This window comes from Orbicella franksi, chromosome 11 (assembly GCF_964199315.1).
Source record: "Orbicella franksi chromosome 11, jaOrbFran1.1, whole genome shotgun sequence".
NCBI classification, from domain to species: Eukaryota; Metazoa; Cnidaria; class Anthozoa; order Scleractinia; family Merulinidae; genus Orbicella; species Orbicella franksi.
This window is the reverse complement of record NC_138155.1, coordinates 13,215,903-13,287,991: the sequence shown is the minus strand read 5'-3', so window position 1 is coordinate 13,287,991 and position 72,089 is coordinate 13,215,903. Positions and strand designations below refer to the sequence as shown.

The 72,089-nt window shown below is 38.3% G+C and overlaps 3 protein-coding genes and 2 long non-coding RNA genes across 7 annotated transcripts in view; 3 read left to right on the top strand and 2 right to left on the bottom strand.

Moving 5' to 3' along the window:
- The window catches only part of LOC145460329 (melanocyte-stimulating hormone receptor-like), a 10,596-nt gene extending 5,681 nt beyond the window's left edge, over nucleotides 1–4,915 (bottom strand). The window contains exon 1 of the mRNA XM_081445108.1: nucleotides 1–4,915. This exon is cut by the window's left edge and continues 5,681 nt beyond it. Coding sequence (XP_081301234.1) covers nucleotides 2,951–3,877 — 927 coding nt within the window. The 5' untranslated portion in view covers nucleotides 3,878–4,915 and the 3' untranslated portion in view covers nucleotides 1–2,950.
- Nucleotides 4,916–23,551: 18,636 nt separating this feature from the next.
- Nucleotides 23,552–25,271, bottom strand: LOC145460258 (trace amine-associated receptor 9-like). The gene is made up of 2 exons (XM_081445010.1): nucleotides 25,104–25,271; nucleotides 23,552–24,968 (listed from the first exon to the last, which is right to left on the bottom strand). The coding sequence occupies exon 2, from the start codon at nucleotides 24,827–24,829 to the stop codon at nucleotides 23,870–23,872; it is 960 nt and encodes a 319-aa protein (XP_081301136.1). The 5' UTR covers nucleotides 24,830–24,968; nucleotides 25,104–25,271; the 3' UTR covers nucleotides 23,552–23,869.
- A 14,323-nt stretch (nucleotides 25,272–39,594) lies between these two features.
- Nucleotides 39,595–45,669, top strand: LOC145502115 (uncharacterized). The gene is made up of 2 exons (XM_081481395.1): nucleotides 39,595–42,301; nucleotides 45,007–45,669. Exons 1-2 carry the CDS (start codon nucleotides 42,209–42,211, stop codon nucleotides 45,667–45,669), a joined length of 756 nt encoding a protein of 251 aa, XP_081337521.1. The 5' UTR covers nucleotides 39,595–42,208.
- A 3,938-nt stretch (nucleotides 45,670–49,607) lies between these two features.
- Nucleotides 49,608–51,751, top strand: LOC145460360 (uncharacterized). The gene is made up of 2 exons (XR_014039827.1): nucleotides 49,608–50,743; nucleotides 51,241–51,751. It is a non-coding gene; the product is annotated as an uncharacterized LOC145460360 (long non-coding RNA).
- Nucleotides 51,752–53,583: 1,832 nt separating this feature from the next.
- On the top strand, nucleotides 53,584–62,908 carry LOC145460368 (uncharacterized). 3 transcript variants are annotated; one of them, XR_014039831.1, is made up of 6 exons: nucleotides 53,584–54,046; nucleotides 56,229–56,313; nucleotides 56,703–56,824; nucleotides 59,453–59,585; nucleotides 60,600–60,721; nucleotides 61,049–62,908. It is a non-coding gene; the product is annotated as an uncharacterized LOC145460368 (long non-coding RNA). The 3 variants fall into 3 exon arrangements; XR_014039832.1 differs by lacking the exon at nucleotides 56,229–56,313 and having other exon boundaries at nucleotides 53,597–54,046; XR_014039830.1 differs by lacking the exons at nucleotides 53,584–54,046; nucleotides 56,229–56,313 and having other exon boundaries at nucleotides 56,436–56,824.
- Nucleotides 62,909–72,089: the final 9,181 nt, after the last annotated feature.

The window sequence follows — 72,089 nt, the reverse complement described above, 5'->3', positions numbered from 1 at the left end:
CTACCCCTTGTAACTTAGACTGCTTCAAGATCATAGACTCTGCACCTACCAAGTACCAAGTTAAGCTTAAGGAGTCTATGTACATCAAGTGGGAAAAGCCTGACCTTAATCAACAGGTCAAACCCATCAATTTGACGCTTTCCCTATAGCTGCACGCGCACGCGCATCTTTTTATTTCCGTTAACTTCGAAATTTATCTAGCGTATTGTTTTCCAACGCAATGTAACGTATGATTTGTAACAGGGACGTTTTAAATCACTGTAAACTTTCATAACCGTCACACTGACGATGACGGATGTACCGTCGAAACATGCTTGTGAAAATTAAAAAAGTCGTATTATTTTTCAAAATATAAATTATAGTTAATGTCTAACCATACACCCCAGGAGAGAGAATAAATCAGGTCACTTCTGGTCACGGATTACTTCCCACATATGAGTTACTCATGTCGGATGATCCCGCTCAGCCAATCAGCATCTACCATGCACGTGAAATCTTGCACTGTATAATCACATGCTCAGCCGTGCACAACACAGTTCTTGCACTCTCTCATTCGCAGAACCAAAATTTCCCTCCCACTCTTCCCTGTTTTATCACTCTCTCTATGAAATGAGACAAGTAAATATGTGTTCCTTGAAATACAATTAGCTCTGGTACCTGTATTAGAATACAAAGGTATTGCAGTGAGAACTAAGGTTTAAATAGTAACTCCAAATAACGACTTTATAAAGTTTGACAATGAAATTATACCATAATAATAAACCAGGTAGCAGGTTGCTTGGGGGGATTATCATCCCCTCTTGAGGATTACCACCTCGTACTGAGTACCCTGGGGGATTATCACCCCCAGGGTGATCCTTACACCCCTAGGAAAAAGTGACCTAGAATTCTTCATTGGAGTGCTTCATCCCCTACCCCTTTTCCCCACAAATGTTCTGGTTGTGTTGTTTGTTTATATATAATCATAGTAAGGGTTATGGGTTAGGAACATTAACGAGGCAAGAAGTCACATGACATCAAGATCATGCTGAGTTGACACGCGATTCGCGCGCCATAATCAGTGCCGGATGTCTTCGAAGAAGAAAAAGCGATCTTGCCCGTTTTCATCGGCTGAATGAAGGCCAAAGAAGGTGAAAAACACTGTCGACAAAGAGTGGGCCGCTAAATAAGCGGAAAACGACAAAGGGTCGTTTTACAATCAAGACAAATTGCAGGATGAACTCGACAACGATCGCGATCAGGAAGCCAGCGGGCAAGCCGAAATGAGCGCAAGCCGCGCTGAAATACTGTTGCAAGAAACTGTCGAAGCAGAGGAGATTGACGAAGAGAAGTGGACGAAGTTGAAAGGCAGATCGATTGTACAAAATTAGAATCAGCAGTGCAACATTTTTTTTTTGTTACCCAGCTATTGTCATTTCTTCCAGCATCCTCGCCTTTGCATCAACATTTGTCGACGAAGTCCCGTTTACGACGTTCGCTCCAGCGTTTCCCTTTGTGCACTTGCATTTTCTCGGGGACCCTCTACGGGTCTTCGGCATTTTAACTGACATGGTCATAATTTTGAAGATTAGTCAACCGATACGTAAAATTTCGAACGCTAATATAGTAAATCAAAAGATAATTTCACGTTTACTAACTTTGGGATTCTAACTTCACACATGAAAAAGCGGTTTATTCAATGGTCAATGATTTACCGCGCGCCGTCGGGGAAATTTGTACCTGTTCCATGTTAACTGTCACAGTCCTTTTGTTAGACAGAAAGCTGATTCCTCTGCGATGTCTCCCTTGGTGTGATAATCTCATAACACTTGGATGCAGCCGAATTTTATTTTTTCTCTGTTTCTCGAAAGTAAAAAATAGGCGAGTTGTACGTACATTTCGAATTCCAGGTCGGCAGCCACTGGACCAAATTGGCTGAAATTCGGAGAGAATTTTGTCAGAACGATCGCCGACAAAATCGTGTCTGCAAATTCTATTATTCTTTTCATAAAAAGTTATGCCTTTCTTTTGCGGGCAGTCCTATTTTTTCCCCTTTTCTAACTTTATCCTCTTGTAAAACAATAACAAACGCATGCGCCAAAAATCTGATACACGCTTTTTGAGGTCAATGTGTGAAGAAACGGACACCATGTTAATCGTTTTATCCGACCTAAATTTAGCGGGCGTATACCTTGATTTATGGGTTCGTGAAGCTTTGTAAACATATTCACATTTTCGAAACACGGTAAATGTTTACCGTTTTGAACAGGTCGGGTCATAATCTGCAGTTACTAAGCTTCCAGTAAATATACGGTTTACATGGGTTTTTGATAAAACCACCAACGCCAGAGCGGACCGCGCGCGGATGGTCAAATGGGTTACACTGATACCTTAATACACCAAAAGATAATTCTCTGTATGATCATTTAATTTGATTTGACTGCCGCTGACCTCTTCTCAATCTCCACGCAGCTGTATTAGGGTGGCATTTTGAATTTTTTTCAATTTCAAATTAAGTCCTCATTTTCTCGTAAAAATAATTTTTTTTATTTTCTGGACGTGGAAAACAATTAATTTTCCGGGGAAAATGCCACTATAAAATGCTCGAATAATGCTTAGTGCTTTTGCCTCACTAAAATGCTCGAAAAAATGCTAGCGTAATGTACAAAAGCATAAATTTTACCCCCGATTTCTTGGGCTAGCTGATTTGTCAAACCAATTTATTGTTTCCCTAGGAGGGTCGAAACGTCGTTTTTTTAATTTTTTTTTTAACGTTAACTTTTATAGTGACCTTTACAGTATATTATTATACCAGTTTAAGCCAAGAAATGCATTTAGAAGCCAGAAAACGTCCAAAATCTCAAAGACTTGTGGTGTTCAATTTCGGGCTAATAGCTTAATTTGAATATTATTTTTGTCGACGGCTTTGCAGTCCAGTTTTTCCTTCTAATTTTGTTTTTCTATGAGCCAATTAACTTGAGCAACGCCAAAACTGACTGATGGTGTTCTTGACCGCTTTCCTCACTTCCCTCATTTTCCAACAGTACAGAAATGGGTTTAATGATGAATTGAAGTAAACCAGGGATAGCGTCACAGCCCAAGTGAGGGCAAGAGATGGTGAAGCTGATCCCGATATAGCAAACATAGTAACCACTATGATATGAGGCAGATAACACGCCACCAATGTCAGCTGCACCCACAATACACTGGACACAGTCTTTCTGTATCGTGCTAAATTAAGCACAGCCTTTCCTTGGTTCGGTTGTCCTTGTTGAATATGATCTTGCACTGAAACTTGATGTTGACGAAGTGAACTATAGATTTTCGCGTAACAGAAGACTGAGGTTAGCATACACATTGCCACTGCTATGCCGGTGAATGCTGCAGTGATGCGTAGACCGTAGAAGAATGTCATTGAAATGGCAGCGTTTGAAAGCGAAAAACTAACCACAAGGATCCATACTCTCTTCAAAGTTACCACTTGTCTGTATCGTAGTCCCAGCAACAGAGCGAGAAGTCTGTCAACGCTTATTGCAGTCAGTGTGAACAAAGACAGGCCACCTAAAAATGCACCTATAGTAATTGAAAGGATTCCTACAAGGTGACAGCGTTTGAATTGTTCCGAAGGCATCAAATAGATTACGTGAAGAGGCTGCGTAACCAGGCCCACGCAAAGATCAGTGCTCGCCAGACAACCTAACAATAGTTTCGATGGCGGGTAGAGAGACGAGGGCTTCTGAAGAGCAACAATAATCAGCATATTTCCAAGAAATGCAATGACGGAAAGAAGAACATTTAACGCAGACACAAGAATCTTTTGATGTGTGTCAACAATATCCGCCTTGCAAAATAAGTCTCCTATCGTCACGAGGGTTTGATCTTTAGTTGAGTTCCCCATTTCTTTCTAGATCATGCTGATTCTGTCAAAAGCAGTGACAGGAGTCAATCGAAAATGCAAGTCTTGTCCCAGCTGTCCTAGACCTCTTCCATGAAAAACGCCTCCAAATTGCGTGAACGTTTACCTAGTTCAATCTTTTTAGAGCTTTTTCCTGCTTATGCAAAACAAGAACAAAAAATAAAGCTTTAGCCCGATTGAAAGGTTTACTAAAGACAAAAGATATTGTCACTCTTTTGGTTAAGGTTATAGTGGAGCTCCGGAGGCCCGAAGGGCCGCCAAGCGGAGCCCCATACTCATATAGGAGAGAAAAGGCAACCCATGAACGGATCTTCTCATGGTTATCATGGCTAGCGGCATTGCTCGTGGGCGCGTACGAACGACGACGGCGACGGACGGAGTCGCGCAATATGGCGGCCATACTCCAAATAATGGTTGACAGAAACATGCAGCCTTGGTTTACCGTGTACTTCTTTGTTATTGGACATCCATGTTATGATTAATTGACACCTGTCAAAACGAGGTACCCGGTGACCAGAATCACGTGACCATATCGCGGACTCAAGTTTACGGCACATCGAGGTTATGTGTTGTTTTAAGGTTGACCGCTAACCAAGTGCTGGTTTTCGATTGGATCACGGGCTCAAGTTAACTTATTGAAAACTGGACAGGATTGTTCGGAAGTCGGTTAACGCTAACATAGGATTTAAAACTAGTCGAATTATCTTTTTCTCTTATACATATGTTTTTTGTTGCTTAGTTTTGTGTACATGGTGATAATAAAAACCTAAAACAAAAGGCCAAACAATATACAGAAAACCTCACCGCAAAGTTACAAAACTCAGATCAAACTTCTACCTTTTCCTGGGCTTGCTTAATCGGGCTCTGAACAAACCGGCCCAGGAGCTACGCTTTCAGGCTGACCTAAATCTATATATTATAATCACCCACGCACGATCTAGATTTCTTTTCTAGATCAAGAAAATGTATTTACTGTTGGTAAAATATTTTAACACTAAGTTCTGTGTATTTTGGAGAACTCTCACGTTTCACATTTAGTTTGAGTAAGTTCTGAGACCAATAGGTGCACTGAATTAGATCACTGAAAAAGATCTAGACAATTGCGAAATTTAAAGGTTAACTATAAATTCATTGTTTCTAGGCTTGGCCCTCGTGGTCGCCGTCTTTATTGCTTAAGTTCTATATAAATCCTTTGTGTCACTCGTTCAATCGCTGATATCAAGGGTGTTTCAAAATGCAAAAACAAAACTATATTTAAAATACCTGAAACGGCCAAAGAAATTGGAATCTGAGGTGTTCATCGAGGACTTGTGCTGTCCTTCAGTTTTACGTACTGGTGAAGAAGGCAGCCTTCAACATCTGCCTTGATTATTGTAAATTTTCGTGCTACAACGCATGATTCAATACATCTCTGAGTCGATTTGCATGAGGCAATGTAAACATGGCTCCTGAGGTGTCAGTTAATGAAAGAAATATAGAACAGCTGCCTTGTGATTACATATCAAACCTTTGAATTATACCAAACTTTAATTAGTGAGATGTTGGACTTCCCGTTGAGTAATGCTTATTTTTTTTTTCCCAGAAATATCAAGAATTCGTTCCAGGAATTTCTCCGACTAGGACTTAATTCTTTCAAGAATTTTATAACAACTCTAAAGAATATGTCTATTTGCAGCAGAATTTTCCGGCCATCGAGGACTTGTGCTGTAGTTAAATTTTCTGTACGAGTGAAAAATACAACACTCGACATCTGCCTTGATTATTGTAAACTTTCTTTGACAAACGCATGATTCAATCTTTCCCCAAGTCGATTTGCATGAAGCAATGTAAACATGACGACTGGCGTACCGTTGTATTTTGATTGCTCTTAAAAGAAATAGAGATCAACTACTTTCTGATTAAATATTAGAGCTTTGAATTATTCCAAACTAAACTTCAATCCCGTTGGCACGTTGTGAGTTGTTTGACTTCCCACTGAGTAAAAAAATGCTTAATTTTATTTTGCCAAGATTATCAAATATTCTTCTCTAGGAATTTTTCCGACATGAAGAACGTTTGGGTTATGTTTATTAACAGCAGACGCTTGAGTAATCAGGATCTTGATTGATCAACCAACTTGTCCAAAATGCATCTAATCATAAATCAGATAAAACGTTGGCTGTATAGTCTGTTTTTAATAAATAATAAATAAATAAGTATTTATATAGCGCCTATCCATGCCTGCTCTAGGCGCTGTACAATTCGCCAAAATGAGCTGTACTAATCTTAATAATTAAAAATGTGCATTTAAGAAAGTAATAGAAAGTAAAAATCGCTAAGAATAATAAGTTTTCTTAAAAAGATGAGTTTTGAGTTTAGATTTAAAAGAACTTAGATTGTCACATGAGCGGATAGAAAAAGGTAGACTGTTCCAGAGTTCAGGAGCGGAAACAGCAAAAGCTCGAGAACCATACGTCTTCAGGTGAAAATTCGTGGGGTTAAGAAGTAATAAGTGTGATGATCGGAGGATTCTGGAAGGTTGGTAGTACGCTACTAGATCTTGAATGTAGACAGGAGATTGTTGATGAAGAGCCTTAAAGGTAAGTAACATAATCTTGAATTTAATGCGTTCAGAAACAGGAAGCCAGTGTAATTCTTTCAGTATTGGAGTGATGTGGTCGTACTTTCGGGAACAGGTGATAAGTCGGGCAGCGGCGTTCTGAACAGACTGGAGCTTTTTTAAAGCACACTTCGGTACATTGTACAAAAGAGAGTTGCAGTGGTCGAGTTTGGATGACACAAAAGCATGGACCAGGATCTCGGTGGTTTTCGTAGATAAGAATTTCCTTATCCGGGAGATGTTGCGCATGTTGCTTTTTGTTACGTTTCCATCCGTAAGCAAGTGGAGGCGAAAGCAATGTATCACTCAAAACGAAATCAATTAAACAAAATGTAAATGGGGTGTTTTGTTTTTCAGCTACTTTACTTCGATTCTCCGAGCAGCTACATTTTGCAGGAACGTTTCCACCAGTGAAGTGGAAAACATTATAATGAAGTAAATAGAAGTATAGGGGAAAATAGTAACAAAATAAAAGTCTCGAATTTGAAAATAATAAAATAGGATTAAAGAAAAAAGCAAAAAAAATATTAACTAAATTTTGTTTTTGCTTTAGTTCCATTTTATACATTTACTTCAAAAAAAGAAACAACAAAAAACACGCAAGAAAAACCCGTTTTCGACTGTTACGTTCCCTGTCAGCTGAGTTCAGTATGTGTATTACAATGACTACAAGGTACCTCTTTTCAGTAGGCCATATTCGTGACTATAGCTAGGACTGACCCTAAAAAAAGACAATCGGTAAACAAATGGAACCTTTTTGTTTTCAATGACATTCTCCTCGAAAATAGTTCCCATTAATTGCAAGGAAGTTCTACTGCCAATATCGAGATAAAGAAAATGGTCAATTGGGCAAACTTCTCTTAATATATCGTAACCTCTGTATATCTTAAAGTATCTCCTTTTAGCATCTCCTAGGATTTAGAAGAGCTTTAATAAAGACGAGGTTCATTTTCTAGAAAGTGCTGTTCATGAGTCGATAGCTTGGACATTTACGTTTATACCTTTCACCTTTCACGAAAGGCTATATATTGTCGAACTCAATATCAGTTTCCATTATTGATACCACATTTGTAATTTGTGTAAAAGTCAATTCTAATTTTCTAAAAGAAGGCTCGTTTTAACTCTTCATTTCCGTTCCTCTGTAACAGTTCTTATAATAAAGTAGGCAAAGTTCCAAACATAGGCAATATAAGCCCTTTTAAACCATTTTGGCAAAAGGCACATAAGACAATTTTTTTTGGCGCTTTGGGTCTGGAAAAGTGAGAAAAAAATTAAATAAGCGAAAAACAAAGCTAAAACAACATCAGTTGTGATACTTACAAGTTCTTTCAAATTGTACTCCCTAAAGGCTGATGCAATTTTTGGTGAATTTCCAAATACCACTCACAGTGTAAATCATAAATTGCACTCGCATACACGTGATTACTTATACCTACAAGAGGACCAAAAATTCAAACTAGAAACTTTCGAACGGAATTTGGGGCCCTTATATGTGTCAACAGCGATCAAGATCAAAGGGGTTATATATCGTCTCCAGAAGTCTTATTTTGTCGTTAAAGACTTTCGGATTGGCTTGAATAAAGTGTGTAATTACAGGTTCCAAATCCGGCCTTGTTAGGTATGTTAGAAAGTCATTGTTTCGTATTCTAGTAACTATTACAGGATGTCTTCTATTTAGTGAAGGACGTTTGGTAATGAACGGAGCTACGTAAGGAAAATGGAAGAAAGGGGAAAGAAAGGAGGAACTAAGTACGGAAAATGGAGAAAGGAGATCATACAGTAATCACCAGATTTCCGTTCTATTTAACTAGTTCAGTTTTGGTTCGTTTAAGTTCAAACTCACGGGGCACTCGAAACCACTGTTTAGCAAAAGCTCTTTAAACTGCAGTCAAGGTTGAATATGCAATTGACAGCAAGCATCCCTTCTTCTTCTTCTTCTTCTTCTTCTTCTTTTTTCAACTATTGCTTCATGTGTCCGTTAAAATGCCTCCTGTTCTAGGTCTTCATTAACCGGTAGTTATTAATCTACACGATCAATCATATACTCTCAAAAACACGGATTAGAAGTTCCTTGAGAAAAAGGTGAGTGCAAACAACACCACACTGCTGAGTTGTGGTTACGCTTTTTTTCTTCTAAATCCACTGACAAATCTTCGCGCTGTATTTATCGTCAAAATCAACGTTAACGCTTTTACCTGTTCTGTGATCATCTTGCTGAACATACTGGTGATGGTTGGGGTGAAATCAAACGACAGCTTCGCACCAAATCTAACCTAGCACTCGCCTGTTTAGCCACAACTGACCACGTGGTAGACCCAGTTGTAGAAGGAAGTCCGCCGGATCGAAAAACAAATTGCTGCCAACTAATTTTCGTTAGAGGCCAAAGAGAAAATGCTTAAAAATAAGAGAGCATCTTATACAACAAGTACTGTACTACTTAGCCTCCACTCATGTCCAATACTGTCGAGTAGATTCCATCGGAAAAGAGAACTTTCTATTCGTTGTCGATCGAAAAATCGCATCTCATTAGTAACAACAGACCCGGCGGTCCAACGTCGTCGATTCGTTCACAGGCTATTATAACGAAAGCACTGTGAAAGAGGAGATAAACACATGAATATTCCTCGTTCTACAAACACCAAAGGTAGTATAAACGAAACATTGCATAGTCATTTACGCCGCTATAAGAAAAGCACGGTGAAAGAGTACATGATCACATGGATATTCCTCGTTCTAAAAACACCGGTGAAAGAGGACATAAACACATGAATATTCCTCGTTCTAAAAACACCAAAGGTAGTATAAACGAAACATTGCATAGTCATTTACGTCGCTATAAGAAAAGCACGGTGAAAGAGTACATAAACACATGAATATTCCCCGTTCTAAAAACACTGGGGAAAGAGGATATAAATACATGAATATTCCTCGTTCTAAAAACACCAAAGGTAGTATAAACGAAACATTCCATGGTCATTTAAGCACGGTGAAAGAGGACATAAACAGATGCGTTTTGCATGGTCATTTACGCCGCTAACATATCCGTAGTATATCGCAAAAATACTCTTATCGAGGAATCAATGATTGACAATCGACAAAACGCCGCTATAACAAAAGCACAGTGGAAAAGGACAAAAAGATATGAATATTCCTCGTTCTACAAACACCAAAGTTAGTATAAAGCCAAACATAACAAGTTTTCTATCGCAATAACTCTACCGTGAACCGACCGATGACAACGTATGACAATCGGAATAAAATTCTGGTACGTTTCGAATTTTTTGTCTACATCAGCGCGAAAAATTTCGCTAATAGAAAGCATGCACAACACTCTGCATGAACGTGAACAATGACTTTGTATTTTGTCACAGTGCAAGCGCGCGCTTATGGCGAAGCTGCACACATTCCTGGCGCACACGAGAAAAATCGCGGTCTGTGGTGCGTGATTGAGATGCATTTTAAGGTGTCAGTATATCACAATTGACCACCTCACGTTAATATGTTTCGTGGCGGGGCTTTAAAAATAAACTGCAATAAAGTGAACATTTTCTGAAAGCTAAATAAATGAAGAATTTGATTACGTTTTTTTCTTTTTTTGAAAACATAAAAGTTTTCTAAATTTTGCGCAGCGAAGCGATATTTACCCTTTCTTTTTTTTTCAAGTTCGTTTATAGCCACGATTATCGCCGCAACGTGTTTAACATCGCAAATGATTCGTTACACATTGCCTTTCAAAAGGGTGTCTTCGATTTCTCAAAGATCGCTTCGTTTTCTTTTTATACCACCCTAAAGTTTGATGTTCCAAAGCTTGTGATATCCTTTAAGAAACAAAGCCATAAGTTTTTAACGAGGTCGAAATTCAAAAGTCTGAGACACCCTGTTGTAGGGCAGCTATTTGGGAACATCTACTCGACAGTATTGGACAACCCTCGTGACAGTACAATGCAACAATGCATAAATCTCAATTACTCAGGACTAGACACAGCTACGTCTTGGGGACCCATTTTCTGATTGTGGTTATCCGGCATGTTGACAAAAAAATAGAATTAAATTCCCTATTTTCAATTAAGTGCAAGCTTTAGTAATAATGCATGCATGGTCAACCATTTATCTAGGGCTGATGTTGCATTTCGTTTTCAAATTTACATGGAGAAGTTTGTAGTGTGAAAATATTAAAAATAATACGAAATGTTTTCAAATTTATCGGATTTGTGTGCACAGGGTCTAAAACACGTATTCTATCGTTCATTTGGGGGAGGGGGGGCACTCCCTTATCGAAAGGACAGGGATGCTAATTGGAAGTGTTAAAAGAAACCCTTAATTATGTGAGCCGCCGATTAATGGTTTAATAAGTTACAGTAGAAATAGTATTTATAAGAAAATTATTAATTTCAATTGGTTCTGCTCGTAGCATTTGTACGGTAATTATAACTGGAGGGCAATCAGGTGGGTGTCTGATTACAAATATCAAATTACAAATTCTGTAACTGGATACCTGTATTTGGACTCCTATGTCATTAATGTGTCAATCATGTTCACTTAAATGGGATCTCTCCTGCTGTATTCCTACTGTTAATTGGCTCAAAATTTCATATCAGTGCAATTACTATTACTAATAGTAATAGTGTAATAGTGCATTCAACAACAAAACGAGGAAAACAAATTCACTTAATTTCTCATTTTATTCTTTAATTAAATTTACGAATAAGGGACCGTTCATTTTTTATGAGGTAGGGGGGGCTGGTGGGATTTGGGGGGGGCATGCGAAAAAAAATGGCTTTCGAGGGGGGGCCATCCCAAAAAAATAAGGGGAAAAGGGGGGGTCACGTGAAATATTTTAGTAAAACTTTAAAATGGCATCATGTTTGAATATCAAAAAAATTGCTGTAGAATAAACATAGAAGGCAGGATACAAATTTATTACAAACTTTCCTTCTGCTTTAAAAAAACGTTTGGCGACAAAAAGCATTTGTAGCTACTGAAAAGAAATATTTAACACTGTTATTTTCGAATGCAACTTTCACTGGCACTCATCTTCATCTCCGCTGTCGTCGAGTTCTTCGTCGCCGCTTGTGCTGCTATGGGAGTCTCTTTCACCAATGCTGCAAGAAGCAGCAATGCTTTCCGTCAGAGTGTACTCTTCAGGGTACATGAAGGTGTAAACATTATCTCTGACTTCCCGCTCAAGGTTGGTGGTGATTCTGCTTGTTGCAACATTGGTGAAATAATTCCCTTCCAAGAGCTGTGCGATGTATGGCCCATCTCTTCTAAATATCGACGTGGCAACATCCTCAACTTTAAGACACTCTTCCGGGACGGCCGTTCTAGGAGGGTACACAAGGCATTGTGGAAGATCATTTCCTAACGGGTTTCCAACAGATTCCATAAACTCGTTGGACGTTGTTTTCAGTCCGCTTCCTCTTTCTTTCATTTGACTTTCTGCGGTTTTCTTTTTTCCTTCTCCTTTTGTTGATGTGCTGTTTGAGTATGCCTTTGAATATGCTGTTATAATTGCTCTTCTTATTTTCTAGTGCTTCCATGTCCTGCGTGACCTTCGTCAACTTAGCTTCTGTACATTTGATCTGTTTTACATTAAAACTGTGGGCAAATTCTCCGCCCTGCTTTAAAGCAAGCCCATTGGACTGAAAGAGTGTGGAATCGTGTTCCTTTACATCTTTCAATATGACATTCAACTTTTCCACCATTGCTCTGTGCTCTTTGATGGAGAAGTTCAGTTTTCTTCCATCACTGGGCTTCAACTGGTACCCTTGCATGGAAAACTCACTCGCCCTTTCTGAACAGCCATCCGCACTTAGAAAGATTGCTTCTTTTGCTTGTAAGATGTCAAACTGCCTGGATCGTTCAGCTGTAAACCTTTTCTTAAACGACTCGTCGCTTTCGCCATTATTGCGCATTTTGGAATGAGCCTCTTTCATGATGCTCATGTAGTAATGCGCTCTTTCCCCGATTGGATTAACAATATAAAGAAGAAAGAGCATGGAAGTGGCAGGCTGGTTTTATCTGACCCAGAGAGCGTTGCTCTATTTGCAGATAAGTTTATTGTCAAATCGAAGTTTGTGGTGGATTATCTTCAGCATCTTGAAGTGCTGGAATTTAAAAGGAAAAAGAGAGTAGAAGAAAAGGCAAAGTTAAGTAGGGAGGAGGATTATCCTTGGACTGAGTTGTGCGAAGATCTAACCAAGCTTAAAAAGCTACGTGTTCCAGAACTAAACAAGTACTCAAACCACCAAGGGCTGAAGCAGCATTTGAAAAGCAGCAAGAGTGAGAAAGTAAAGGCAATTGTAAGACATTCATGCTTGCAGCAGAAGAGTCCTCTCAGAGCTGGCCAACCAACGCTGAGAAATGCCAGGACATCGACACAAAATGACCACAGGGCAAGTGCTGACAGCAGTGAAAGGGATGAAAGTGACAATGATGAGTATGACAGTGATGCCATTGACTCTGGGGGAGACGATGATTCAAGTGACGTCATTCTTGCATTCATCAATTCAGATGAGGAAGATGCCAATGAGAGGCCAAATGCCACATGCTCAGGGCGAGCCACAACTAGGAGATCCGAAATTGACTTCTCTTTCTTTTGATTTGTTTTTTAAACAACAGCTCTCTGTCGTATAGAGATTGTAAATATTGTCTTCATAGTGAGCACAATAACGTGAAGTAGGGGGATAATAGAGAAATATTAAAAAAGTTGAAACCTAAATATTGTTTGTTCAATTTTTTTTTTTTGGGGGGGGGGAGTCATCCCAAAAAATGACCGCTATAAGGGGGGGCCATGTGAAAAAATTGGTAAGCTGAGGGGGGGTCATGCGATTTTTAAATGCCGCTTCCCAAATCCCACCAGCTCCCCCTCCCTCATAAAAAATGAACGGTCCCTAAGTCAAGTTGTCAGTCTTGAGTCTTAACTTACAACATATTTCCTAACTATTACAAAAATCTAAGTAGAATATGAAATATATATAACCACCATTACTATGCAGGTCATGCAACTAGTCCCAATTTACAGAGAGTACTTTATAAGAAGGCTAAGTCCACGGTACCAATTTGTTATCATACAGAGAAACATTCAAATTATTCCCCAACTGTTATCAGTTAAGTAAAAAGTGAAATAGCTATGATTATCTTAAAAACTTTCTTTTTATTGGTCAATAATACTTATCTAGGACAAGCCTATTTGATGGAACCTTCTTTATAATCTTTCTGCCATATCAACCAGTGTATAACAGAAATCTGGTTACTTCAGGTGTGTTATGGCCACTGTTGAAACATACAAAACTTGTTGCAAACATAAACTTGTTCAATCTGCATCAACAGCAGAGTTTCTTATTTTTTTGGAACTGAACGATTAATAACAATAAAAACTACAGTAACCTGGGTGTCTGGTGGCAATACTGCATTTTTTTTGGATGATTTAACTTCGGACAAAATTGTGTTTCTATTGTGCAGCTCTCTAAAAATTCCATTGTCTTTTACCAAAAAAATATACACAGCTTTCCCACAAGGCGCTGGTGGATGATGTCAAAATAAAACCACTCGCCCTTCTTCGCCTCCAAGTTAGCGACCACGAAGTCCACTTGTCTTGCCCTTTTCTTCATCTTCTCCTGGTCGTGAGTCCAGTACTGTGAGAGCATCACCCACTCCGAGGCTAGTTTGGGTTCAAGACCGTTTCCTATCAGAAACAGCATTAACTTAAAGCTTCCTCGATCGCTAATGGGTTTTCCCCAAAAGTCTCTCCTGAACGACGCCGGCCACTCTCTTATGGAAAAAGTGCATCGCCGTCAATTACTTTCAAAAGTTCGGTTCGCCCCTCAACAACCTCATTGAAACTTAAGAATATCGTGAAATATTTTTTAAAGTCTCGCTAATGAGATGCAATTTTCCGATCGACAACTCAACCTGTCGGATCGTCAATAACATTCTCCATTTGTCGAGTCGAACGATTCGTAAGATCCCATTTTCCGATGGAATCTACTCGACAGTATTGGACAACCCTCCTACTTAGTATGTCTCCGTGTTACGTTCCGGTAAATATTTCTACCAAAATTGTTAAATCCTTTAAGGCTGCCGCACACTAGCCGATTTTTTTTTTATCCTAGAACTGCAGATTTTTTGTCGGGGTCAAATCGGGTCAAAATTTGTCGGGCCATCTGCTTGCCGCACACTCGCTGAGTTTCTGCCGCGACTAACTGCGTTAAGATATGTGGCCGAGTCATCCAAAATCAAGATGGCGCCTATTCCACTAACGTGACTCTCATGACACTTCCTAATTGGTTGAGGCGGGCGCGAGCTCCGACAAATTGCCTTGGTCCACCGCACACTAGCCGACAAGGCCCGACAAGACGTTTTGAGATCTAGCACTGTCAGATATTGCCCGACAAACCCCGATCTTGTCGCAGACGCAGGCTTGTTTGTATTCACCGCACACTAGCCGACAAGTGAAGATTTTTGATCGGCCGACAAAAAACCGGCTAGTGTGCGGCAGCCTTTAAAGAAATCATCCCTACTTATGATGGGTATGCGTTTTTGTGTTTAGTTTCGTTATAAACGGTTTTGAATTCCCTTTTTATCCGCTGATTTACGCTGCAAGAATTAGTTATTTTCGAGTAGCTGTTATTAAGTTGTTGTCTCGAAAACTGTTTCACAAGCTGAGGAACTTGAAAGGAAAGTATTTGGACCAAAGCAGATTGGAGCCATAGCTGACGTCGAGCAAGAAGAAAATATTGGAGCTAGCCGAGAAGAACAACAAGGAAACGAGGCACTGAAGAATGGATATGAAACTGCAGAGTGAACACAGCTTCAATATGAATACGAAGAAACAACTCTTTATAATTAAGGACAGTCGTATCCATTTTCTAACGCATAGCCCGTTCAATTCCTTGAAAATCCTGGAAAAAATGTTACGGCGATGTCCCATTAAGAGAAAGGATAAATAAAACAGATTTCAATAGGTGCCCAGAAAGAGTGCACAGCTGTAGTGTTTTTAAACTGTCTGCATTCAAAGATAAACATTCAACAATCTTTGTAAACCATGTTTTTTTATTATTATTACCCTTGATACAGTTCTTTCGCTTTTGCTAAGAGCGCTACCAAAAAAAGTCTTTCAAAGCTAGAATTAAAAATGAATTACCAAGTATGCTGGACAACAAAAATGCCTTTATTCAGATACACGAGATCATTCATGGACTGAAATCTTTTAAGTAATTAAAGTCAATGTCTTCTCTCATTATTCTCCCCTGATTTTATTTTAGTAGACTTAATAAGCAGAAACGATAATAATATTTTATCTTGAGTCATTTGGAAACATTAAGACATCGACAGCTCCGTAAGGTGTCGCACTAGTTTGCTGGAGAGATAGGTAGACGACAATAGAAGCGAATCGTTTGGGATAAATGGCCACAAATGTGACGAGTTTAATTGAAAATAAGGTTACAAACAAAGATTAAAATCTCTTCAGGAAAGGTGGGGTTAAAACTTTCGCCACAAGCCACAACAAGCAGTCCAATACCTGACCTTCTATATTAACCCAACTAACATTGTAACAATCATGTCACTAACTAACTGAACGGGCTAAGACAATTGGGCATAGACTCGCGATATGCTAAAGAGTAACTTAATATAACCCAAAGAATCGAGTAAGTACTGTGCTGAACAGATACACTAGGAGGAAGTCAGTCGATGAAAAAGCAGTCCTATACCTGACCCTCCATATTGACCAGACTGCTGTTAAACAAGGGTAAAACCGGGGCTTAGTTCCGAGGGCTACCAAGTAGGGACAAATCTACGTATATTAAAAGGTAGTCAATTTGCATGCAAGGTGTCGGACCTGTGATAAACTTTAAACGCATCGGATTTCCAACGGCTAAGCGTCCGAATTTGGGCGTCAGAAAAACCTTTGTCGGCCGCGTGACAAGTGGCGCCAATTCGAAAGCTATGACCCTTATATCTGCTCGTATCTAGACTGCAAAATATCAAGCAGCGATATAATTCTGCACTGAACTGACTAACTGTGATTGGGCTCATGTCGGTATGGCAAAAAAGTGGCCCGGGCTGGTGGCCTCTGTTTTTGCAAAAATTGAGCATAGCCTGAACGGGGCAAAATGGTAAGGAAAGCTCCCGTTCAATCAAGATATCGGTTTGTGGCATTGTGCTTAAACTTTGTGATAGTTATTTTGATCATGCGAATGTTACCTTTCTGAGTGAGAAAGCGGAGTTGATTGTCTTGAACTACCGCGCTTCCAGAAATCGCGCTCTTGGCCGCTAGCTCACCGATCCTAAAGAAGCCGTAAAAGGCGAGTAAGAACAGAAAGTATAGAGTACGTTGAAAGGCTGATGATGGAGTATGACCTAGTGAACCGACCAGCTCGTGCAACACGGGCCGCGAAATTGGTAAACGGATATAACTTGTTGATTAAAAATGCCTGCGTAGGATCGCATAAACCTTTCAATTTGTGCGCGTAACTGATAGCGGGCAGATAAGATTTAATGGTCGAGGAGGCTAATTTCCGTGCGTGGAGATAAGAGATAAAGAGGGCCAACGAAGGCATTGATATGGGTTAATCGGGATTTAGCCCAAGCTCTCTGGTAAAGTTTGTGTGTGCCCGACGACAGTGCGAAATTTAACAAACCCTTCAGCACAGGGACCAATTCTCTGGCAGAAGGTAGGTGGGAACTGGAGTTGGCAGTTCGTCCGCGCCGGGCGAGAGTTGCTTGAACTGCTCGTCCTGAAAACGTGAAATGTAATCCGCACCAGTATTATGCACGCCTGGAATGTGACGCGCTCGAAACAAAATATTATATGTAAGTGATGTTAAAACCAGATCGCGAACTAAAATCATGACTACTGGATGTTTAGAGGTCTGGTGATTAATGATATTGACAATAGCAGCATTATCCGTGTAAAAGGCCACGCATTTGTTGGCCATAAGTGGCCCCCAAATGTGCAACGAAAGGACTATCGGAAACAGTTCTGAAAAGGCAATATTAAGGAGGTCCACGAAGCAGGCCACGCGCCGCAAAACCAATGTTTACCAAAGATGGCACCATAGCCTTTAGAACCGGCTGCATCAGTAAACAGCTCGAGGGAAGACGACGTTTCCCATTTATCATCCAAGAAAAACGTTATGCCATTAACCTTATCCAAAAATGTGAGCCAAGTGGCCATGTCGGACTTGGCCTCTTTACTTAGACGAATGCGGTGGTACGGGCGCTTGGCCCCTTTGGTAAGATCAATCATGCGGCGAAGAAAGGCGCGGCCTGGAACAATAACTGAACAGGTAAAATTTAAAAGGCCTAATAGAGACTGCAATTCCCTAAGAGTAACTTTACGCCGTTTATAAAAGGTACGTAGCAACATACGACATTTCTGAAGCTTATCGACCGGCAGCCTGGCTTCCTGCATTACCGAGTCAAGCGTGATTCCCGCAAACTGTAAAGTATCTGGGCCGACAGTTTTTTCCTGTGCTATGGGCACACCGATGTACTCGCACAAGCTAAGAAAATTAGTTCAGTCGTCATGGCATTTTTCTTGGCTATCAACAATAAACAGGAAATCGTCTTAAGTGTGTAGGACCCCCGAAGCTCCCAAACGGTTCATGGCAGGTCATTCTAGTGCCGTACTAAAAGCTTCAAAAATAGCGCATGAAAAGGAGCAGCCCATGGGGAGACAGCGATCGAAGTGGTACAAGTTTTACCATTTCATGCCCAACGAAGCAAAGTCATTGGGATGAATTGGTATGATTCGAAAAGCGGACTTGACATCTGTTTTCGCCATAAAACAACCAGGCCCCTTCCGTTTGATGACGGATATGGCATCGTTGATTGACGCATAGTGAACTGACGAACAATCTTCAGGAATGAAATCATTAACAGATGAGCCGGGGGGATAGGATAGATGATGTATAAGACGAAATTCCGAGGGATCCTTCTTGGGAACTATGTCTAGCGGGGAAATTTTGAAAAGGCGGTTCGGAATACGGGCCCACGATGCGACCGGCCTCGTGTTCCTTGTTTAATTTGGAAACAACGATTTGTGGCTGCTCGAGAGCGCTTTTCAGATTGGGGGATTCAAAAGAGTGCCGCTCACCCACAAAATTGATACGAAAAACGGAAGAAAAGCCAGAAACTTAATACTCTCTAAGGGAAGCAGGGTAGCCGTGTAGAAGATATTCAAGCCTGTCCACCTTTACGGACGTGACCGGCCGGCTGAGCAAGACTAGATCCATGGGAAGAGCGGCACGTTGTTAATTAACGACGGAGCACTGGCTGGCTGGGTGCTTGGCACCGCATTTGAAACAATTATGCTCGAATTTGCAACCACCACAGTATTTGCCTCCGTGAAATAACCAACAGGTCCCTTTTGCTGGTTTTCAGTGTCACGCAATTCAAAATAGATCAAAATAAAAAAAAAAACAAAACCGGTCAATAGATAAAATCCAGAATCCGAGAAATCAAAGAAGGTAAATATGCAAAACCTCTCGCCAAAATTCTGGTCACAGCGATTTTTCTTATGCGAGATATGCGGAGAAATTTTTTCCCCAGGTTTACTGAGATTTGTATGGAGACGCCATGCTGGTGACCATCCGTATGGGCACCAACATGGCGGCCGGAACCAACAGAAACATTTGTCACTGAGTTTTGCTACAAAAGCGTGAATTTATCCCTCGAGAAACTCTAAAACATTAAAATGATACTTTTTCTAAGACATGAACTGTTCAGATAGCCAAGTTCCCCGAAATAAGTCACTTTTTTAACCATCATGACAGCTCTCTTGGCTGTCATGTAAATGCCGCGTCACGCAAAAGCTTAGAAATTCAAACGTAGTGTATCACAAAACGAGGAACCCATTCGGAGCGAAAATTTGTATGAATATTAGTATTCAGCAGCTCTTATACATCATTAAAGTAAAATCTCAGGAAGATCAATAGTTTTGTAGTTTGAATTTCACTAACGTCATGTGAAAACCAGCTATTTGGGAAAGGACTGTCAAGGCCTAGTGTGTGGAGATGCCATATCCGGCTTAGGTTGCGCGGGTCTGGCACGAAAATTTATAACCGCCTTAATGCATAGTTCCCAATGAATGGGTCCCAAGGATACTGGTCAGGGGCTGACTGTCATATGTAACGACACGCTTTTCTAAAGCGTTTTTACTAAAATCCGAATAGTATTGTAATTTCTTTGAATTTTAGATTTTAGTTAGGTATAAATTGTACTTTAACGGTTGTAATTTTTAACCTATAACTTAGTTGTTTTAGAATTTTAGTTTTTAAGCTGTAAGTTTTACTTTTAGCGTGTAACGTTCATTTTTTATGTATTTTAATTGTAATGCGCATTTGAACATATACGTATGGAGTTTGCACACAACAAATTCATAATTATTATTATTATTATTATTATTATTGTTATGTAACGAAACTGTTCGTCGTAGAAATACCAGTCGCCGGGTTTAGTAGAAATGTCGCGAACAATCTCACTATATTTCATTAGCCTAGGGGTCTCGTTCGGAAATTTCTCAGAAAAAATCGCAACAAAGATATTAAAGGCTGAGAGCCATTGCAGAAAGGTGTGAATTTTTTTAGAGGGTTGGCATGGCACAAGGGTCAGACGAGGTTGAGTTGGCGAGTTAGACGAAGGCGTTAAACAGACAGAAAATCTATCCTGATTAGGGGATGATGTGAGAAGGGACCCAAACTCGATGAATTATTTAGCCCAAATTTTAGCCCTAAGCTTAAGGCTTGCCCTACTACCTAGAGCCACCGCGATACTGGCGAACGGTTCCCTATTAGATGGCAACGAAAGCGGCTGTGCCGTGAACGTAGTGGCCGTACATTCGGTGAGCACGGAAACTTCATCCTGTACCGACGCCTCTCCCAGCTCTTTCTCTGTAGCGACCGGCGTGGGTGCTTTGTTGACCTGCCCCAGTGCCTGTTGGACAGCTTGGGTGACAGCGAGAGATATCGTTGCGGACAGAGCTTGCACGTCCACCGTAATTAGGTTCTGTGGAGGCGTTGTAGTAACTGATTCTGCTGTTTCTTCCATGCGCTCTAAAGCCCTCGGCCTTTTAGATTTCGAGCGGGTGGTGGGTGCGGAACGCTTCTTGGGCGGCATAACTTATCGATAAGAACATGTCAGTTAACTTCCTGAGACTATCAATGACTAAATTAAGATTGCTTCGAGGGGCGGTACCGGAAAAACGCGATGGTAATGTTAGCAAAACTATCTAGACAAGATAAAGAATGTGAAAAGCCAAGTTTCAGGGGAGAGTATAAATATAGTGCCAGCACAGGATACCGAGTGAATAGGGCACACCCTAATTAACGGCACCTGGCGGCGAAAAAATGAAAAATAGTGCTCAAGCCACATAAAAATGAAATCATAAAATACCGGTTTCTACCAGAACCAAACAACTAAAACAGTGTACAGCCAGTGTCGTGCGCAGATAAACTGCAACACTAAACAATAAAATCAAAGGCTGACACGCAGCCAGTGCCGTGCGCAAATAAGCCGCAACGACTAAACAGTAAAATCAGGGCTGACACGCAGCCAGTGCCGTGCGCTGATAAGCGGCATCGACTAAACAGTAAAATCAAAGGCCGACACGCAGACAGTGCCGTGCGCAGATAAGCCGCAACGACTAAAATAAAACAGGCTGAAACAAACAGGATTGGGCTTTGTCCAAAAATTAACATCACTGCATAACATTTGATCGAAATGAAAAGTAACAAAAGAAAATTAGTGGTTGCCGTCATTAGTAAAAACTCGAAGAGATTCGAGTACCGCTCCTCGAAGACTGCGATATAACTTATATTGCCTCCTACTATTCAAGTGAATGCCATCCGCAGAAAAGAAGCTATTGCGGGCCCTCCAAAAACCTCTATGGCCCCAATATGTGGCGTAAGGGATAAGCTCCAAAAACACCCGAAGATATCGTGTTAAAATATCGACTCGTTGGTTGAAAACCACACCTGAGCGTCAATGGATAGTCTGGCATACGCATACACCCTTTACACCGTACAAATCATAGAGCAAGTGCACGAAATCCTCAATGGCAGAGCCCACTTGCAAAAGAGAACAAGATGTTACATCATTAGTGCCAAGTTGCACAATAACTATATCTGGGCGAAACGAGTGAAGGATGTGTAGGTCGAACTTGACCGTTTTAGCGATTGTGCGCCCCCCAACTCCATGCCAAATTATGAGAGCGGAGGCCGTCAAATGGAACCTTAGATCCAAATGCCTGGAATCACCCTCAATAAAATCATGTAAGCGACGAATAAACGAATGGCCCAGAATTAAAACACGAGGTGTACCCATAATAGACTACCCATCGGAACAGCTCCGCAATTAAGCTCAAAAGGAATCAAAGTAAATGAACTCTAGGAATACTGCAAGACAAAATAACTAAAGGGCACTTACCCGAAAGAACAAATACGCCTGAACGCTAAAAAGCAGAAGAGCTCTTCTTGCGATGTTGGCAATAGTAGAAAGGGGCCGCGTGTACGAGATAACCAACCTTTTGTACTTAACTTTGACACGCGCCCATTTTTTATTGGACAGGAGACTTCCATTGTGACCAGATTAGAGCACAACCCGCAAACTGATAAGAAATAGGAAATGCTTCGCGATAAAATAACATTATGCTTTCGGTTATCGGCATAATGTTTGTTTTAACTATATCTTTAATATCTTAAATTAATTGTTATCATTGTTTTTTAATTAACCTAGTTATATGCATAAGCGATTAATAGCCCGCCTAGATTAGCACTTGCTTATCCGCGGGCCAATAACATGTAATTTTAAAATGAAGGAAAATAAAGATTATTGTTTTTTTGCTGTTGTTGTTTCTTTATTATCATTGGCCAGGCCGTGTAGCCTGGGATCGTGTTTCCTCATCTACAGACATTATATTTATTTGTTCATCTGAGCACCATATCTATTATAAAACTTGCAGATATTTCAACAAAAGTAAACAGGTGCTTCTTTTCCTTTCATTCCTATCCTTTAGGACAAGCTCATTAATTAAACTATCTTATCCATTCCCGTTTTGTAGGATCCCATTCAGCATCGGCCTGTGAAATTCGTTTCTCTTGACTACTATATAATTTTATATGACTTTTCTCTGTGTCCCTTTTAAAAGGACGGTGCCTACTTTTGTTGGTTTTCGCACGTTCTGCGCATCACGCAAGAGATTATTAATGCCCGCGCTATCTGAGCTAGTTTTCTTCATAAAAGATCTAGTAGACCTGTCGATGGTTTAAGTCGTGTTAGAAAACGTAACAAAGCAAAGAACCAAACAATTTGCAGATTTTTATTTATTACCAAAAGAACCCAGTTAAATGGAGCGCATGCGTAGTAAGTCAAAAAATGAGACTAAATGCGGAATAGCTTTTTTCGGAAATACGTCTGTTTCTCAAGAACCACTAATCATATTTCACGAAATTTGGCAAGAAAATACTTTAGGAAAAGAGCAGAAAATTCTCAAAATTCCAGTTTTTCTTTAAAAAGGGATAACTAAAATATCTCACATAAACGTTAAACTATTGTTCCAATAGTGTTAACTTGTGAAAATTGTTAAAAGCTTGTTGCATGCAAATGACGAACACATCCAAATAAAGAAAACCGAGTTTAAAAGTCGGTTTATATTTCTTTATGATGCTATGGCAGGCACATTCGTTAGCAAATTATCGAAAAACCGAAGCCTGTGTTATTAGCTTGCGTGTTGCCATTTTTGGCGACCAAAGAATCAAGGGTTTCAGAGAAAATTGTGAATGAGGCATATGTACCAAAAAGAGTATTCAGCGACCTTAATGAACCTGTGCTAAAACCGGGAATACCGAATGGCGGCCTTTCGCTAACCACTAACTGTTAATGGCTTCCAAGAAAAGAACTAATTGTTATCCGTAGGAAATTTTACGTTAGCGCCTATTCAAGTTTACTCAACACTTGATTAGTTCCTGATTATGTGGAAGGGCTATTTTAGATGGTATTAAACTAGAAGAGAGCTCTCAGTGTCGCTAAATTAAAAGCGCCGTTGCGACGATTTTGTTTTTAGAAACATACCAAAGTAGCATGTTAACATGTTACCATTTATCAAGTACTTTAAAGATCTTTAAAATATATTCACATCTCTATATGAAAGACGAATTCCAAGGAAATCTGCGAATAAATATATATCTTTTCCTTCTGTTATTATAAAAAGCATGAGCAGATTTGTTCGAGATTCATAGCTGATTTTCTGTAAAAAAAAAAAAAATGCGTGGCTGGCCCCAGTTTTCTTTGTGGATTCTAATAACTCTTGCTAAGATCTACTTTTTCCCCATGGTCCTAATCTGAGGAAAAAACCTTTGTATTTAATACGCACCTCAACTCGAAAAACACCAAAACTGTCTGATCGTGTCTTTCACTGCTTGCCGTACTGCCCTCATCTTCCAGCAGTACAGAATTGGGTTTACAGACGAGTTAAAGTAAAGTAGGGTTAATGCTACAGACGTAGCAAGGCAGGTGGATGGAGTATCTAATCCATTTATAGCTGGTACAGTGGATGTTATCCCAGTTGGAAGATAGCAAGCTAGTAATGTCATCTGTATCCACAATGCACTGCATACTGTCTTCTTGTGAAGAGCTACATTCATTTGAATTCCTCCTCCGTTTGGTTTTCCCTGATGGACGAAACCTTGAGCTGCGTTTCCCTGGTGAACGAGATCTTGAGCTGCGTTTTGGTGATGACGTAGAATAAAATAGATTTTGGTGTAGCAGATGACCGAGATTACTATACACATTAAAAGTCCCGCGCTACCGAGGCCTTGAGCAAGACGATAGTTCAAAAAGAATGTTATTCCAGTGGTAATGCTAAAAAGGCAAGAAAAAAATACAAAAATCCTTACTCGACTCAAAGTTACCACCTGTCGATATCTTACTTTTAACTTCAGAGCGAGGAGTCTGTCCACGCTAATTGCAGTTAGCGTCAACAAAGATACGCCACAAAACATTGTGTTTATGGTATCCTTAATAAGGATGTTGAGAAATTGAGCATTTTTAGAAAATCCTGGAGACAGTAAAAATGTAACGTAAAGAGGCTGAGCAAAAAGACCCACACAGAGATCGGTGATTGCAAGGCAGCCAAGCAGAAGTCTTGATGGCGGTTGAGGCGAGGAGACCTTTTGAAGAGCAACAATGATCAGCAAATTCCCAAAAAATGCAATGATGGAAAGAAGGATATTTAATGCCGAAATAATACCCCTCTGATATGGTGCGTAAAGATCCGGCGTGCAAAACGACTGCTGAATTGTCGTGTGGTTTTCATCTCCAGTTAAGTTCATCATTTTTTTTTTCGTGATATGTAATTATGCAAAGGGTTAACCTGCGTTTAAAAGAATCCAGGGTCTGTAGCGAAGAAGCTGTCCTCGCTGTTTTATTGCTTCTTGTAGTGAGGGCGAGTCAGGATTTTTTCACATTATTTACCTGAAAAAGAGGAAGTAGAGTATTAATATAGCCGATAGCCATGTAAAGAACACGTAAAAGGCCAATCTTCCTAACACACGCGCGCCTTGAGATCTAGAATATCAATTGCCTAGAGCGAGCATTGGGATAGCTTACTTCTCAGAAAGTCAAACGCGGCTTCCAAATCCCTGTAATGCCTCAACACAGGAACTACTGAATCTTCCCTTATAGCGAAATTTTCGTGTTCAGCGCGTTGCTGGAACTTGACACCAAGCATCAATAATTCATCAATAACTCATCTCAATATAATTGCAAGGTTGTGGCCGCAGCTTACGGCAAGCTCTATTGATAATGACAGCAGTGGGTAGAAAGAAAACAAAATAAGGTGTACTACCTGTCTATATAAAATAGCTTTGTCACGGGTCGCGAATTACGAAAAAATGACTGATTGAAATTCACGGCCGTTGTCGCACGCAAGTGCAAATACCGCTTTGAAAACGAGTGGAGGCTTTAAAGCGTGAGGTATAATATATGTTTATACAACAAACAAACAAACCAAAAAAAAAAAAAAAAAAGGATAAGAGAAAAGTTCCTTGTCAGGTCGTTATAGCTTTAAAAGTTTTAAACCCCGATTTATGCCATCTTAAGAGTGACCGTTAAATACGAATCCATGGATGAAAAAAAAAAAAAAAAAAAAAAGACAGAAAGAAAGAAGAAAAACAAACATACAAAACAAAACCAAACAAAGACAATAACAAAAGAAGAAACGTATTTTTATTTCTACTCTACTTATTGAGAAGATAATTTTTTTTTTGTTTGTTTTTTTTTTTATTTATATTTCCAACAACCTAAATTAAAGAACTCTTCGTGTTACTAACCAATATAGGTCCCTGTTTTGGCAATATCTCGATAAAAATAGGTGACATCAACACCCTTGTTTTGGCTTATTTAACCTGTTGTAAAGGTTTTCATTTTTCTCTGACCGAGGAAGTGTTTCCACTCTAACAAAGACTTGGCAGGTGACCGTTTATCAGAATGACCTAATCTTAAATTATTATTCAAATTTGGTGTAAATGTCATTTATTTCTCTCTCATCTTTAGTTTTCTTTTATTTCTTTTAGTGGAACACAGCCCACTTATAGTTAATTCGACGTGAAGTTTACTAGAGCGTCCGTATGCGGTTTAGCTAGTAGTTGATATTTGAAATCTATACAATTATCTGATAGCCAAAATATATAAAGGGCTCGGTCTGTAACTGGTTTGGGCTCCATTTGACGTTTCAACAAGTTCCGGTTTTCGATTTCCCTCCCCCCCCCCCCCCCCCCTCCCCGCCTTTTTTTTTCAAATGTGTTTTAGGAAAATTTTCCTGTTTGGCAAACCGTCAATTAATGTTGGAATATTGTGCCTAAACATTGTAGAGCTGTGCTTAAGGAAACATCCGCGGTTTGACAGTTAAATTAAGTTCGCATTTTTAATTGCATGGAAGTGCTTATGAACTGAAAATTTATCGGTGCTTATTTGAAAGGCTTAATTTTCAAAACACATAAGAACGGCGTTTTCCTGTTTGGAATATCTTTTGTCGTTTTAGAGATATTGACGTTTTCGTATTATGTCAAGTAGGAGAGTGATGACGTCATCAGTTGTGCAACTAAACGGTAAAATATTGAATAGAAAATATATCTGGCTATATTACACGGAGCGGTGTCCTTCAAACTTGGCACCAGAAATAAACATCACAAAAGAAACAAAAAACATCCGTGGTCTCGTTGCTGTGGCAATTCTCTTGGCTCCAGTTTCTTTCTGTCAAAAACCAAATATCCCTTTTTGCAACCCTTTAAAGTAAGACAGAAGGTCCTTCTCGGAACATATATGGTTCCCATTATGTCTTAACTCTCCTCATTTGATTGCTGGTAGTACATGATCCTTGCTTAAGACAAAAAAAAAATAGGAATTTCAGGACCAGCGAACAAAACTGTTGTCATGGAAACAACACAACAGGTGTCATTTTGTTTCTTTTGTGATGGACATTTCTCGTGCCAAGTCCGAAGAACACTGCCCGAATATTTCTAGAGATTATTTGTTATTTTACCGTTTCAGTTGCACACTGATGACGTCCTCACTTTTGTAATTTGCGTAATACAAAAACATCAATATCTCTCAAATGAAAACAGGGAAACGCCATTCTCCTGTATTTTGAAAAGCTTTTTTAAATAGGCAGCAATTAGTTTTCATTTCAAGGCAGTTTAATCTATACCCATTTTAACGCCGACAGTCATTATTTTTGGTCTCTCTGCTTGCGACCACCTCTCTTAAGCGTCCAGCTCTCCTTAGCGACCACTTTTCCAAAATAACAAAATTTTACAAGCCAAATCACACTATTTGGAACCTCTTGTAAGCGACCGCGACCACTTTTAGAACTGAAAGTTTGAAATTTTCTTTTGTTTTTAATCTCCCGTAAGCCACCACTTGACAAATAATTGAGCGACAATTGGATAATAAGGTGTTATAGCTTTCTCACATTACTGGGTTGTAAAAGAGACGGAATTTATCAATGGCAAGTACCGCATGCATTTAAAACATAGGGTAAGTGTCTGCAGTTACCTCACCCTAATGAGGCAAAATCGTGACCCAATATGGTCTAAGCTCTCGTAACTGACCACCTCGCGTTAACGACCACCTAAGCTTGACATTTTAGGCGGTCGCTGGATTTATGAAAACGATGTCAAAAACTGAATCGTGTTTTTTCAGTTTATTTGTTTTTTTTTTTTCATTTGTTTGTTTGTTTGTTTGTTTTTCTCTGCTTTCGCTATGACAGCAACTTGTAAATCTTACCTAGCATGAAATGTAGAAACTCCTTGCCGCATGCTTCATTTATTTAGGGTTTTTTTTTTTTCATTATTTATCAACCCACCCCCTTTTTAATTTGCGTTAAGTTTGGCCCAGGCTACATTCGTCTGAATTCAGTTCGCGCGGTGACTCTGACAAGGAGCGACCGATTAGCGTTCTGTATTTGCTGTCTAAAGGAAGTCTGCCCGAGGACATCATTAAGTCCAATGAAGGCCCAAGTCTAACGATTTGCTAGTAAGCGTCGTCCATTATCGTACCTGAGGCGGGCCTGAGGACATGTGTAAACTGTACGGGTCACATTTAGTCCCGTAACAGAAGGCCGTTTGCCCTGTGGCGATAATGTTGTGCTTGCTTTAGACAGCAAAAATCTTTCGCCACATCAATTTAGGGCTTAGACGTGCAATGGACTAGACATTTCTAGCTGCTGTTGGCGTCATTTGCTTTGAACTTTGATGTAGCTAAAGACTTAGAAAAAAAATCTGTTGAAATCTGGATGTGCCATTCCGCGCTCGACAAAATTGAAGTACATCCGGGACATTGCTATTTGCGAGCAAAACATGGCCACGAGGAGAGAGAAGAACATGAGTTCAAGCGCTGATCGTGAGTAGAATTTCCTTGTTTTATCAATTTTAGGCGTTCTCGGCTTAGCTAAGTATCAGAACTGTCTGTGATTCGCTAGCGCGGAAGAAATTTATTTGCGTGGCTTCCGGGCGATAATTGACGTAACGACAACATGTTGAGTGTTCGCTTACTGCTAACTATGGCCTAGTTTGTCTGAAGTTCAATCGATTCTCGATGTAGGAAGCTCTTGTTCAGTCCATTTAGGACGATGCAGGCCTTTAGAAAGCGATAGATTAGCTCTCCGCCGCGGTTTTGATATCTGTACGTTCGTGTTGATTTAGACTCCAATTTCATGTTAAAAGCACTCTTAATTAAATTGTACAATTCATGATTCAACGAAAAGACGGTGAATTTAGTCTTCCTGGCTTCAAAAGGCATACAGGAGAGTTATTTGCTGTTATTTGAGCTACGATAAGCCTCGTGGAAAGCTAGCTCTAGGACAGAATTGTAGCAAGTTAGATTATCAGTGACAAGTCAAATTCTATGGCTATGTTTTTGCGAATCCGGTCAGATATTGAAATGAAATGTCACGTAACGGCTACTTTTTGGCTGAAATATAGAGGTAAATAACCGATTCCACTGCTTACCATGCTCTTGTTAGCGTGACTGGCTAATTTAACCCACAGTAAAGACATAGTGAGGTCATTTAGGTGAAATCGCAGAGGTTAAGCCTGTCTAAATTAGTGCCGCGGCGAACCAAATGATCAATTTAAGCTCTAATTTAGTTTTGTTTGGCTCGTTCGACTCATTTTGCAGCGACTTTAAAGGCTTGTATAGGCATGGTATGGACTCTATTAAGAGTACACGAGGTAGATAGCACTCTCGGTGCGACATGGCCATATTTATGTACATTTTCTGACCGTTTTTTCAAAAACATGCCCGCTATTTTGGTGCAAAGTCTTTAACACGGTTTTCATAAATTCAGACATATATATATACATATATACATATACATATATACATATATATACATACATATATACATATATATATACATACATATATACATATATACATACATATATACATATATATATACATACATATATACATATATATATACATACATATATACATATATATACATACATATATACATATATATATATACATATATATATATATATATATATATATATATATATATATATATATAGAAAGTTAAAAAATTATGAGGATCAGTAAAGAATCCCAGTCCAAACCTCGCAGCATAAATGAACGTAGAAAGTTTAAAAGTTGTGAGGACGGGCAACTTCTGACGTAAAAAAAGATTACAAAATTTAATAAAAAACGTTTCGGTCAGACCTTCTTCAGTTTTTATAACTTTTGAATAAAAACGAGCTTTAAATAAGATTAAGGTGCTAGTGATTACGTAATTACAAGTGACAATTAATAAAAGTACAAAATCACGTGAAAGAGCAAAGAGTGGTGTTAATTAACAAAGAACAAAAAACAAAATCAACAAAGCGCAAAAATATTGAATAAGTCAAGAACAAACTATTATGAAAATAATCGGCAGAGTCTGAGAGATAAAAACTAAAAACTAAAAGACCAAACTGGCTAAAACAAATAAAATACCGAAGAGGCAACGCGGCAAGCATTGGAAAAAGTAAAACCCTCCCCTACATATAAATGAGAACATCAATTGTAACAAAATCCCAAAACGAGGCCTTTGGAGCCTGTAAGGGCAAATTAGCAACAAAATAAAGAAGCGAGACCAGGAGCTGCCTTTGAAATATAAAACGCACAAAACGGGCAACCCGCTCAGACTTATTACATCTTGTTATCGGCCTTTACAGAATTCTATTTACAACCACTTGCCCGAAAATTACCATCGTTTATTAAGGACACCACCGATCTGCTTAACAAAATAGAAGATCTAAATACAAGCGGCCCCTTTATAACTGGCACCTTACTGGTCTCGTGGGACGTGGTTTCAATGTTTCCTAACATGCACTGTTACAGAGTATGTAAATAACATTTAATTAACATGTAAGTAATCAAAAAGAGACTGTAAAGAATAATTTACATGATTTTTCCTCTTTTACATGTTTTGGAGGTTTCATGTAAAAAACATGTAAATATTTCAAGTGAAACATGTAAATGATGAAGAAAACACTGTATTGTTTCAAAGCAAAGGGCTAAGATCATGTAAATAACATGTAAACTGTTCCTGCAAATACTGTAAATAGCCTGTAAATTTCTTGTGATTCAACCTGGAAACCCGTAAATAACATGTAAATTTAATACAGGAAGGCTGCCATAATCCTGTAAATAACATGTAAATAAAAAAGGGGAGGCTGTAAACAACATGTAAATAAAAAAAGGGAGGCTGTAAATAACATGGAAAATGAAGACAGGAGCATGTAAATAACGTGTAAATCAAAAAAGGGAGGCTGTAAATAACATGTAAATCGAAAAAGGGAGCCTGTAACTAACGTGTAAATTGAAAAAGGGAGTCTGTAAATAACATGGAAATCAAAAAAGGAGCCCATAAAGTACATGTAAATCGAAAAAGGAAGCCTATAAGTAACATGTAACTCGAAAGAGGGAGCCTGTAAATAACATGTAAATCGAAAAAGGGAGCCTGTAAATAACATGTAAATCGAAAAAGGGAGCCTGTAAATAACATGGAAATCGAAAAAGGGAGCCTGTAAATAACATGGAAATCGAAAAAGGGAGCCTGTAAATAGCATGTAATTGAAAAAAGAGAGCCTGTAAATAACATGGAAATCGAAAAAGGGAACCTGTAAATAACATGTAAATTGAAAAGGGAAGCCTGTAAATAACCTGTAAATTGAAAACGGGAGCCTGCAAATAACATGTAAATCGAAAAAGGGAGCCTGTAAATAACCTGTAAATTGAAAAAGGGAGCCTGCAAATAACCTGTAAATTGAAAAAGGGAGCCTGTAAATAACATGTAAATGGAAAAAGGGAGCCTGTAAATAACCTGTAAATGGAAAAAGGGAGCCTGTAAATAACATGTAAATTGAAAAAGGGAGGCAGAAACCCTGTACGATAAATAACTTGTAAATAATAACTTGAAGAAAGATGCATGGAATGTACTGTTTTATTTTAATCAAATCTGTTGACCTTAATTATAACAGTAGAAAATATGCAAATTTATACAGAATCAGAAATTTACTGCAATCAGAACAAACTCAGTAAAATTCAAATAGTTTTTATATGCCATGAATAAGGTTTACAATGTAAACATTGCAACAAATAAAACATGTTTTCTTTTGTTTGTATCCATAACAACACGACTTAAATGTAATTTTGTGCATGGCCAAAATATTTTAAAATACCATGACTGAGCTCCTTTAACCGAATTCAAACACTTTTCAAGAAGACTACTAAAATTCAAGACCTTTTCAAGATTGTGCGAAACCATGTCATATTCAGCTCTATTTAATTCATAAATAATAACATGATTAAGAACTATACTGTTGTCAGCTACAACTAGTAAAAAGTTTGCAATTGAGGTGTATTACTAAATTAAAATTGTTTGCGAATGGATACCTGTCTTAAATATATACTAAATTCACAAAGTCAAATGTAACATAATGATAATACCTTTGTCATAAAATGAATGAATAAACTGTTTTTTCTTACTAAGTAATTAATGTAGGATTAAATTAGCCTTAATAATAATTATAAAAAATGTGGGAGGCACGATGGCCTCGTAGTTACATGTATTGCGCTCAACTCCTGATCGAGCGGTCTGGGTTCAAGCCCTAGGCGGGTACATTCTGTTGTGTTGTTGGGCAACACACTTTACTCTCAGTGCCTCTCCACCCAGGTGTATAAGTGAGTACCAGCGAATTTAATGGTGGGGTAACCCTGCAATGGACTGGCATCTCATCCAGGGGGAGTAGAAATAGTCCTAGTCGCTTCCTCCTACAGAAAGCGGGATAAGCTCCAGTCTGTTGGGCCACGTGGCTCGTATGCAGACTTTACCTTTACCTTATTATGAAAATTACTGCAATGTAAGTGTGAAGTATTGATCAACTTTTTTCATAGAGTGAATTGTTCTTTTGAAATAACAGAAAATAGGGAGAAAAAACATTTACCACAAGATAGAGATTGACATTTTCAATTCATCATAAAAACATTCATGCCAAAGGAATACTACATTGCATAACATAAAACAAGGCTTCTGACATCTTTTAGGCTATGTTTACAAAGTCACAGTTTCCTTCTTTTTCCAAAACTGTACAGAATCCAAACAGTACAAACATTTTGGACCCCTGACAAAACATTCACTGTAAACAATATTCAAAATTTTACTTTTTCTTTTTGTGATAAAAAAAAACTGTACAGTAAAAAAAAAATTCATAGGGGCCTGTTGAAATTGCAAGGCCTATCTAGTACCATAGTTCCCATAACACATCATAAGTTAATAAATTATTGTTCTGGTACTACATGTATGTAAACATAGCCTTTGCTTTTTATGATGAAATCTTATAGCTGCTGTATTGAACAATAAGTATCAACCTAGCAATCTAAGATATTTAAATTTAATGCTAATTCACTAACACAGGTACAGTGTAGGTGATACTTCAAAGCATTAAAAATAATGTTTAAAGTGGTTGAATTTATGCCAGAAAGTGTTGAAGGTCACCATGTTAGACTGTAATGCACCAGGGGCCCATTTCTCGAAGGTCCCAAAAAGTTTTCGCACCCAGAAAGCCATACCAAAATCTGAAACCTTATGCTTACAGAGCTGTTTTATTCGCTTATTCTCAATATGAACAGAGGTTTCCTTCACACAAGAAGTTTCAGGCATATACAGCTCTTAGTTTTTAGACACAGCTCAATTAACGATGGCTTTGTGGGCCCGAAAAGTTTCCAGGGCCTTCAAGAAATGGGCCTTGGACCCCTTATAGAGTCATAAGTACTGTAGACTTCTCAGTGGCTGATTTTTTTCCTGATCAAGCATCAACGCCAAGGAGTATGCATGTATTGACCACTCTCAATTTTACTTCATCCTACAAGTAACATAAAACATTTCGTTAAATAAGATAAGTTATGTCTGAGTATGAATCAGCAAATTCTGTGTATGATATCAATCAGCGAATTTTACACTGGAGTTATTATTTTGTTTCTTATCATTCCAATTTATACTGTGACCTTTGAAATCGGACTGTAGCCGGTCATGTTGACCGGCCAAAGTAATTTTAGCTCGGTCACGTCTCATTTCTGACCGGTCAAGATATTTACGAAAAAATCAAGTACACGTAATGTGAGCCAAATTAAACCCACAAATATAGTTTGTTTGTTCCAGTCACTGCTAGACTGTTTAAAAATTGGCTTAATATTTTTCTGAACGGATTTAACCCCAGTCACTCGAATGGCATTCCTATCGATCTTGAACGCATGAAAAACAACAAGCAAATGGTCTTTAGCAGTTTGAACAGATACATGTATGCATTGGTGTATGTTTTCATAAGAGATCATAATAAAAAAGAGCTTAAAACTCTCAGATTTACAGTTGGGGATTTGACTGTTTATTCAAGAATGAACAACGTGACCGTCTCAACATGACATGACTGGTAAACATGACTGGCGAGTGAAGTTTTTGGCCGGTCAAGTCACCATTCTGGCCAGACATTGCCCATTGACCGGCCATTATTTTGAGCCCTGAATATTCATCAATCAAACAGATCTTACATCTACATCTGTAGCTACTGTGTGACAAAAAATTTGCATCTCTGATTGGAAGGCACTGAATGTCAGAGGATGTAGAAGAACTAAACTCAAAATCTGTGGCAGTAAATATTCAATATTCACTATCTCCTACATTGTAATATTCATGCACAATAAATCAAACTCTTATCAAACAATGTTTAAATAATAAGTCAAGTTATTTGCAGGCACGATTTGATTGTTTCTTACGCACACTTATGCTCTATTGGTGGACAAAGGTACAGATGATGTCATAAACGTTTGTTTTTGTTTCTTTGTTATGTATTACGAAGCACATAGATTTTATGTTGTCATGCATCTGTTCAGTAATAGATCACAGAAGACATCAAAATGTGGTAAGAACATCAGTGACACAGGCCTGAAAAATTCACAGATTCTGTGACACACTCTGGTAATGGTTTATGTGAATATTTTTTGTTTTTACCGCATTTTGATGGTATCTGTGATCTACTCAAGGCAGGAAAAAACCTAGGTCTGATTTCCTCAGCCAAGTAAATTTTGCTCTTGGGTAAGTGAAAATAGAAGTTCAGTGGCCCAGTGGGCAAGTGAAATTACAATGTAGCCTCAGTAGTCTTGTGAGTCTGACTAAAAATGCCAGCTTGATAAATGATAATTTCCAGTCATTCCATTTCAAAACTTAAGACCTAAAGATTAGATAATTATTAGGTTGAAAGCAAGAATTAGTTAGGAATCCGAGTGTACTTCATTCGCATTTGTCCTCTGATTTCCTTACTGGCCACCACACTGGCAACTAATATTTAAATGGGGGCAAGTGAAAACTGAAATTGACTAGCCCACTGGGCAAGTGACTTACAATTTTTTTTCCTGCCCTGCTACAGATGCATGAACAGATGCATGACACCTGAAACCTACATGTATTTGGTAAGAGCCGAATTTTGTACAAGTAAGATGTACAGCTGTAACAGGGCTCTAAAGTACTGTCTCGTCATCCCAGGGTAAGGCAATCGATTGAAATCGATCCATAAATTGATATAAATCAATAAATTGAAATTAATGTAAGTGTTATCAGTGCTATCAATCAATTGAAAGAAATTCAAACTCACATGCTAGAGAAGTTTCAAGTCATTGATTTGAATTTACCAAATTTATCAGTCATTACAGAATCAATTGAAAGTTGGTCTCTCGTTGTTAGTTCACATAAACTGTAGAAAAATTGTGTCCCTCAACACAATGTTTGATTGTAACTTTTTCATGTAGATTTCAAAGGCACTACCAAAGACCCCCAAAACATAGTCCCCGATACATGTATGCCAGCAAAATATTCTGTTTACAAGATACGATGTTATGTTTTTATGCAATTGTATTCATGATTTCATATTTCACTTTATATCTTTTATTCATTTCTTTGTTATTAAATGTTGCTTAAAAGATAAGCTAGTATCAGCAAAATTGATAATGCTTATTGAAAATTTGATCACAATCGATTACTCATGACGAATACTTTTATTGATTTCTGATATCATTGACTAATTTCTATTGATTGTTATGAAATAATCGATTGACTATACTGTGTCGTCCAAGACAAGTAGATTTTCCTGCCTGGGCAAGTTACTCTTTCTTTTTTTCAAGTCCTGTGTAGTTTTCATGACAGTTTGTGGTAAATGTATACCTCTTTATAAAATATTGTAGTGTTTTTTTTTTTTTGGTGAAAGAAAATTCCACAACATTTAACTTACTATCAGCACCAGTGGGTGCAATGTCCATGTACTGTTGTGTATAACAGCATATTGTAACTTGCATGTAGGTACAACTGTAGACACTTGAGTAACTTCCGAATACTCACTCTAGCATAAGAGAAATCTCTCTGCTGGAGATGTCACATTACATTTTAGCTTACTAGCATTCACATCAGAGGGCAACATAACCTTACAAGAGCATGCATCAGAAGGAATCATAAGGTGCATATAAGCCAGTAACAAATGTTGCATGCTCTTACTCAGTTATCGAGAACAGATAATAACAGATAATAAAACTCTTTATGCACGGCAGGTAAACATCACCAAAGTCGATTCCACAAGCAGTGTAACTTCTCCTTGATAATAACACATTCACAACCAAAGGCAAAACGAAATGTATACGTATCTTGACGTTACTTTACTCTACTCGTTCAATTTATGCAAAACTTGCTTACCTGTTGTTGTTGTTGCCTGTAATCCCTATCTTCAGCTTCTGGGTAACGGAAAACTTTACCTTGAAACCGTGCACGGTGACGAAGCGAAGGTAGAGTGGATTTTGGGCCGCTAAAACAGAGCTCGAGTTCTATGCAAGTTCCAACGAACTGCCAAACATGGCGGGAGAACCGAGAGAACCTGGTACCTAACATGAAGACCACTGATTCCTGCTTGTTTGAGATCGGGCACTCACAAGGTTTGTATGCTCTTATAAAGGGACTGGGATAACAGTGATGGCAATGAAAGCACAAAACGGTAGAAATAACCAAAAAACAAAACAAAAAAAAAACAGTGAACATGCAAGGGCAGACTTAGTTGTATTTATCTTACTTGTAGAATGTTCATGTTTCGGAATATTTAACGCGCTAAATCGATGATATTTCGTTCATTCTCAACGGTTCAGGGGCACACCTGTGACCTCGAACTTTCGCGGTATGAGAAATTTAATGTGTGTTGTTTTCGGATTGTTAAAAATGTCATTTTGGCTACCGAAAAAAAGTCAGCTATCATTTTGGGAAAAGTGATAAGACCTAACGTTTTCGGAAAATGGACAAAAAGCCCTAATAAGTTCGAGAATACTCAAGCTCCTCTAGAATAACCGAACAGATAATTTTTTTTTGGCGCAAACTAAAATTAACCTACAGAGCTTTGAAAGTACACCAGATAACCTAAACCGGCGTTTAAAAGCATTCGAGAGAAAACGGTCGTTGGGTGTCCTTTATGGTTCCCTGCCTAACCTAACTCCGCGTCAGTTCAAACGCGATCACCAGGGCTCTTTCCGTCTTGAACTCACACAACACGTGACGCTTTCATGGTCCTTCATAAATAAATACGTAGGTGTCCGAGAATTAATTTTTCTCTTTTCTAGAGACGTAAACTTGGGACGCCTGCATGTGCAGTAACAATTCTAGTTTTATTTTGTCGTTGTGGATGCGCGGAAAGTTCACAAGAAGACAGCTTAGTGCGGTGTCGATCAATGCAGCGATTTAGTTTGGTGCATACCTTCCAATCCAACTTCAATTTAAAGCACACTACAGCACACACTCGGACTTTAGGGAACTTCAAATGCTTCAACTTAAAAGCCACCTTAATGGAGGCTTCACGGTAGGTTTACGGAGCTTTACGGCGGTGTTACATCATGTAACACCGCCGTAAAGCTCCGTAAAGCTCCTTTTAAAGGCGCGTAAAGTTGAAAGGCTTTCAACTTTACGCGCCTTTAAAAGGTCCCATTTATATGTTCTCGGTTGCCCGAGACAACCATTCCTCTCTCTCTCTCTCTCTCTCTCTCTCTCTCTCTCTCTCTCTCTCTCTCTCTCTCTCTCTCTCTCTCTCTCTCTCTCTCTAGATGAAAAGTGTGGCACTTCAGTAACATTTTTGTCTCTCAACAAAAACTTGCAGAAAATTTTGTGCTTTTCCATGGCACACTTCATGCGACTCTAGCAAACTACATTGAATGTTTGGACGGAGTTTCACTTTCACAGGATAATTCCTCTGTATTTTAAAGACGTTTTTGTATTGAAAATGGTACGTAAGTGCCAGGGCGCGGGGTATCGAACAGAAAAGAAGGGTAAAACCCAATTTTGCCAGCAATGAATGGATAAATGGGAGACTAATGAATGCTGGTATATTCCCCTTCCCCCCCCCCCCGTACATTTTAAATACTGTTTTGTAGAGATTACAAGAAGACGGGTTGTAATGATATGAATTTTCATCTACGTTCAAGTTTACCGTTTCAGAAAAAGGCCAAAAGTTGACATTTTAAAATCGTAAGACTAGTTTTGCTCGTTACATTCAAGGAAAAAAATTGAAACCTGGATATGTTAAGGCTAGTTTTCACTAGAACATAAGCACAAGCACAAGCATAAGCATAAGCACAAGTGAAAACCGCCACGACATAAACATAAGCATAAGCAGAAACATAAGAAGAACGAACCCACTCATTTGTCTTGTGCAGTTTTCACTAGTAACGCGCTCGACATAAGCATAAGCATAAACACAAGAAAAACGAACAGTTCCGTTTTTCTTGTGCTTATGCTTATGCTTATGTCGAGCGCGTTACTAGTGAAAACTGCACGAGACAAATAAGTGGGTTCGTTCTTCTTATGTTTCTGCTTATGCTTATGTTTATGTCGTGGCTGTTTTCACTTGTGCTTATGCTTATGCTTGTGCTTGTGCTTATGCTCTAGTGAAAACCAGCCTTTATAGCCCAATCACTAAGCAGTATTTTCTGCAAAGCACAGGTTTGTAGCTGGTGTAGTTTTGACAGGACGATCAATTTTCTACAGGCATGTCTTGCTGTTAAGCCGGGTTCTTAAAGTGCCACAATTAATACAATTCGCTAGAAATTGCGACAAGGAGAGAAACTAACTCATATAGCCGCGATTTCCGTATCCAACGGTCCAAGTATTTTTCATTTATAGATCTTGTTGCTTGAGCAATTCCAAGGTATTGGCTTTAAAGCTGTTGGAGTTATTGTGAAAAGATATTCACCCTCTATGAGGAGGAATTAACTACATACCTGTTTTGGGTGTGTTAATGCACTTCACTCTTTGTGAAACAGTTTGTATTCCATACTTTTCTCCTTTCAAATACTAGGTTTATGTTGCTCTTATAGCGTTCTATTGCTACACAGTCATTTATTTCTCTGAGCTGAAGTAAAACCCCAGACAACGTCATTTTTTACTATACAGTATCATGAGGTATGGACAAAGCGGTAATGTCTGTGGGATTATGCTAGTTAAGGTTGCTCGTGACAATAAAACAGTCCTCAACACCAATTATGTTCTTGTGGAAGATATCACTGAAAACACGGTCCCCCCCTCCTCCCCCCCCCCCCCAAAAAAAGAAAAAAGCTTGCACAGTAATCCCAGAGACAGAGAGGCAGCTGCTGCGTTTTTCGTGCGTAAAATAGACCAGCGTTAGCGCATGAGTTGACCAGGGTGGGAAACCAGCCTTTCCGAGTGCCTTTGGAACCGAAAAAGAAAATCGACGGGCACCTTAGTTTCTTGAACAGTTCAGTAATACGCAGAACTAATGGCCACCTCCTAAATTCAAGGTTTAACCCATACACTATACCAAAGGATAATGCCAGTTGTCCGTTAACATGCGCATGATTAAATTTTGGAATGTCGTAATACTGAATGTGCTCTGTTCAGAGCTATCTTCCCCTGGTCATCTCATGCATTAGCGATCGGTGAGTTTTAGAATGATCTCTTTCGGTCGCTTGGGTTAACAAGGAAGGAAAAATAACTCGTAGAGCCTAAGCTTTATCATTAGGTTTCCCTTACTTCATCGACATTTTGGTCGTCATCTGGTCTCTATCCAAATGATAGAGACCAGATGATGCCTTAATGATAATAATCAATAATCATCATCATCATCATCATCATCAATCTTTATTTGTACTCACTCTTGCTAAAGAAAAATTACAATGTTCAATGTAAATATTAAAAGTAAAACTTAAAGTACTAGCTGCCTGGAATAACCATAGGGGCTAGCGGAGCCAGGCAGCCAGTTAACATCAGCATTAAATAGAAATAACACAAAGGTCGGCAAGAAAAGTGAAGCACAAATGCACACACAAGAAGAAGAAGAAAAAAAAGAGGAAAAACGCTATTTCTTTGCAATGAAGGAAGTCTAAAATAGTTAAAGTTATATATGAATACAAAACATTAATATCAGAAGAGCACACAATAGCTATGGCAACCAGTAAACGCTATATATTAAACTATAAAAGAAAGACTTGGGAAAGGTGACAGAAATGAACAAAATACTAACTTACAGGTAAATTGGAAAACAACACAACTGCTAACAAGAACATAAGTAACCAATAATCTTTGACTAGATCGCTTTTTACTGATTCCCTGAAGTTTGAAATAGAGAAGGTTTTCAAATTTTCACTAATTGAGTTCCATACTTTGGGGCCCTTAAATCTTATGTTATAGACATCTGTATAGGGTCCTGAACATTAAAGAACGCAAAATAACATAATCCGGAAATATCTCCCCACAGCACATTGTTTTTGCTTCTTGGTGAGACTAAAAGGCTGTCTAGCGAAGTGTGAGCTTATCTTAGAGCGTCATTAATTTCAAAACGAACTTTTGTGCTGCATCCGTCGAACAAGTGAAAGCTATTTATGATTGATAAAGGTAAATTAACCGCTGTGTCGAGTTAACGATTGGAGGAAGCATGCCAACAGAAAAACAGCAGAATTCATTTTTCTTAAGCATATCAAGCGTTCCGGGATCCTTAATCCTGTAATTTAATTGGCTAATTACGGGGGCGAGTTTTTCACGATACGGTCACTGGCTTACAGATAGCTCACATCCTTGCTAGAAACTCTAGATTTTTGCTGACTTTGAACTGTAAACGTGCAAACAAAACATAACTTAGACGTAAAAAGGCATAGATTTGGATGATGGAAGCTATCAGAGCAAAAGCGAATTTTAGTATTCAGAACCCAACATTCTGCAGGAAAACAAAATTGTAAGATGAAGAACTCGCAAACATTCAAGCTCAGTTTATAGAGAATCGGCGACCTGAAAACTCGACATAAAAAATTACCAACTACATGAGCATTTGACAATGGTAGTGCTCTTCTACTGGTGAAAGAAGAGAACTAAAAAGATACCAGCTACTGACCTGATGCCGAGTGGCATTTGAACGGCTTTTTCACTCCATGTCATTGTATTTTCGCGATTTAAAATCTTTCGCTCGTAGTTTTGAACATTTTATAAAACGAGGACTTGCCTGCTTTCAGTTGCCTTCTTCAGCCGGTATGATGAAAACGATTTTCCCTCGCCCTCGTGTATACGCCGGCATCATTTGTTTGAATGGCTTTTTTACTGCGAGTTGTCAATGCGGTTTCAAGATCGTTTTGGCAATTTTATTGAAAGAAAAAAGAATTACAGTAAACCGTGATCTCTTCTAACTTTCATGGCAATACTGGACACGTTTACCGCAGCGTAGAAACAATAATCCTGAGGGCTTTGAGGTACAATCTTCTTGCATACCCACGGTGGGAACTCTTCAAAAACAAATACAACTTGCCACCTTTTCAAAACTACATTGAAACACGCAAACTGCAAACTCGGGTTGTCAAGGGAAAAATCCATTTTTGGAATTTTTTTTTTTTCTGTGGTAGTAACGAATTCGTGTGATCTTGGATCAAAAATCCGATCTCGGATTCGTCCAGAGAAATGCACCCTGAACGTTTCGGACCTGACACGTGGTAGCCTTCCACGAAAGGGAGAGGAGGTTGGGAACAAATCTTGTTTTGTCACAGTTTTCCGACAATAGATGGCCGACAGGAAGGGAAGGTAGGTCTACAATCCATCGTGTTTTTGTGCATAACATAGACCATCTTGTCAATTCTTGTACATATTTGCAAGCATTAAACGCTAACAGACTTTCCAGTTGAGATATATATTCAAATCAGCCATGTCAGAGGTGAACAGGTCGTCTTTTGTTTGTGATCATCGCACATTGTTATTGTGTTGAATTATCTCTGACATGGCTCTGTTTATTGCCCGATCGACGAACCAAATTTACTTTTCATAGTTCAGGTAAAGTGGTTTCTTAGAAAGGGATGCTTATTATGAACGGTTGTTTACTTCGGTTGGGCATCGAAGGTCTGTAAGTATCGGAATGTATTTTCATGAATTGTGTCGAGGTTATGTTGTGAGTATTTTAAATTTAGTTGAAGTCATCTGCCATTCTCGAGTTGAGATATTTGTCCAAAGACTGATTGAATCCAAACATTTTAATGCAGCTTGGGAAATAATTGTTTCAGCATGATAGTCATGATAGCGTATGAGATTTGAGAGCTCTGCCATATTTAAGTTCCATGTAAATTCTCTTTCTGTTTAGGTGACCATTTAACTGCACCGCGGAATGGACAGATTCAGTGTGAATGCAAGATTGAATGCTTTAAAGTCTGCAGAAGCAGCAGCTCTGCGACGAGGTGACCATGATGCAGCCAAAAGGGTAAGAGCTTTCTTTTACCCATGTGCAATGATTAACAGACATTTCTTTAAGATGTTTTAAGCCCCAAAATAATCTTTAAGGCCACTTGCTTTTACACCTAAACAGCAAATAACAAATGGGCAGATAAATGTGGTATGCATTTTAGAGTGAGACAGACAGGATCTAATATAACAATGTTCAGCAAATAAAGTCCAATGGAGCATATAGTGAAAAAGGATTGGTGTGAAAAAAATTGCACAGATTTTCACTCTTATTTCAATCTTTTGTAGAATCAGACACAATAGCTATGACCACACATATAAGTTTATATCTGTTAAGACATGTATATTTTACATATCATTAAGCCTTTTGCCTAGCTTTAAACAGCATATATGTTATATAATCATGGTAAAGGTACATTTTCATAAATGCTGTCATGAGTGTTCATTTGTGCACCGGTGCACATGATCAATAAACATAGCCAGGATCCTGTAGACAACATAATTAGTATACATATCACTCCCACTGCCACTAAATTAGTATAGCAAACACATATTCTTGTACGAAAGGCACGGAAGACTGAGTTGCATTGCCATTATTGACTGCAGAGCAGTTTGAACAAACATCATTCAATTTGATTGTCAATTTGACAGAGCAATTTGAACTACCTGTGGCTCTTTAAACGAGCCTCAAGGAAAGCAGTTGTAGACCAGAAGTAAGATGTGCCACTCTCCTTAACATTATCGTCAAACTACTGATTTGTTTGTTTTACCAGAATGCCCTCTTGTCTTGTCAAAACTGGCCGGGGCCTGTCTGACAAGTGCTTGGCTCCCTTACCAAACAAAAATTATTTGCAGGTTCGGTGTTGTCTGTCAAATTGATGTTTAATAGGATTATGAATAGAGAAAAAATAAATGTATGAATTATTCAATGTTTAAATAGCTCTGAAATAAGCAAGAATTTTAAATTGCATATTTATACATATCGCAGTAATGCTGACATTCTGATTGACACAGACCTTACCGAATTGTATCAACATGGCTCAAAGGGCAAATGTTCCTTGACCTTTATCAACATTGATTTTGTGGTTATAACATAACCCTAGACCCTGGCCAAATATAATGAGCTCAATCGGTAAGGTTAGGTAACTTTGTCTATGTGACTGACTCCATGGGATGACTTCTGTCACTAACATTTACTATCTCTGCCTCTTACGTCCTAAGCACATATTATCCACCAAATCAAAACAAAAGATGTAACTGCACCAAGAAATATTAAGTCCGGTCATATTAGTTCGTTTCAGTATAACAGTCATTTGTAAGAAATTCTTCTTGAAGAACTGGAAAATGCAGTGAGAATAATTAGCCCGTTAAGAACGTTCTGCTGGCCGGTTAAGGTCATTCCCCAGTATTGCATTGTGCATCCCTACTGCGCATAATTTCACGCGTGATTAGCGCGCGCGCATTAAAAAGTGGCGGCTTTTTCTTTACAGCTGGACCTCGCCATATAGGTAAATCGTCATTTTCTCGCAAACGAGTATGGTGACCTATCATTTTTTTCTGTTGTTTTGAATTGAGAAATAAATTTCTCTGTGTAAAATAAATATGGACCAATTCTCAGGATAGAACAAAAAGCAATCGTCGGAAACGTGAATTTAGCAAGCAATCGTGACTACAATCATGGTGCTATTATAAGGATTTATATGGGTATAAACAAGGTGCTGCTGCTCCTAGAAGAACATGGGGACCCTTCATTTTTATTTCAAAATTTAAGTTCCTATAATATAAACAATCAATAGGCAAAGTTTCACAAAAATCTCAGTGCAGGTTCTATTTCAGTGGAATGACCTTAAGTATAAAATCATGTTTTGTGACATATGCCTAACACTCTTCTTGCTTGCAAAAGCTATTGTATTCAATACTTTATTCGATTAAGCCTAAAATGTGAGCATCAATATTAAAAAAAAAAAAGTCAAAAAGGGGAGGGGACCACATCCATATAACATAATTCTGCGAATTAGCGCCTCCCCTCAAATAAGCGCCCCCTTCGGATAAGTGCCCCTCCTATCGGGCAAAATTTAAAATAAGCGCCTCCCGTTGAATAAGCGCCCCTCCCTTCCCCCTGATTGATGGACGAGTGCTGAGACAACAAAGGATGTATAGTTTTGGTCTTGTTCAATCACAAGCAAGTGAACTACTGCACATTGACCGTCGCAACGGATGGTAGTGACGACCAGTTGATCTCCAATGCCTGAAGCTCAACCAACCTTGTTCAGCAGGTCTAGACCGGCTAAAGGGGTTATATTTCGTAGTTTTTCAAGAGAGACAGGAGCCTTCTGAGACTTCTGAGGGACTGACACATACATATATTACAAGAAAAAAACGATCATATATGACCACGATTTGGAAAAATTCAATAAGTGGCCCCTTGATTAAGCGCCTCCCTCGAAAAAGTGCCACGCGTTTTCTTCTAAGTTCAAAATAAGCGCCCTGGGCGCTAATTTGAGGATTTAAGGCAAATGTAGACTAGTTGTTGGCCCCTTTGCTTTTATTATTACTGCTCTGGGTTTTTGCAAAATGCAATGTTGCGTGTTACGTAGTAACTACGTAGAGAGTCCCGGCCAGAATTTTTTTCCAAACTTCCTACTGCGTTAGTGACAATACCATAATTCTATTAGTTTAAAGGGAATTTGGTGTATTAACGTCTATCATGTTGTTGGTCCTTAGCGGAGAGAAAGAGCGTTTAATCTCAGATGGAAATGGACCGGAACCCAGGCAGCAATCTACTCTGGGTTTGAAGTGTCTGATAGTGATAATGAAGATCACGACAAAGATGGTTTTAGCAGCACCCAAGACGAGAACGAAGCGCAAATAGAAGTGCAGGATGAAAGTGACCAAAGTGAGGTGTTTAAAAACGAAATTGAAGAAGAGCGCAACAAAACGAAAGTCGAGAGAAGGAGTGAAGAGGATGCAGGGAGTGACGATGAAGGTCAAGAAGAGAAGAAGAGGTGCCCCTTGCCCTATTGCAACAGTGTTGTTCGTCATCTTCCCAGACATCTGAGAAACGTACACAACTGGTCCAAACAGGTTGCAAAAACAGCCACATGCAGATTTAAATTACGGAAGAAGTATACCTTTTCTAGTCAAGAAACTGCTTATGCTGGAAACAAGAAGCCACGGAAAACCATAGGCGATTCCAAACCCAAGAACTGCAAGAAACCATCCCGGAAGAAGAAAGTATGCCCCATTCCAGGCTGCACAACAGTATCTGAGAGACTTCCTCAGCACCTTCACCAAGTACACAAGCTAAGTAACGATGAACCAAAGTTCAAAAAGTGTATGTCGCTCGCTAAAGTCGTGTCTATGAAGAATGACCACATATTTCACTGAATGAAGGCAAAAAGAGAAAACGAAATGGATATGGACTACCATATGGACCGTTCATCTCTATGCAAGTCAGAATCAAGTCAACAAGATCTTGAAGACAATGATCCTGACGATCTCCAGAAGAGTGATCCTAATGTGTCTGGCACAGGCGACGTTGTAAAACCAGGAAGCAGTGTTGATACGGATGAACCCTCAAGTCTAGTACAAGAGACTTTGCAAGAATTTGAAGACTGGCTTGTTTCTCCAGACTGTGAGAAAAAAGACGCAAAAACTGCCAAGCAACATGTGGCTCAAATGAAAAAGGTTTTGTCCGTAATAGGTGAGGGGAGTTGTCTTCATTCATTACTTGACCGCAAACTGGTTCGAGATGTTTTCCTTCGACAGTATGCCGAAAAGAAATATCACCCTACAACGATTAAATCGTACCTGATGAGCTTGCAGCACTACTGCTCATTTTTGCTAGGAGAGAAACCAAGTGGAGTCGAATTTGAGAAAGATGACGTCATAAGCCTACGAGAAAAGTTAAAGAATTGGTCCGCCTCGTATAAGCGTGAAACCACACGGCGCAGGTGGGAGAAAATGGAAGAAGATGTTAGTGCTCTCATAACACCGGACAAAGTCAATGACTTTGGAAGAAGCCAGGCTGTGCGAGATGCCGTCATCATTTTGGGAGAGCTCAGTGGAGCTCATCATGCTGAGATCACCCAAGCAAAGTACACGCTGGTGTCATGATTGATAATGCAAACAGAGCAGGAGTCGTGGCATATATGACTGTTCAGGAGTTTCAAAGGGCCAGATCTGAAGACGACAGACATGTAGTGCGTGTTTTACAGCACAAAACTGTAGATACCCATGGGCCAGCTCAGATTGTCTTGACCAATCACCTCTACAACCATCTTAACATTTTCCTAACAGAAATGCGTTCAAAACTGCCTGTCAAAGAGTCCGCTGAGGGCAGTGACAAATTTTTCCTCTCATGGGGGGGGGGGGGGGGATAATGTGGAGTCGAGCCAGATGTCAAGGGCATTGAGTTCAATATTCCAGAAGGCTGGCATCGACGGACCGGTGACCCACACCCTGTACCGAAAAAGTGCCGTTTCGGAGTGCCACCAGAACCGTAAGGACATCAGTGGAAATTTGGCGGATCTCATGGCTCATAGAGAAACTACCGCTGAAAAATACTACAGGGTGTTGGACGAAAGTAAATCATCTGTCAAAGCATCGCAAATTCTCCACGGAATGATGCGAAATCCCCAAAAGAGTGAGGGAGGGAGTAACAAGCATGAAATGAAAGAGCTAGCCCCGACAGTTGAGGAAGAAGCCGAAATTGGAAACGAGAAAGTGGAAGAAGGAGGGATAAAAGAGCTGGCCCTATCAAGTAAAGAAGTCGAGGAAAATGAAAAAAGCTTATTCATAGCTTCTCCAACCAGCGAGGAAAAGACAAATGCCATCAAAGAGCTCTTCCGTTCAGAGATCAATGAACAAAAAATATGTATGGCTTCTGTCAGGGCAAAAATTCAGTCGAATCCAATTCTAGTCAAGGAAAGTGCAAAGAAGGTGTACGACAAAGTACGGGCTCAGTGGCGATTTAACTCAAAGAGACCAGGACAGGGACAGTTCTCTTGCCATCGCAAAAAGACACAGTGACAGACCGTGTGAGCAGAATGTTCGATACATCTGGGGACGGCGAAGCTAGTGATCATTCCTCTGACATACTTTCACCTACAGTAACTACTGCAAGGTCCAAGCCAGGCCTTTTCAATTCCGCCCAAGTTCAAACTTTGATCCGTTTGTTCCCCGATATGATCAAAGGATCCCCGATCTCAAAGCCCGTTATAGCAAGAAGATTGCAAAACGACGGCCAGGGTACCAAACTGTTTGCTGACTTCACAGTCGAACAAGTTGTAAATCGAATAAAGTATGAACGAAAGCATAGGAGGCCTTAGATGAAAATACGATAGAAAGCAAAGCAGGCACTAGTTGAGAACAACGTAGAAAGCAAAGTAGGCGCTAGTAAGAACTTGTCATGATTTTATATCTACCTCCCTAAGATTTACTTGTGACCTTGTATATCTAAGCAGTTAAGCATCGACCAAATGATCGCATCATTTCAACGCAACATATCGCAACATTGTTGGGCGCAATATGTTTTGCGCGTTTGGCCACCCGGTTGGAGGTTGTTGGCTCAAATTTGACTATTCTCAAACTTGAGCCAGCGACAACCAACAGGACTGTCCCAACAAGGAGGCCAAACGCACGCAACATGTTGGGCCCAAAACTGTGGGGTTGAAATGTCGCGATCGTTTGGCTGGGGCTTTATATACCTCCGTTTTCTGCTATATCAACCAAGTTTCAACCGAGACAAAAGTTCCATCTGCCACTGATTATGTTGGCATTTAGCAACAAGAAGAAACAAAACCTGTAAAGAGTATTTCAGCCTAATTTGCTAAGGAAACTAAAATGTAGTCAGAGCTCATATTAGACTCCAAAATAGCCTTTCTAGGAAACAGAGCTGAAATGCAAACGTTTCCCAGCTGACGCCGTGAGACATGTCCCGCAATGTGAATCATTCTTAGTGAATGCAAAATGATGTTTCTCGGATCACGTCTGCTTTCTAGAAGTTAATTTAACTTCCAGAACATGATTTTTCTTTTTTCGGGTTAGTTACTAAGAATTAAACTTTCAGGGAAATGATACTTCCATGGTAATTTTTTCTTGTTTGTCATTTTTATCATGACAAACAACTCTTCACATTAAGAATCATTTCAAAATGCCCGTCAAAGAATACGCTAAAACCATATAGTGACAGAAAAAAAGCTGGTAGACAGCTAACTGATAAAGAAAATGCAAAGACATTATCGTTACTAACAGTTACTAAGATAATGAAGCAGTCTATTTATATTCAGGTTTTGGTTTTATTCAACGTATTGTATTGCATACTCTCATACCGAAAGAGGATTAGTTACGCTATTATTCAGAATAACTGAGTTGTATGTTACTATTCATTCTGTTTACAAGTGTTATCTTAAAAGAGCTTCGTCACAGTTTGCGCATCTTGAAATGTTCAGCCTAAATTATTCAAGTTTGTCATTTGTTATCCGCGTTAGTCTTTTCCATGCTTGACCATTCTTGTTCCGTCATGGTTCGTTATTGTCTCATTGGTACCTCTCTCTCTCTTAGTAAACTACTATTTTCAGATTTCCTTCAATTTAAAGGTAATTTTGCAGTTGGTCAAAATAACTCGAAATGCCGTGACTGAGCTCCTTTAAATTCACGAAAAGTTTGTCTTGTTTTCAGATTTAAAATTTCCTTTACCGAAGGTAAATCAGTTATTTCATAATTCAGAACAACTGTGTTCTAGGTTACTGTTCTTGTTAACAAGTCATTAAACGTTTCTGTTGGTAACAGCTGTGGTGTTGAAGCTTTATGTGCTATACTTATGGTCCTAGGGTGCTTTTATTCACGCCATCTCGTTCATAGCTTGGGTTTTGCAAGTTATCATTAAAATTTTGGGTAACCAATCCAATCACGTAATGGGTACGCGATCACGCGGGTGTCCAATTACAGGTATCCAATTTGAACTTTTCGTAATTGGATACCCACGTGATGCGCACATCAATTACGCGCGCTTTAATGGTTTCCTTCAGTTTTCCAAACTTATGAAAAGCGTTACAGATGTTTCCGCTCAAAAGAAGTTCTCAAAAGACATTTTTAATTCCGAAATTTGTTATAGATACGATTAATTAGTAATTGGACCTCGTGTCGTACAATTCAGGGAATAATCGTGCTCGTAACTTCAAATCGCGCTCGTCTGATTTTGAAAGTACTCGCGCGATTACTTCCTAAATTGTATTCCACTCGGTCCAATTTCTATTACTACTACTAATAATAATGATAGTGATAATAATAATAATAATGATGATAATGATAATGATAATGATAATGATAATGATAATGATAATGATAATGATAATAGCGGAGCTCCGGCGGCCCGAAGGGCCGCCAAGCGGAGCCCCATAATCATATGGGAAACAAAAGGAAATCCATGAATGAATTTTCTCATGGTTTTCATGGCTAGCGGTATTGCTCGTGGGCGCGTACGCACGACGACGACGACGACGACGGCGACGGCGGAGTTGCCCAACATGGCGGCCATACTCCAGCTAATAGGTCGACAGAGACATGCACCCTCGGTCTCTAGCAGAAGAATGCCATTTTTCTTGGCGGGATTTTTAAAGAAAAGAAAACGCATTTCTATTTGTTATGTCGACAAATGATAGCGGAGGTTGATCTAATGTTTTTAAGATAGGGTTGCACTGAAGGAATTAAAAAGAAAGCAAGAATTAACAGGCAAAGAAGTAGCGAAGAAGATCGCGAAAAAGAGCGGGCCAGCGCTGGGGAAGGAGGCGAAACAGTACTGAACAATGGCGTGAATTATAGCGAGTCAAGGGCTAGAGAAAGGAAGTGAAATAATACCGAACAATGCCGTTAACCAAAGCTAACGAGGGCCATAGATAGGATGCGAAAGTACTCAGAAGACTGCAGTGCCAAGTTTTTTTAAAATTCGCGCGTTGTGACGCTGTGCAGCCGTGCAAGAAAAGTCACATGATTTGGTCAGGTGATGAACAAGAGAAATCAAACATGTCCGAGTGTTACAAAACAGTAAACACAGCGGGAAAAAGACATGCCATTAGGGACAGCGCGTCTCCCAACCCCAAAATGCTTTGGAAACGAAAGAATATCGAGGTCGAAATGTATTATGGACCAAAATATAACAAGACAGCGGGAACCTGGTCTCTAACATTAGTAGGCCTGGTTAATTTTATCATTTTTAGCGGGTAAGGTAAATCCTGAATAAAATTTTTCACTTGAATTGCTCCAAGCATTGTTCAATATTTATGTATAGAATGATCCTTGCAAAGTTGAGCCGTCGACAGGGCAAACCCAGTGCTTACAATACTGAGATGAGGTGGTTTTCGAAAGCTTTTCGCCAGCCCAAAACTCGGCGAGAAATCGATCGACAAATTCAAAGCCATGATCTGGGACAATCCTACTGACGATATGCTACCAAGTTATGGTAAGTTTTTTTAAAAGAAAAATTAAGAAATGACTTCATGTGGAGTGATGTCGTGATGTGTAGGCTTATTTTTCCAGGTATATCCTGAACTAGTACTGGAACCGGCTAAAATATGCAATAAAGTTTATGTAATTTTGAAGATAAACAAAACGAAAATGCGTGCACGGGCCCGAGAAAGTAAAATGATGTAAAATAGAAAATGGGATATGCTTATTTTGTAGCTGAGAAAATGCAATTAGGGTTTTAGACATGGTGTCGAAGGGTGGAAAGGGGGTTGGGGGGGGGGGGGGGGGGTTTGGGGGATGCCATCTCCAATACAGTATCACAGTTTTGTTGAATTAGAAACCAGTGACGCTTAGAACTTTATAATCTTATATACATCTTTGTCCGCTAGCAGCCTACTCCAACTCCACTTTTTTAGGTCTATTACCCCACTCCCTTAGAAAATATTTAATAAAGCCTGATGAAAAGTATATCATGTTGTTACTAATTAACAGGATTGACTGCAGATGAGCTTGCCTGTCTTGCTGCATCGGGAATGCAAGGCTGGGTCTATACTGATCACGTCACATGGGTTTTAAAACAGCTTAATGACATGCAAAACGATACCATGCTACTATGCCCAATGTCGTTGTTAATATCTACAATGAGATGATGAGGAAAGCTAAGTTACTTAACCCTGGACCATTAAAAAGGCTGGTTTTCACTCTGAATGTGGGACAAAGGAATGGCAAAACTTTCATTGGCAACCCTCAAAATGGTGGTAATCATTGGGTAGATGTTGAGCTGCGACCTTTCATGAAGATCATATACTGTAAGATGCTGGCTTGGCAACCTCCCCCAGACATCATTGATGTCGTCAATGATTTTGCACGGTACATTCCACAAGTTGGAACGCACAAAAAGAGTCATTTGGTGCTTGCCCACTCTCCCAGTGCGACTAATTGGCAGGGTCATGAATGTGACTGGCGATGCCGTAACTATTCCCTGCAAAGTTGCACTGACGCATGTGGTGTTATTACTCTGGTGAACGCAGCTGTGGTAGCCTTGCACAGCCCTCTTTTCTGATGGTTAACGGGTCCAGTGATCAAAGAATCGATCTTCTTGCAACACCTGACCCAATACTGGTTATATTTTGTGTCACCCATGAGCAGAGACGAAGCCATATTCTTGTCAGTGTGAAACAAATTTTTAGTTTGTTTATTGTGAAAGTGCCACAACTTCCACTGATGACCACTCCATCTTTTCCTCACCCCCATTAGTGGTCATTATATGGTTTTACACATTGTGCTGGCATTATTTTGAGCATAATAGCGAGGCAAAAGAATCTAGCATTACGCGGGAATAACAGTGACAAAAACTGGCCGATGTCTTTTGAGCATAATATATAGTGAGATTTTTTGATCATCAAGCATTTGCATAATGACAACAAATTTGAGCATTATGTGTAAAACCCTATTTCATGACCCATTTCCAGTACTATTCTGATATTTACAACACATGTTTGCAAACACAAAATCCTTTAACAACAGAAAGACAACAATGTTGGAAAGGAATACTCCTTCTAACATGAACCAAATGCACTGCCCCATGAAAAATGCAGGACATGTGGTTAGTGTAGTACAAAGATAGAAGAGTGCTTTTAGAAACCTTTTGACCTAAGTTTTCATCTCTAAAATGGCCCTTGTGATATGATCAGTAGCAGGCTGTACATGTTTTCATGACGATTTGAACAGCTAGAGATAACTGTGCAACCTGACACTAGCCTTCTAGCAGGCTACTGCCATATTGGCTTATGATATTGGCTTATGATATTGGCTTATGTTATCCACAGGTCTTTAGCTTCCTCATTGTGAAGAACATCATCATAATTTACTTTTATCAAAATGAAAAAGATCACCAGGGATAATGAAAACCTGGATCTACAGGTCCCTTGGCAAAATTGTTTGTTTGATGCTGTGCTAAATAGAGAAGATGATGTCATTATTTAGAGCATTTAGTGCAGGAAACATTTTCACACTAGAAAATATATGAAATCATTACAGGTCAGACTAGTGAAATTTTAAAAGCTGATTCTAACTGTTTCTGGACGACCCATATGGAACATGCCAGGTCTCTTTCAACTGAAATCATTTTGTTATTAGCAAAAAAAAGGACAGAGCAGTCATTCAAGACTATTCCAGCAGCTTGTATTAATAATAATATTAGACCATGTTTTTGATGTTCTGTAAAATAGAACAGGGATAAGCATGTGAAATCATTATTGGCATGAGGTGAAACTAGTCTTGCGTTTCACACATTTAATTTCAGTGAGCTATCACAATACTGGGCATCGTGCTTTGCATAAATATTTGATCAATCAGCTCATTTCCGTAGGATTTTTATCAACTTGATCCCCACCACAGATATATGTATGTACATGTACATGTAAGTACTGAACGGCACAGTGCGAACTATATTGATTTTGCAACAAGTTTACCATTAATTTAATATTTTTTTGCCATACATGGCTCGAGTAACATTCTAAGGAAAATTGGACTCTGAGTACATGTCTGACATCTACTGTCATTTCAATATTGTCATACAGTTATTTCATATTGTTCTAGAGTTTTTACTGCTTTTAAGCAACAAATCTGAAACAAACATTACATGCAGAAACAAAAAAAAAAACAGATAAATATTATTATATTTTATATTATATATTTTCAGGCTTTCAATGTTGGTATGTGTGTGGAATTATAATGGGATTACGGTATGAAATTCTGTATTACTGCATTAAATACACGACAAGCCGTTATGATTATTGTTAATCAAATTAAAGAAACTACATATAATTTCTACATACATAACACAAGCTAAGGTTCGTTTACTAGTAACAAATAGGTCAATGAATTGCAAGATAATAAATACCGTGGTGCACAACCGATCTGATGAGCAAAAATTTCTCTGACTGAGACGTTCGAGGGATAATTTGCGTTTCCTTTCAGAAATATTTCGAGAAAACGTGGGCTGGTGGTCGCTAACTGCGTCTTAAAGCTGAAATCAACCAGGCGTTTCAAGTGTTAGAGACCAGGCTCCCACTATCTGATTATATTTTGGCCCACAATACATTTCGATCTCGATATTCTTTCGTTCCCGATGCATTTTGGGGTTGGGAGACGCGCTGTCCCTAATGGCATGTGGGAAAAAGTGGTTGATTCGTTGATCTGTCAAAAAGATTAGTTCAGTTCAGTCTTCACAACTTTTGCTGCAAGTTTCTGCCTGGAAGATTTACACTGGCCGAACTGATGTTGCTAACTTGCGGTAAGTGACTTTTATTGTTGCGTTTGCTATGAAAATTAACAAGTTGCCTCAGCGATATAAGCTTATTTTCAATTGGAATCCTTTGAAAGTCTTCCTTATTTGAAGCCATGTTGTGAGACAATTTATAAATTGCATCGTTTTAATTTCTCTCATCTCTAAACAATAGCAAGTGAATCGCTTTGTGGAGGTTGTTGTAAGTTGTAAACAAATTAAGCTTTCTGTCGATTTTCGTCGTCAACCTAAGCTTATAACCTCACGTCTAAAAATAAGCTTAACCAAAACCGTATTTGTAAACACGGCCGGGCGAGTTTTGAAGTTTTCTGTGTGTTAGTTGGCACAGCCGCCTCGTAGACAGCTAGAATTTCTTCTTCTGTTGTTGAAAACCAAGAAAGGTGTACAAACAGGATTTGCTAAATTTACTTTCAACGTTCCTATGGGAAGATTTGCATATTGTGATTACAAAGTATGCAGATTTCCTCGTTTTGTTAGTTCAGTTTATTCGGTTTGGCGAAATGCTTGGGTGAATTCCCAGGTTAATTTGGCTGAAGACTGGCAAAGCTACCGCCGATAAAATGACTGCAAAGCTAAATTAAGCCTTCGGCAAAAATGCACACTGTAATATTCAAATTTAAGCGTGAATAATTATTAAACTTTTAACACTGCAAGGTTAAACGATTTTCTTTATCCTCTCTTTCATTCGGTTACCTTTCAATGAGAAGGATTTGCTTTTGATACTCAGATGAAGTGATATGCATAATTATTGTGTTTATAATGTAGATTTCCTCGTTTTATTTTGTTGTCTGTCCAATTAGTTCGGTTTGGTGAAATGCTTGTATAGTCCAAATGTCGAGTAGACGATTGTGCATGTAAATCCTGTGTGCAAATAAAGCTCTACTTTCATTTTGATTTACTATTTCATTTTATTAGTGCCACTGCTTTTGGTTGGGGGTACATGGGTTATTCCCCAAATATGCAGTATTTACACTTAATATGGAAATGTCCCTCAAAAGTGAGATAGTACTAATGGAAAAAAAATAATGCAAAGAGCTTTACTCGGTAAATTGAACAGTGTAAATGACATTTACATACTTAGAAAAAATTTAGGGAGTAGAAGTTCTTGCCCTGACTATTTCTCGGTAATAGAAATAAGTTTTACATACATACATACATACACAATTTAGTTGGTGAGAGCGCTCTCCTCTCTCCACACACACACTCTGTCTCTCTGCTCTTTTCTTCACACTAATTTTGTTATTAACTACATGGTAACTCATTAACCGAATGTCACTCACTGTTTTCTTTGTTGTGCATGCATACTTTTTTTGCTCGTCAAAGGAAGTTTCAGTTTCTTCCTGGCTGTTTCCTTTGTCCTGTCCAGTACCAATTCCTTTGTAATATAATTTTGTGAATTCTCTATTCTCCTTAAATTTTATCTTGTCAGGGTGATAGAATGCACTCTCAGAGTGTTCAATCAGTCGCTACAATTTTCAGGAAAAAAGCAATAGTTTTCTTAATTTCCTTTTACTTTGTGTTAGGACCTTTTAGCATGCTCGTAATTGACCCATGGGCATAATTTTGAATAAAGTAAAGAATTAGATCTGTTTTAGTGTTAAGTATTTTTAAATTATTATGAATTACATGTGGGCATTTCTTTTTAGTTTTTAGTTTTTATTTTAGTCACATGTGATGTTTTATGATTTTACCGACGTATACCATGTAAATGTGAATAATACACTAGAATTAGCCAATCAGAGTGTGCATTATATCAGCTTTAAACACAAACCATATGTAATAAATGTATGTAAATGATATTTTTATGACAGAGAACTGGACAGGGCAAGAACTTCTCTTTCTTTTGTAAATTTATATATTATTATTCATTCCTCTCATTGCTGTCAAAATGTCTTAGGAACCTTCATTTTTGATAGTCCATTATTTTCCACCATACCTAGCACAGAAGCTCACAAAATCCTAACTTATAACCAACATGTGTGTATCTCTGGCCTTTGCTGTGTACTACGTGTATATTCTGTTATCCTGTCTTACCTGCTAGAAACAATTTTGACAGAGCTGTTTCAACAGTTTCACTTAAATTAATTCCCAGTAACAGCGCTACATGTGGCAGTGTTATTGGGTATGAACTTTATGGAGGGTTTAAATTTTTATTTTTTTATGATTACAGGAGACAACAAAATATACATGTGTATACATAACCTGATGTTGGTGTTGGTTACAAACCGTAGTTCATAATAGTCATCCTATTACAGGTAAGGGGGAAAAGTTCAGAAAGTTTAGAACATCTCTTCCCCCAGCACACCTTCTGTCTACAGGTGCAATTATTGAGAGGTTATATATAATCATATACGAAGAGTAATGTAAAGTTATAAACTTAACATTAAAATCTGACATTTGAACGCCTCCTTTGCTAAAATTAGTCACGATTTAATTGTTATCACTCCCTGTGAATTCATAAAGATTTCAGAGGCAAATTATCACCTAATGTGGAAGTCCTGTCTTCAAGTTAGGGAAAATGACATAAAAAAAGTTACAGTGAAAGTAAAGAGAATTGTGAATGTTGATGTGGTGTACTTTGTACATCATGTAAAGGTATTTGGTGAGTGCCAAAGGCATAACATTTCATGCATTGCTTTTTCAGGACAAATTATATAACAGTGATGTTTTAAGGTGTGATCACAAAAATAGTGAGTACAATGTCCAGGCAGTACCAGTTTATGGAAGGCATATGCAGACAGTAAGAGGAACTGTAAGCATTACCGGGTAAGTTTGTTTTATGCTTTTGACTTCTTGTACTTGGATTTTTTGTCATTTCATCACAAGAATAGGTGATGAAAGATGCAATAGTTGTTGCAGTTTATTTTTGAAGGCAAACTTATAAGTCTGCCTATGCTGGATAACAGCCATGCGTAAACTGAATGTAAAGCAAACACTCTGTTAAAGGTGGGGCAACCCTAAAACCCAGAAACTGGAAGCCGGAATCCAGAATGAAAAACTGGAATCCAGTAACCGGAAACCAGAATCCACAAATCAAAGAAAACAAGTTCTTCAAATACTTGAAAATTGTTTTGCTTAGGTTTTTGCCTGTAAAAAATAAGCGGCCAAGTAAAAAGGACCTCAAACTGACACAAAAATTCCCCATCTGTCGAAATTCGTGCAACCGTTATTTCTAGTGAGGGCTATAATTATGAGAATCTTAGTAAAGTGCGTCATAATTTAATTCCAAGCACCCTGAGAGCATCTAAAATAAGCTTGCTGGCAATTAACTGCACGGCCATGGGCCGAGCATGGTTCGTGTTCTACCAGTGTTTTTTTTTTTTTTTTTTTTTTTTGTGGTCGGTGACCAGACCCAAACTTCCTCTCAGCCAAATTTGAATCACGCAACCTGTGATGTTTATTTGCCATAAGCTGTTGAAACGTTGATACAAGGACAATGTTACGGATATTGTTTTCTTTATTTGTGTATAATACATATTTTCTTCTGGTTTTATCGAAGCGTTGGATTCAAAGGGAAATAATAAATACGTTAAAAACGCTAAAAAAGGGTATTACGTCAGCCCTGGAATGCGCTGACATTGCAGCTTTCATTTTCGCTACATGGCAAATGCACTGTAAGATCATGTTTACTTTGCAAGTTTATTTTGCCAGAAGCGATGGTCATTAATTTATGTGCAATTTTGTGAGTATTTCTTGTGGGTTTCGGCAAATGAAGCGAATTCTTTGGCTGTTTCATCGCAGCGAGTTAAGAGATTTGAAGAAAAATTGAGTATTTGCCGAGGTAAACAAGAGCTTGCCAGAACTTGCAATGTTTAAGTCAGTGCTAGGAGAAAAAACACAACCGTTCCAAAATTAGCTGTGGATAACATAAACCCCCCTGATTGTGTGACTTGCGTGACCACTTCAAAGCGCAAGCAAATTAAATTTTGACGTTTCAGGAAGAAAGCTGTTTATTAAAAGCATTATTAATAGCGTGACACTCGTTTCCTTTTGTATCATTCATGGGCATGTCCCGAGCAAACTTCCAGATTAAGACCATTACATCATCATAGATTTTGCAAAGGCTAAGACTGATGGTGCAATAAGATATGACACAGTTTGTGTTGATCAAGTGATGTGTTTACAGTAATCAATGAATCATCAAGGACTGCTCTGGAATGTGCACTGCGTTGTGACTGTAGTATTAACAAAACAGTTAAATTTTAAAAGCGCGGTTATAAGATTTAAAAGATCTTCTTGCCATTTTGTTTAATAAGTGATCTGCAATTTACCGGAGGTATAAATTTACCCTTTATGTCTAGTAGATACTGAACAAGATAGAAAATGTCATAGAGAACAGGATGTCTGTCAGTGGCAGCCCCCTGTACATTGACGGTCACGCCCCCCACTTTCGAAGTTCAAAGGCTAACCTGGCTCATCTTAATATAATATTTGATTTGTCCAACAGATACTAAACTAGTTCGGGATCAACACTATTTCCACACTGATACTGTGACAAATCAGCATTTCATATTCTTGGTGGCCATCATATTAAAACAATTTATAGAAATGTTGCACACTTACCTCTGTCTGCTTCTCACTTGCTAACAGATCAGACCACATGTTGTTAAAAGATGCTTAAAGACTGCCAGAAACTCACCAAAATAGCTTGTTATTGTGCTACTCACCAGTCTTCTCATAGCAATTTGATCTAGACAAGAACTGCACTCTCACCAGAGCCAGATTGAACAAAAGATGGGTAACTAAGCCTTTGAGCAGGCTCTTGTGTTTGGGCCGGGGTGCATGAGTGGTAAAGCTGCATGAAGGCACTCGCTGACATGCCAATGCAGAAAAACACTAGACACTTATTTAGCCTGCTCAGGCACTAGAGACAGATAGTAGAGCCTGCTCGCAGGCTATGAGTAACTCTATCCACCTGAAAAATCACTAACCCTGACTGGAAAGTGATTACCCAATGGATAGCTTTATCCAGCTTTTGAACAATTGGGCCAGATGTATAGCTAAGGGTTGTTCAGAACTAGTCAAAAATTTTTTAGCAATTACAGTTTGTAGCTGAAGTAAAGCCAAGAAAGTAAATAACAGCAAAATAGTTTTTCCCCATATTTATTTATTAGACATTGCTGAAGTGAATTATTTCTATCATCATTCATAATATCTGGATTCAGGATTCTAGTTTCCAGTTCCGGATTCCGGTTTCTGGAATCAGTTTTTTAGGGTTGTCCTTAATGATGTATGTGCATGTTAATCTTGAATAATCTGAAATTTCAGAGAGGTTAAGAATATCATATCATATCTGTGATGGTTCTGTATCTGTTGGTGTGCAACGATCTTCACCAATATTTCAACGTAATGATGTACAGTGTATATTAATTAACCAAATTATGCTGTTTTTAGTTGACCAATGCTACTATTGTAATGTGATGTTGAAGCCCACAAATTGACAAACATGCCCAGTGTCAACTTGTCAAATATATGAAGTGGCCAGACAGTCTAGATTACAAAATTTTCTGAAAGTTGGAATTACCAGGTAAGATATCTCTTAAACATTATTTTGTAATTAATGATTTCTCAGACATTGTTTTCTTCAAGAAAAGATTCATACCCCACATGGAGGTTTTTTCTCTATTAGAGCTCTATCTTCCTGATACTTTAATTTGGAATTTTTGAAGACTGGCCATGAATGGGTGTTGGGTGTGAATGTCTTCTGGTACTGCACATTCAGATTTACATGTAGTAAACAAGAACATCAGTATTTATCCTGACAAACTCTGATTTTCTTTTGGAAGCTGAACTCATATGCAGTTGTACAGTTATATGTACAACCAAACAGCCTGGATGGCCCTTTGATTGGGACTGGGCACATTGTTGTAACTTGCAATGTTCCAGTTTCTTGTTTAAAGCAAACTGCATTTGATCTCAAAAGCAAGTCGCCAAGTTCATTTCAGTTAGTAAGTTTTCTTTGCATCTCAGGGCAGAGCCTGCCACTGTGAAAGTTGGGGTACCAGCCCGGGGGAGGTACTTTGGGAATTTCTGGGTGGGAATGTGCCGCTTGGACCCTGGAACCCTTAGCCTATACTAGAGCTAGTTCAGCTGAATTTTGCTACCCTATACTAGAGTAAACTCCCCAAATCACCCCATCTATCGACACTGTTGAGGCTGATTTGCCTAAATTTAAACTTGCTGATTTGATTTTTTTATATTTTTGAGTGGCAATTCCTGATTTCCTTAGTCTAACTAAAATCTTCAACCAACTAGTCAATTTTGTGAAAATGATATCCTACTCTAGACCCAAACGCTCTGATTTATATACCCTATCCTAGAGTAAACTGCTTGAAAACCATACCCTTCACAGCGGCACATACCTATATAGCCCATATATGGCAGTGCCCCCCCGGGGGTACCAGCCCCTAGCATTTGATTCACTAACACTCAGTAAACAACTAACAATGAAGTACACTGTATATCAAAGAAAGGAATGTCATCTGTTTGTGTGTAAAGATTATAATAAATTATAATCGATATGTTTTTATCTGAATAACAGTGGTGTTCAAGTAGCAGCTACAGTATGATTACATGTCTGTTCCTGTCATTCAATATATGAACAGTTTACACATGGGCAGCCTGTATTAAGACATCAAAGATTTTCAAAGCAACCATGGCCTGGTGAGATATTTCTGAAGAAATATAAATTTAAAGTCCTTATGATTGCTTATAGGCATTGATTTTTATTGTAAATAATATCTTACTGAGTGTATTTTTCTTGTGTACTAATTGTGGTAGAACACAGAGATCACTATAAGTATGACAGAGATATTAAAGTGTGAAAAGTTCTATAAACAAATGCATGCAGGAACAAATTAATTTATGATGGATGCAGCTTCTGAGAGATCCCCAATGTTAATGGAACATACACCGTACATACATGTAAAAGAGTTCAATAATTTATTACTTAAGATTGCAATGATTTGTTTGGTTTCTCTGTATTTACAGACAACTTGATGGGATTATAATTTCTGCACCAAGGTCATTGAATAAACTGGCTTAGAAGTTGAGTTCTGCAACCCATCCTGTGTGTTGTAATATCATGGCTGCAACATTGTGACAGATACACTGTATTACATTATTAAGAAACACATATATTAACTAATTATTTAAGGTGCCTGTTAAATTAATCAGTTTTTCTTAGAGATAATTTACTCATGGTTTATTTAAATAATTGCTTTTTTTGGCTTTAAAGTGATATTTATCGTGTTTGTAAATCAATTTTGTGATAATCTGCATTGGACATGGCATAAATTAATATTTTGCCAACACGAAATGGAGACAGACAGCCTTGCCATTCGCAACGTCCAATAAGGCTAATTTGTTCTCTACTGTTGTACAAATAGTGTTCTCTTGTTTATAAATTATTTCAATCTGTTGTTTAAATGATTGCCTCGTAATCCCTATGTCCAGTTTGGTGCATGTAGGATATTGATGTATTGTTTATCCATTTTGCTGTAAATTATCTTAATTGATGTGTCAAACACAACATTGGATATGCTGGGCTCTTCTGACAAATGTACCCATGCCTGATAACCTTTGAGTGCATTTGGTTGTGTAGTGCAGACAAAATACATGTACATAATATAACTTACTCTTAGCTTGCTTATAATTCTTGGTATAATTTAATCATAGCAAAATTAATTAATGGAACCCAATAACAGCTCCTGTAGTCCACAATCTCAGTCAAGAAGAATAACAAATCACATGGAAATTGAATAATAAAATTATTATTAGAAGCCTATGCAAGTACTCATGATCACCAAAAAAATATATCACAATTACCATTCATGCGAGAGTGATTTTGCTTATTGCAAACCCTTTCAGCAGGAGGAGACTCCAGACAAAAGTGAAGATGGCTAAATGTATCTTTGGGGACAAGTTAGAAAACAAAACTTTCCAACTTTTCACATATGTATACTATTTTGGTATTTTTGCGAGATTTCATTTGGTAGAGATCTAGGGTCTGAGTATTGTAACCGCTGCATTTCAATCAGTCCCCACAGCAAAAAAATGTTTAAACTTCTTTTGTGTGGGAGTCCCCATGTTAACTAAGAAAGAATATAATGATTAATAACAATGTCTTGTGTTTCTGAATAAGGTAGGAAAGAACAGGAAATGCCACCAAAAAGTACAGAAGACAGTTCTGTTATGTGATCAAGATTTTTAGTGGCTTCCCAGAAATCCTTGAAATCATGGCTCTATATTTCACAATCACACCATCTTACACCTCGATCTGCTGATGTGATCCTATTTCCAGCTGAAACTATTAAATAGTTCGCAATTTACCTCACATACATGTTTGATTATTTTCATTAGTAACAGCATTCCGAAAAAATACTGAGGAGTTCCGCTTTTAGGCTCGGCTAAATCTATATATTAATAATAAACTGAGTTTTTGACAAGGGAAACTTTCCAGAAGCCTATGAGGTGCAGATTGCCTCATTGATTGAACTGTATTTCATCTCTTCTGGAGTTCAGATTGCAGCTGTTTTCAGCAGTTGACTAAATCAACGATATTCAAATAGTTGCAATAGTGCCACCTGAAAGTTACCTTAGTGCCATATTGTTACAAAAGTGCCACATTGGTAAGAATGTGCCACTCAAGGTCCCCTTAGTGCCACTTTAACGTTACTAAAGTGCCATGTGGCACGCTACATAAGTGCCACTAGTTAGTAAAGTGCCAAGTGGCGTTACCAATGTGCCACAAAATGTCACAAAAGTGCCACATCTAAGTTGTAAAAGTGCCAATACATCTGGCTCGCTCTCTCTCTCTCTCTCTCTCTCTCTCTCTCTCTCTCTCTCTCTCTCTCTCTCTCTCTCTCTCTCTCTCTCTCTCTCTCTCTCTCTCTCTCTCTCTCTCTCTCTCTCTCTCTCTCTCTCTCTCTCTCTCTCTCTCTCTCTCTCTCTCTCTCTCTCTCTCTCTCTCTCTCTCTCTCTCTCTCTCTCTCTCTCTCTCTCTCTCTCTCTCTCTCTCTCTCTCTCTCTCTCTCTCTCTCTCTCTCTCTCTCTCTCTCTCTCTCTCCCTTCCCCCAAGTTTAACCTGGCCAGGGTAACTTTTCCTTTATTTCTTTCCAAAATCCAACCAACAGTTTACGAGAGGATCACGAAGCTGTTGGTAACTTGGAATTTACATCATTTGAACAGTCTCCGTTGGTTGAACCGTTACACCAGAGTTACATTAAATAAGGCCACTTTTCCATTAAATGGTTTTTGCAGGGTTTAGGCACACCTTAAATTTAGATCTTTTTTCTAAGAGTCTCCATTTTACATTAACGTGGTCTTTACAGTTTTTCGAAAAGCCCCCATTATCTCATTTAAGTTGTTTTCACAGCCTTTACAAGGTCCCCCCTTTTAATTTACATGTTTTTAACAGGCTATTTACAGCCCCCTACCGCACCCGTGCAACTTCTAGGTTTTCCATTTACATGGCTTTTACATGTTTCTTACAGGCTCCCTTTCTTTCATTTACATTGTTTTTACATATTTTTTACAGGCCCCCTTTTTTCATTTACATGGTTTCTATATGTTTCTTACTGGCCCCCTTTTTTCATTTCATGGTTTTTACATGTTTCTTACAGGCCCCCTTTTTTCATTTACATGGTTTTTACATGTTTCTTACAGCCCCCCTTTTTTTCATTGACATGGTTTTTATATGCTTCTTACAGGCCCCCTTTTTTCATTGACATGGTTTTTACATGTTTCTTACAGGCCCCCTTTTTTCATTTACATGGTTTCTATATGTTTCTTACTGGCCCCCTTTTTTCATTTCATGGTTTTTACATGTTTCTTACAGGCCCCCTTTTTTCATTTACATGGTTTTTACATGTTTCTTACAGGCCTCATTTTTTCATTTACATTGTTTTTACATGTTTCTTACAGCCCCCCTTTTTTTCATTTACATGGTTTTTACGTGTTTCTTACAGGCCCCCTTTTTTCATTTACATGGTTTTTGCATGTTTCTTACAGCCCCCCTTTTTTCATTTACATGGTTTTTACATGTTTCTTACAGGCCCCCTTTTTTCATTTACATGGTTTTTACAGGGTAACAAACATAACATTTCCAGACTTTTTACAGCATTCGCTTGAATTATTTACACGTTTCTCACATGGTTTAGCAAAGCAATTTACATGTTTTTTACAAAGCCAGATACTGTAAAAGTGCGTAATATATTTTACAAGTTTTTACATGTTCTTCAAATGATCATTGTCGACAAAGACAATGTAAATCACTATTTACAGAACATTTACATGCTGTACTAAAAGCTGTAAATTTCCTGTAATTTTATTTTACAAAACCCTAACATGTAAATTCTAATTTACAAAGAATGTAAATCAAGATTTACATACTGTAAATTAAAATGGACATGTCCATGTAAATTTTAAACTTTTCCAGTGACATCGATAACAAACTCGGCCTCACTGCAGTGAGGAAGGCTTTGAATGCCAGAGAAAACAAATTTCCATCCACGACTTGTATTTTAGAAGCTGTAAAAATTTGTTTGAAAAGTAACCATTCTGTTTTTAAGGAAAATTTCTTTCTTCAAATCCATGGCACAGCTATGGGTCCAAAGAATGCTTGCAGTCATGCCGACCTAGCCATGGGCGAAATTGATCTCAAAGCTAAGTTTTCTGGTCCGATAAAGCCGTCCTTATGGTGGCGGTATCGAGACGATGTTTTTGATCTTTGGCAGCAAGGCCTTCCTGCCCTACATCAATTTACGGATTACATTAACTCTCTGTATCCTACCATTAAATTTGAGTTAGTTTTTTCTGAGCGTGAGCTTCACGTACTGGATCTTGCTTTATATCTTATCGATGGGTTTATTAAGACAGATGTCTATTCCAAACCTACAGACAGCCACTTATATCTTCCACCTTCTAGCTGCCATCCTAAACATGTTTTCAAGGCTATTCCTTTTGGAGTAGCCACAAGATCAACAAGAAATTGCTCGGAGGAAATTTTTCTCGCCTAGAGAACAGCTGACTACAAAAGGCACCTTGTTAACCAGGGTTATCCCTCTAAATTAGTTTCTGACCAATTCTCCAAAGCCTCCGCCATTCCTAGAAATGATTTACTTAAGACTCGTGGAAAGGAAACGAAGAAATTATTTCCATTTGTGATTACATTTAATCCAAATCTACCCGACGTAGGCAACATAAGCAGAAAGCATTTGTTCATTCTACAATCCAACCCCAAATTAAAAGAACTTTTCCCTCGAAGTTCCATCACCATCTCGTTTCAAAACTGTCGAAGAGGGACAAATGATTCATCAAAACAATGGTTGCTTCAAATGTGATAGGAATAGTTGCGACCTGTGTCGAAATTTCTTTGTTGAATCCAAATCATTTTTTAGTTTTCAGACGGGCAAAAAATACACCATTCATTCCAGGCTTTCTTGTGATTCAAAAAATGTAATTTCTTTGGTTTCTTGCAAGAAATGTCGCTTGCAATACGTGGGATCTACCACTACCGATTTTAGAATTAGGTTTCGTAATCATAAGTCTGCTATGCTCACAAACAAAACAACTTGTGAAGTAGCAATAAATTTTAACAAAATCCCACACACTCTAGATGACGTTTCGTTCCAATGTATTGATCAGGTACAGACCCCAAACAACTCTGAGGAGACCGATAGGCTTCTAATGACAAAAGAGGCTTATTGGAGTGCTCAGCAGTTCTCTTTGGCACCCCATGGCTTAAATAAAAGAAAGGAATTTCATTCCAAAAATAGAATTTGTTATAATTAATGAAATCCTCTCCTATATTGTACGTTATTGATTGATCGTTCAAAGGCCCTTTTCTTGGATTTTGTCAGGCTTTTAGGTGTTGATTAGACTCAAAGGCCCTGTCAAGGGATCTTATTATGATTAACATTATTTAAGGGCCCCTCCAGGGATTTTGTTGCTAATTTGCCCTTTCAGGCTCCAAAGGCCTCGTTTTGGGATTTTATTACAATTGATGTTTTCAGTTATATGAAGGGGAGGGTTTTACTTTTTCCAATGCTTGCCGCGTTGCCTCTTCGGTTATTTTATTTGTTTTAGCCAGTTTGGTCTTTTAGTTTTTAGCTTTTATCTCTCAGACTCTGCCGATTATTTTCATAATAGTTTGTTTTTGACTTATTCAATATTTTTGCGCTTTGTTGATTTTGTTTTTTGTTCTTTGTTAATTAACACCTCTTTTTGCTCTTTCACGTGATTTTGTACTTTTATTAATTGTCACTTGTAATTACGTAATCACTAGCACCTTAATCTTATCTAAAGCTCGTTCTTATTCAAAAGTTGTAATATTTGAAGAAGGTCTCTGACCGAAACGTTTTTTATTACATTTTTTAATCTTTTTTTACGTCAGAAGTTGTCCGTCCTCACAACTTTTAAACTTTCTACGTTCATTTATGCTGCGAGGTTTGGACTGGGATTCTTTACTGATCCTCCTGACGCTGTGACACCTTTGTTGGCCTGAGAGTTCTGGTAACGATTTTATATATATATACAGTGATAACAATGGGGTGACAGGCCTGCACAACTCCCATCCACGTGTAATAGCCGGTTAAAGCTTTGCTCTAACGAGTATATCCTTTAGGGATCTGCCCCTTTTGTACGAGACAATAGGGGGATCTTTGAATATTCTTCTAAGCAATGGTTGTTGTTGAATTAAATGCCATTTCTGCATAAGTATTTGCTTTAAGTTAGGCACTGATTACGTTTCTGTTGTAGGGCAGCTTTTCTCTCCTCAAATGTAATTTCTGCGAGAGTTGTTGAAACAAGAGTTTCAGGATACCCTCTTTCGATGAGATTTGTTTTAAATTGTGAAATAGCAGTTTTGAATGCTGTTTCAGAGGAGTTGGTTCGGAGAAGTCTGAACGCTTCGCCCTTGATGAAGCCCTTTTTGACCCCTGGTGGGTGGCAACTCGAGAAATGCGTGTACTGAAATGTTTCAGTAGCTTTGAAATGAGTTTTAATGTCTAGTCTAGACTTTTGTGCAAATCTTTCGCCTTTGTAAACTTTTGTGTCGAGGAACGTTGTTTCCGTGTCGGAAACTTCAGCCGTGAACTTGATAGTGGGATGGTGGCTATTTGCTAGTTCAATGAACTGCGTGACTTCGTCTTTGTTTATATTCCAGATAGAGAATATATCGTCAATATACCTTTTCCAGGCGAGTGGTTTTTGAGCGCTTTGATTTAAGATTTGTGATTCTACCTTTCCCATAAAGATGTTGGCAAAAGCGACTGCCATTTTTGTACCCATGGCTGTTCCATGTGTTTGGAGGTAGTTTTTTCCAGTAAACTGGAATGAGTTTTCTTGAAGTATAAGTTCAAGCGCTCTTTTAAGATGTTGTGTTGGGATGGGGGATTCTCCTTTATAGTAAGATTCGTATGCGTTGCATACCGTTTCTATCCCCTCCTCTTGAGGTATATTTGTGTCATATCATATCATATCATAGCAACTGTTTTTATATCTCATAGCAACCTAAAGTTAGCTTTTAATTGCCAGTTTGTGAAATTTAACGGTCATTCGTTGATATTGCCTGATGAGTGTGGTCATCCTTTGACCATACGAAACAGCGTTGTCGCAATAAAACGATGAATTGAAGTCTTGCTACCATTGTTTATTATATATATATATATATATATATATATATATATATATATATATATATATATATATATATATATGTCTGGATTTATGAAAACGGTGTTAAAGACTGAATCAGGTGTTTTTTGATTTTTTTTTTTTTTTTTTTTTTTCATTTCTTTGTTTTTGTTTTCTGCTTTCGCTATGACAGCAGCTTGTAAATCTTACCTAGCATGACATGTAGGAACTCCTTGCCGCATGTTTCATTTATTTAGGTATTTTTTTCATTATTCATCGACCCTCCCCCCCCCCCCCCCCTTTTTCAATTTGCGTTAAGTTTAGCCCAGGCTACACTCGTCTGAATTCAGTTCGCGCGGTGACTCTGACAAGGAGCGACCGATTAGCGTTCTGTATTTGCTGTCTAAAGGAAGTCTTTTCTGGGGAAGCATTGTCAAAACAAAACATCAAAGAATGACTAGCCTCGCTTTCATGCGACTCGTCCCGGGCGCCAACCGAGTGGTCCGCCATATTTGCATTCGGTGTATGAATCGTTTATAGCCTACAATTAATAACTATGCACCCCAAGGTTCTGACATGTCACCGAAAAAGAAACCGCTCGCAACATGAAATTTAACGTAGAGACGTCGGTGGACTTCAAATCTTGGTGCTTCTTACAGTGCACTCTTATATTTTTATAAAAACATAAACATAAACATTTTAGGCTGGGAATATTCTTGTGAATATTCTTAGATTATAGAGTATGACAGTGTATAGACTGATTATACTTACGGTGGCTAAAGCAATTTGAAATTGTTTCCTCAATGCTTTGACATGCTTGTAACTAATGTAATCTTGAATTGACAATCCATTGTGAAGGTGAATAAGCCTCAAAGCCTCAAGCTCTTTTATGATGTTTAACTCCGACAATGCGAGAATTTTTCTAAAAAAAAATTCTAATCACCAAAATATTTATATATTACCACCAATTTCCCATTCGTTGAAAGAAATATTTCAACGGCAAAGAGGAATGCGGTATACGTAAATGGCAAATTTTGAAACGCAAATGATAATAAGTTGCATTAATATAATGATGTCCTCAACGATATTCAAAATGGAATGAGCGTTTGAATTTGCAGTCGCAGCATTCAAAATTACAACTTTGTTACGATTAGCACTGCGTGCTAACCAACCCCCTTAATTATAACAGAAGAGGCACATTTGTAAAAGCGAAAACCCAATGTTTCTAGTGTTTAGAGTAAAAGCGACCAGAGGGAATGAAGACCCTTTCCGGGCAGCGGGCGTATTAACTGAAGGTAATTCCGCTTTACCTTATTGCATTAATTATAAATGCTTTATAGACCTCTAATAACAGTAAGATCTTATCATGTGTACTTGATTGGATTTCCTCTGGAATTCAATGATTACCATCTAGATCTGACATATATACTACAATAGTTTGAGCGAAAAAAGAGCTCCCAGCAATGTTCGATGGAAGGCAAAAAAGATAACACTGGACACATATTTTTTTCATTATTTCCTCACAATTAAAAGATTTCCTTTTTTGAGAGAGAGTAAAGACGTTTTTTTGAGCAGTTTATTCGAAACATCTTTTTGGATAAAAAAAAAAAAAAAAAAAAACTGCCAGTAAAGAAAACGACGTATCGATTTCTCTGAGATCATTTTGAAGATTAAAAAGTAGTTAAAGTTGATTAGAGTTTTTTTCACTTACGTTTTGCAGTGTTTAGTGCATATTTACATATTTTTATCGCTTTTCAAATTCTCACATCTTAATTTTACCCCTATATGCAAAAAAAAAAAAAAAAAAAGAAAGAAAAGAAAAAAGAAAAAAAAATGAATTCCTTTATTTATTCGGGAAATAAAACATTGTCAGAGTAGCGAAAACGACGAACACCATCGTGTTTATGTAAACTCTAGGCTTCCGGTTTCTTAGCTGATAATCAACTACCTGCCCGGGAACCAGCTACGAAAATCACATATTGGGACCTACAGATGTTTTGTTCAGAAATTGTGCTTCCTCTATGAATGGTTCGGTAAACCAGGAAAGCTCGATTACCCAGATCTACCAAAACACCCTAACGTCCTCAGTGGCCTTGCCCACGGCGACTGCGCGCTAGCAGTACTGAGCGGTAGTGAAAACCGAACTGTTAAAGTTGCCTTGACTCCTTCTAATACTTAATTTGAGAAATTCTGGGTTAAATTTGACGAAAAACAACATATTTTGTTCAAAGTTAATGACACAACTAAGTTCCCTCCTGGTGACACTCGGCAAACTATGAGTGAGTGACCGAACGCGGGCGACCCATTTTTGGCGTCACATTAATTGCAGAAAGAAACTTATGGGGCGCCGTTTGTAAATTTATTATTTAGACCGAATTTGTGCCATTTTCCCCTTATTTATAAACAATTGAAAATGCCAGAAAATTTATTTATAAATCAGACAAAAGAACTTGCCCGCTGATATGTAAATAATTATTTTAGGTTCGTCCTGGTTTATAAATAATCTTTTATCATAGAGTTATGATATATAAATAATAAACTACACAACTTCAATTATTTATAAATCAGGTCATCTCTCAAATAGTTATTTACATATCATAAAGTTTGTAAATCTTATTATTTATAAATAAATTATTTCGCCGGGAGTCTAAATTCATTATTTACAAATAATGAAGTTTCATTTCGCTGAATGTAAGTTTATTGTTTATAAATAATTAACTTCACTGACTGTGTAAATTCATTATTTAGAAATAATGAATTTCACCTCGCCGAGTGTAAATTTATTATTTATAAATGATGAAGTTCACCGAGTGTGTAAATTCATTATTTAGAAATAATGAACTTTCATCTCGCCGAGTGTAAATTTATTGTTTAGAAATAATGAACTTAACCGAGTGTGTAAATTCATTATTTAGAAATAATAAATTTCACCTCGCCGAGTGTAAATTTATTATTTAGAAATAATGAACTTAACCGAGTGTGTAAATTCATTATTTAGAAATAATAAATTTCACCTCGCCGAGTGTAAATTTATTATTTAGAAATAATGAACTTCACTGAGTGTGTAAATTCACTATTTAGAAATAATGAACTTAACCGAGTGTGAAAATTCATTATTTAGAAATAATGAACGTCACCGAGTGTGTAAATTCGTTATTTAGAAATAATGAACTTTCATCTCGCCAAGTGTTAATTTATTATTTACAAATATGAACATCACCGAGTGTGTAAATGCATTATTTAGAAATAATGAAGTTTTATCTCGCCGAGTGTAAATTTATTATTTAGAAATAATGAACATCATTGAGTTTGTAAATTCATTATTTAGGCTGGTTTTCACTAGCGACCGAGTCGTAGTCGGAGTCGTAATCAGAAACGTAAAGCGATACGATCTAGTGAAAATCAAACCGACGGAGTCGAAGAAGAACACCCATTCCGCTTATGTCTCAGTCGCTTACGATCTAGTGAAAACTAGATCGTCGGAGTCGGAAGCAAAAACCGAAGAATAAACCAATAACAATGCTTGCTTCCGGGCCTTGTGATTGGTTGGTTCTTCTGCTTCTGCTTCCGACTCCGATAGTCAGTTTTCACTAGATCATAAACGAAGGAGTCGTGACGGAATCGGAAGAAATGGAAACGTTCTGATTCTTCCGACTCCGATTCCGTCGAGCTTATGACTCCGCTTACGGCTCCGATTTTCGATTTTCACTAGGTCGTAAGCACTCTTACGTCTCTGACTACGACCCCGGCTACGACTCCGTCGCTAGTGAAAACCAGCCTAAATAATGAATTTACAAACTCAATGATGTTCATTATTTCTAAATAACGAATTTACACACTCGGTGACGTTCATTATTTCTAAATAATGAATTTTCACACTCGGTTAAGTTCATTATTTCTAAATAATGCATTTACACACTCGGTGATGTTCATTATTTCTAAATAATAAATTTACACTCGGCGAGATAAAACTTCATTATTTCTAAATAATGCATTTACACACTCGGTGATGTTCATATTTGTAAATAATAAATTAACACTTGGCGAGATGAAAGTTCATTATTTCTAAATAACGAATTTACACACTCGGTGACGTTCATTATTTCTAAATAATGAATTTTCACACTCGGTTAAGTTCATTATTTCTAAATAGTGAATTTACACACTCAGTGAAGTTCATTATTTCTAAATAATAAATTTACACTCGGCGAGGTGAAATTTATTATTTCTAAATAATGAATTTACACACTCGGTTAAGTTCATTATTTCTAAATAATAAATTTACACTCGGCGAGGTGAAATTTATTATTTCTAAATAATGAATTTACACACTCGGTTAAGTTCATTATTTCTAAACAATAAATTTACACTCGGCGAGATGAAAGTTCATTATTTC

Bases quoted from the DNA above. Each gene is read 5' to 3' on its own strand.
- LOC145502115 (XM_081481395.1), top strand. From the start codon at position 42,209: ATGGACAGATTCAGTGTGAATGCAAGATTGAATGCTTTAAAGTCTGCA. The intron at 42,302-45,006 runs GTAAGAGCTTTC...GTTGGTCCTTAG, and splicing joins ACCATGATGCAGCCAAAAGG to CGGAGAGAAAGAGCGTTTAA.
- LOC145460258 (XM_081445010.1), bottom strand. From the start codon at position 24,829: ATGATGAACTTAACTGGAGATGAAAACCACACGACAATTCAGCAGTCG.